This window comes from Nicotiana sylvestris, chromosome 12, assembly GCF_000393655.2.
Source record: "Nicotiana sylvestris chromosome 12, ASM39365v2, whole genome shotgun sequence".
NCBI classification, from domain to species: domain Eukaryota; kingdom Viridiplantae; phylum Streptophyta; class Magnoliopsida; order Solanales; family Solanaceae; genus Nicotiana; species Nicotiana sylvestris.
This window is the reverse complement of record NC_091068.1, coordinates 63,902,416-63,974,504: the sequence shown is the minus strand read 5'-3', so window position 1 is coordinate 63,974,504 and position 72,089 is coordinate 63,902,416. Positions and strand designations below refer to the sequence as shown.

Here is a 72,089-nt window from a genome sequence, read left to right as displayed (position 1 = left end):
AACAACACCCAATCCAAACAAATAATGATTTTTGAAAACCCAAATTTGAATTCAAAGCTTTCAAGCTTTTTAATGGCTATCAATGGTGGAAAATATATGGAAGAACAGATTTTTTCAACTTTGAGTTGTTGAAACTCGAAAATTTGAATTGTTCGTTCTTTTTTTTTCGAGAATTTGAATTGTAGTTCTGGAGAAAAATACGCAGATGAGTGTCACACCTCCTTTTTGCGCGCCCGCCCCGAGGGATAAATGAGCGAGGGAGTTTTTCCAATTTAAATGACAATATTTGAAATGGGATTATTTATTTAATTCAGAGTCGCCACTTGGGAAAGGTTGGCTTTTGGTGTCCCAACTCACCGGTTTATCTTGAATCCCAAATCGAGGAAAATATTCGACTTTCCAAATGAAGTCTGCGAACTAGAAATTCTAAGTAAGGAATTCTGTTGACCCGAGGGAAGGTGTTAGGCACCCTCGAATCCCGTGGTTCTAGCACGGTCGCTTAAATTGTTATAATGGCTAAATATTTGATTTTAATACATGTTATAACTTGTGTGCTTTTATTAAGTTTAAACCACTTTTATTATTATTTTTTAATAGAATTGCAACGTCGTGAAAATGCATCTCGAACCACGTCGCAATCAATGTACCCGTGGTTGTTAATACATTCTGACTCCATTGAGATTTGGATTTGGGTCACATAAATGCGCACCCGAATTTAAGAATGTAATTTAATTAAAATCGCGCCTAAAGAGTCTAACGCGTTATTATCTTTGAGGAAGGCTGCGAAATTCACTGAACAGCCCATCCCAAATTCTGAGTATTTTTATGAGGGCCCCGCAGTTTGTGCATTTTATTGGGCGAGGCTCGACTCATTTTATTTTTAAAAGGGCAAGCCTAAAAGCAACTATGATTTTTATTTTTTGTTTTGTCTCTATCAAAAAAAAATCCTAATTTATTCACTAAGACTATCTAGAGCCATTATAATCAGGTTACATGAGATGCACCCCCGAAATTTAGAAATTAAGCATCACAACTACGTCACGGGAACCGTACCCGTAATCACAATGATTTATTAATTGCACCTAATCAACGAAACTTGATTAATAACATCTACCAATTCAAACAAATCTAGCTTTCATTTAGTGACTTGAGAAAATAATTCTAATCAAACACACATAAATCAAAACAGAAACAAAAGAAACAATAGTAAAACATTTAAACAGATCTAAATCAAAACTGAAACATTCATCTAATGCAAACAAGAAATTAGAGGAAATGAACCTTTGATATGAATATTCTATCAATAGACTGAGAAGACAACCTTCTTCATGAAATGGATACAGCTCAACAATCGTTACTCCAAAACGAAATAAAGCCAAGCAAAACCATACGGACTAGAAGGAGACTCAAACGGAAACCCGGACTAGCGACTTTGACCGACAACAAAAATCCAAACGCATCTGTTCCAATTTCTTTTAGCCGATTTCAGCAGATCTTTTGGCTCATTTTTGGTGGTGTTAGGGGTGGATTTTATGGCTGTTTGCAACAGGTTTTTGCTGCTATTTTAGAGGTCGTTTTGACTGAAGAAACGGAGCTATTTTCAAGCTTGTTTTGATGTGTTTTGAACTGATTTTGATGGCTGAAATACTGGAGCTTCAAGGCTGGTTTTGATGGTGAAAAGTTCGTTGTTTTCTGGTTTGAGAAGAAAGAAAGAAGGAGATACGTTGGGGAGGGGGTGTTCTGCCCGTGTATATCCGCGGTATATCGTGTGTATATCGAAGGTATACCCTGTCCGCGTTTTTGGGAGGGGGTGTTCTTTTGCCAGAAAAATGGGTAGTGGTTGGGTGGTTTGAAGAAGATGAATAGAGGAGAGGGGGATGGTGTCTAAGGTGTTAAGGTGGTGGTCACCGGCGTCCTTGCCGCCGGGTTTATGGTGAGGGGAAAGGGGGCGGCGCTAGGGTTCCGTGGGTTTGGGTCTGGTGAAGACGACCTAAGGGCAGGGGGTCTGGCTTGGACCGGCTGCCTTGGGCTGCCTTTGGGCCTCAAATTTTAAAAAGAAAGCAGGCCTAATCCGATTTTTAAACCAATTGCACTCTTTTCTTTTATTTTCTAATTTTAAAACACCAAACCTAATTAAAAATGAAATTAAACACCCATTAATTAGCACTTAACACAATTATCACACACATATTAAAATATTTAAATAGGTAAAATCACACCATGGCAACAAATAGAATAAAAGATGCATATTTTTTGTGATTTTCCTTTTAATAACCGAATTATGGTTTAATTACACACAACATATATTTTTTGCATTTTTGTTTGATAAGACTAAATAGACACGGACAAAACCACAAATAGATAACAAAATGCCACGTAAATTCCAAAAAATTGTACGGCAAGGCCATTTGTTATTATTTTGATTTCTTTTGGAGTAATTATCGTGTAAACAAAAATCATGTGCTCACAGCTGCCCCTCTTTGTGCGAAAACACGAAGAGTTTCCGTACAAAGATAAAGTGAGCGGATATGAGCGATTTTGCATATTGGAATACTCCATGTGAAGCGTATTTTTTGAAAGATTTGACCGAATCTTTGCTTCAAAGATTTCCTACATATCTTGGGCTAAACAGGAATCGGGTAATTTTGTTAGCTGGGACTACCATGGGATGACAATGTTTGCTGTTACTGCTGCTGCTGTTGCCACTACTGCTTACCGACTGCCTTATTACAACCAAAGAAAATTGAAACTGAACTAACTATTTATGCCTGTCAATCGCTAGTTACAAGATTCCTATCTATAATTCTTTTGCAACTTGATCTTAGGTCTTAGCTGATTCTGTTTGTGGACTTCGATCCGAATCTTGATGCTTGCAAGTTGTAGGCGCCTGTTTATTTCTGTGATATTGAGTGAGACGGGATTGGCAAAACTTGGGACCTTGATCAAATTTGGAGCGATCCGCCCTTTGTTCGTTCCAATATCTCGGAACATCTTCTTTTTTTGTCCTTTTCTTCTTTTCTTTATTCTAGATTGAGACTCATCCCGTAGGTCGTTTCGATCCATGCGCCTCGAGGTCAGACCTGCTGAGACAAACAAAACAAACGAACGAAATTTTCTGCCCCAGTTTTACTAGGAAAATTTCGTGAATTAATCGCCATAACAACTTACCGAATTGATAGGGGGATTGGAAAACTCTAGTCTACAAAACGCAACTCCTTGATTGGAGTCCTGATGTCGTCATAAGATAAAAGCGTTCGGTTCAGGGATTGGATCCCTAATGCTGGCTAAATGGAAAATGCTCAGTTCAGGGTTGGAGCCCTAATGCTGGCCAACAGAAAAATGCTCAGTTCAGGGTTGGAGCCCTAATGCTGGCCAACAGAAAAATGCTCAGTCTAGGGTTGAAGCCCTAATGCTGGCTAAATGGAAAAATGCTCAGTTCAGGGTTGGAGCCCTAATGCTGGCTAACAGAAAAATGCTCAGTTCAGGGTTGGAGCCCTAATGCTGGCTAACAGAAAAATGCTCAGTTCAGGGTTGGAGCCCTAATGCTGGCTAACAGAAAAAATGCTCAGTTCAGGGTTGGAGCCCTAATGCTGGCTAACAGGAAAATGCTCAGTTCAGGGTTGGAGCCCTAATGCTGGCTAAATGGAAAATGCTCAGTTCAGGGTTGGAGCCCTAATGCTGGCTAACAGAAAAATGCTCAGTTCAGGGTTGGAGCCCTAATGCTGGCTAAATGGAAAATGCTCAGTTCAGGGTTGGAGCCCTAATGCTGGCTAACAGAAAAATGCTCAGTTCAGGGTCAGAGCCCTAATGCTGGCTAAATGGAAAATGCTCAGTTCAGGGTTGGAGCCCTAATGCTGGCTAACAGAAAAATGCTCAGTTCAGGGTTGGAGCCCTAATGCTGGATAAATGGAAAATGCTCAGTTCAGGGTTGGAGCCCTAATGCTGGCTAACAGAAAAATGCTCAGTTCAGGGTTGGAGCCCTAATGCTGGCTAATTGGAAAATGCTCAGTTCAGGGTTGGAGCCCTAATGCTGGCTAACGGAAAAAATGCTCAGTTCAGGGTCGGAGCCCTAATACTGGCTAAATAGAAAATGCTCAGTTCAGGGTTGGAGCCCTAATGCTGGCTAACAGAAAAATGCTCAGTTCAGGGTTGGAGCCCTAATGGCTAAATGGAAAATGCTCAGTTCAGGGTTGGAGCCTTAATGCTGGCTAAAGGAAAAAATGCTCAGTTCAGGGTTGGAGCCCTAATGCTGGCTAACAGAAAAATGCTCAGTTCAGGGTTGGAGCCCTAATGCTGGCTAACAGAAAAAATGCTCAGTTCAGGGTTGGAGCCCTAATGCTGGCTAACAGAAAAATGCTCAGTTCAGGGTTGGAGCCCTAATGCTGGCTAACAGAAAAATGCTCAGTTTAGGGTTGGAGCCCTAATGATGGCTAACAGAAAAAATGCTCAGTTCAGAGTTGGAACCCTAATGCTGGATAAATGGAAAATGCCGGTGATTCTAAACTGATCCTTTTTTTTGAGTTTTCTTCTTTTAGTAAAATGTAAAAGAGAATTTTGGGGAAACTTCCCTTTTGAGCGGACTCCTTTGCCGAGCCGTTTCTTGCACTCATGTATTTCACTTCTTTTGGGTGGCAACCTGCTTCTTGTACGGTTGCTCTGGATCACACCTGTTTTAATTTCCAAACAAAGGACAATTGTCAGTTCGCAAATGGCGGTTGGTTCAGTGACCTTGATTGTTCCAGTTGCTTTGTTGCGTCCTTATTTCTGTTGAGGAACTTTGCCATTGATTGGATTCACAGGCGAAACCCTTTGGACTTCTCAGACTTGCATTTCCATATTTTGTGATGATTTGCCTTGTAAGGCTTTGTTTTTTTTTATATCATCCCGTTCTGCTTGGGGATTTTCAGTGGGGATTTTTATTGGGGAGACTCTGTGGGGATTTGTACAAGGGGAGGCTCTGTGGGGATTTGTCTAAAGGGAACTCTGTGAGGATTTTTTTTACAAAGCAGACTCGTTGGGGATCTGCTGGGGCGGACTCTTTGGGGAATTTTTACAAAGGGAGGCTCTGTGGAGATTTTACAAAGGGAAACCCTGTGGGGATTTGTCTCTCTCTCTCTCTCTCTCCCTCTTTTTTTTTATATATATATATGGGTGTGGCTCTACTTCGAATGTAGCCAACATCATGATACATCGGGTTTGGACAAACGTACCACTGAAGCAGGGTTTTTACTTCTTATGAAACGGAATTCCGTGAAACCGGTCCGGCCACCTATTCTTTCCTGGTATATCTGGAGCTTGGAGTTAAAAATGGAAGGGATTCTAAGAAAAGTAAAACGAAGAACGGAGAAAGCAAATTTAGAAGAGAGGTGTCCCTTTCGGGACAAGAAGGACTTATCTAATGGAAACATGCTGACTTTAAATTGACATGACATGCTTTTTGGACTGGACGCCTGACCTTCAATGAGCTTGCATTTCCTCATGAACCAAAATGGATCTATGTTTCCAAACCGGTGGAACTTTGCCGAGACTTCCTGAGGTGGAGCCATCCTTTCGGCCGACAGCGCCCTTTGCGGGTTTTCGCTAGTTGACTTCTCTCATTTCTCTTCATGTCGTCGCTTGATAGCACTCTTTGCGAGTTCTTACTAAACAAGCTCTCTCATTTTGGTCTCTCTACTCCCGTCGCCTCGCGGTGCCCGAAGGTTTTCACCGGCAAGACTCTCTCGTTTTATTTCTCTCAATTCTGAATTTTTCGGCCTCCAATCATGATATCTCTCGGCTCCCCTACCTTTGGTGATTGATCCGAAGGACTTGTGCTTGGTAAAGAACGGTAGATGAGACTACAACTTCTAAGCCGTTTGGTGTGCCCCGGTTTCAATTTCAGGGTAAATGGGATTTTATTGTTGGTGTGACTGAACCCCAGAGAGAGGCTGTCTACATATCCTTTCGGAATCAAGTCAGACGTAGTTCAGGCTCAATCAATGTTTTGTTTTGTTTGTTTTCTTCTTTTTTCTCTTTTTTTTTTCTTTTTTCTTTTTTTCTTTTTTTTTTGATAGGTAGCCAAAGAAATGTAACCGGCTCAAAGGGCTTGTAGAGAGAGTTGATAGTGTTTGGGGTAGTGGGAATAAAACCTTCATCATTTCAAATGTGTCAGGACCACTGGAGTATAACTCAGACATAGTACCTTTTGACTGCATCCGCATTCACCGCTGTTTCAGGATCATTTCCCTCAATATCACCCAGATACAATACTCCTCTCGGCAATATCTTCCTGATGATGTATGGGCCTTTCCAATTTGGAGAAAATTTTCCTTTCGCTTCCTGGTGATGGGGCAGAATGCGCCTCAGTACCAGTTGACCCACTTCGAAATTCCTGGGTCGGACTTTCTTGTTGTAAGCACGGGCCATTCTTCGTTGGTACAATTGCCCGTGACAAACCGCAGCCATTCGTTTCTCGTCAATCAAAGTCAACTGCTCCAATCGAGTCTTAACCCACTCGCTATCTTCAATTTCTGCTTCGACAATGGTTCGAAGCGAAGGAATTTCTACCTCTGCTGGTATCACAACCTCGGTCCCATAAACCAAAAGATAAGGGATTGCTCCTACTGACGTGCGTACCGTAGTACGATATCCCAACAATGCAAAGGGTAAATGTTCATGCCACTGTCGGGAACTTTGGATCGTCTTCCTCAAAATCTTCTTGATGTTCTTGTTTGCTGCTTCCACAGCGCCATTGGCCTTGGGCCGATAAGGAGTAGAATTCCTATGCGTTATTTTGAATTGTTCGCATACATCCCCCATCAAGTGACTATTTAGGTTTGCCGCGTTGTCAGTGATGATAGTTGCAGGAATACCAAAACGACAAATAAGATTTGACTGCACAAAATACACTACAGCCTTTTTAGTGACCGACTTGAGAGTGACAGCTTCCACCCATTTTGTGAAGTAGTCGATAGCAACCAATATAAATCTGTGTCCATTTGAGGCCTTCGGCTCGATCGGACCAATGACGTCCATGCCCCAGGCAACAAATGGCCAAGGCGCAGACATGGGATGCAATTCCGTGGGAGGTGCATGAATCAAATCACCGTGCACCTGACACTGATGACACTTTCGAACGAAGCTGAAACAGTCCTTTTCCATGGTCATCCAGTAATAATCTGCTCGAAGGATTTTCTTTGCCAAAACATACCCGTTCATGTGGGACCCGCACACTCCTGCGTGTACTTCGTGCATGATCCTTCCCGCCTCCTCGGCGTCAACACATCTTAGCAGATTGAGGTCCGGGGTCCTTTTATACAATACCTTGCCGCTCAAAAAGAAACCTCTTGCATGCCGCCTGATAGTCCTCTTCTGATCTCCGGTAGCATGTTCGGGGTATTCTTGTGTCTTTAAGAACCTCTTGATATCATGGTACCATGGTTGTGTACACGATCCTGCCTCGATTACGTTACAGTAACCGTGTCTCTCCCTGATTTGGATTTCCAAGGGATCGACGTGGGCGTTGCCTGGGTAGGGTAGCATTGAAGCCAAGGTAGCAAGTGCATCCGCTAGTTCATTGTGACACCGCGGGATATACCTGAACTCTATTGATTTAAAACGCTTGCCGAGGTCCTCCACGTGTTGTCGGTAAGGAATAAGCTTGATATCCCGAGTTTCCCATTCACCTTGGGCTTGCCGGATAATCAGGTCAGAATCTCCCATAATCAATAAATCTTCGACACCCTGATCGATCGCCACATGCATGCCCATGATGCAGGCTTCATACTCAGCTGTATTGTTCGTGCAAAAGAAACGCGGTCTAGCTGTGGCAGGATAATGCTGACCAGAGGGCGAGATCAAAATTACCCCGATTCCTACACCTTTGGCGTTTACGGCCCCATCAAAGAACATCTTCCAAACATGAGCGTTTTCCGAGACTACTTCTACGGTGTTTATTTCTTCGTCCGGAAAATAAGTACTCAATGGTTGGTATTCTTCATCAACCGGGTTTTCGGCCAAGTGGTCGGCTAACGCCTAGGCTTTCATTGTCGTGCGGGTGACATAGACTATGTCAAATTCAGTAAGCAAGATTTTCCACTTGGCCAGTCTTCCAGTAGGCATTGGTTTCTGAAATATATACTTCAAAGGATCCATCCTGCTTATGAGGTAAGTAGTGTGAGCTTGGAGATAATGTCTCAACTTTTGAGCAACCCACGTCAAAGCACAACATGTTCTTTCTAGCAGAGTGTACTTGGCCTCGTAGCCGGTGAATTTCTTGCTCAAGTAGTAGATCGCTTGTTCCTTCTTTCCGGTTATGTCATGTTGCTCGAGGAAGCAACCGAAAGAATTTTCCAAGACTGTCAGATACAAGAACAGTGGTCTCTCTGGCTCTGGCGGGACCAAAACTAGGGGATTTGAAAGATATTCTTTGATTTTGTCAAAAGCTTCTTGACACTCAGCCGTCCATTTGATCGCCGCGTCTTTTCTCAATAGCTTAAATATGGGCTCACACGTGCTCGTCAGCTGGGCAATGAATCGACTGATATAGTTTAACCTGCCCAACAAACTCATCACGTCTTTCTTCGTTCTTGGGGGAGGTAGATCTCTGATGGATTTTATCTTTGTTGGACCTAATTCGATGCCTCTCCTGCTTACTATGAAGCCCAAAAGCTTGCCCGATGGGACTCCGAAAGCGCATTTGGCTGGGTTCAGCTTCAAGTCGTACTTCCTCAGTCTCTCGAAGAACTTCCTCAAGTCTTGGATGTGATTATCCTGCATCCTGGACTTGACCATCACGTCGTCCACATACACCTCTATTTCTTGATGCATCATGTCATGAAAAATGGCAGTCATGGCCCTCATGTAAGTTGCCCCAGCATTCTTCAAACCAAATGGCATAACCCGATAACAGTAAGTGCCCCAAGGTGTAGTGAAGGCAGTCTTCTCGGCGTCTTCTTCATCCATCAACACCTGATGATACCCAGCGTAACAATCTACGAAAGACTGTATCTCATGTTTGGCGCAATTATCAACAAGGATGTGGATGTTGGGCAATGGGAAATTGTCTTTGGGACTCGCCCTATTCAAGTCTCGATAATCCACACATACCCGAGTCTTTCCATCTTTTTTCGGCACTGTAACTACATTCGCCAACCATGTGGTATACTGGACTACCCGAATCACTCCCGTTTTCAGCTGCTTGGTGATCTCTTCTTTAATTTTGTCACTGACATCAGTTTTGAACTTTCTTTGCTTTTGTTGAACTGGAGGACAGTCAGGGTGAATTGGCAATTTATGAACCACTAGATCAACACCTAGTCCTGGCATGTCATCGTATGACCAAGCAAATACATCTTTAAATTCAAAAAGGAGTTGAATTATCGCGTCTCGCATTTTCTCGTCCGTGTGAATGCTTATTTTGGTCTCTCGGATTTCTTCAGGAGTTCCCAAATTAACCGGTTCGGTGTCATTCAGATTCGGCTTAGGTTTATTCTCAAAGTGTTCCAATTCTCGATTTATTTCCCTAAAAGCCTCTTCTTCGTCATATTCTGGTTCTTGGTTCATTATTTCACAATTAAATAGCTCGTTGTGATCTGGGCGTGAAGTCCGCAAGCATGTCATATTATTTAAATCCGCATTAATATAACTGAAAAGAAAAGATAAAGGAAAAATAACAAAAATCAGAACAAAGGAAAAAATGAGAAAACAATGATTTTTATTTTCTTGGAATTTGGAAGATAACAATGTTTATAACTCAGGAATCCAAAACAACAATTGAAGGGAAAAATATCCAAGTTATATCCTGGGGATAACTCGTGATGCAGGAAAGGTGGCAGGGCAGGTCTACCCGGACTCCTGTCTAGTAGGGAATGGCGTGGCCTCCCAGTTTCGAATCTTGGCGTTTGGCCCCACATATAGCATCTCAGCGGTGCTTGTGCCTTCTCCTGGTTGAACCATGTGGGCTTCGTAGAGCATTTCTCTCATTGCCCCACATATCTCCTCGATCTCTTCGGCCGTGAAACCCTCATCGTCTTCTTCTTCGGTGTATTTTGGTCCGACGAAAGTTTCATATAAATCCGGCAATGGCCGAGGCAGTTTCCAACCCTCATTTTTCCTCTTCTTTGCCCACTTTTCATCTTTTGGAGTGGGTTGAAAACCTATCCCAAAAAGTTTCTTGGTGGAAGGCAAGGTGATGGGTTCCGTTATTCCTCGCAGTGTTCGTCCGAGCCCTTTCCCTGGCCTGAATCCATGTCGGATCATTTCTTTAGCCACCATGATCGAGGCGTTAGACAAGAAAGGTTGGGGGCAAGGTCTTCCCTCTTCATACTGCTCTGCTAGCACAACTACGAAAGCCTGATAAACCGTGTGCTCGCTCCCTTCCCTTGGTTCAAGATATGGGATGGACGGGTCCCGATAAATAGACTGTTCGTCTTCTCCGTGGACCACAATTTCCCGGTCTTCGTACTCAAACTTCACCATTTGGTGAAGAGTGGAAGGTACAGCCCCTGCCGCATGAATCCAAGGTCTGCCGAGGAGAAAATTGTAGGACGTATCCATGTCAAGCACCTGGAAAGTTATTTCGAACTCCACTGGTCCTATAGTCAATACCAAGTCTATTTCCCCAAGGGTGTCCCTCTTGACACCATCAAAAGCCCTTATGCAGACATTATTGGGGCAGATTCTTCCGGTCCCAATTTCCATTCTCTGCAGTGTGGAGAGCGGACAAATTTCAACACCTGATCCTCCATCCAACATTACCCGCTTGACGTAGTAGTCCTCGCATTTAACTGTCAGATGTAAGGCTTTGTTGTGAGCTGCTCCCTCTGGAGGTAAGTCGTTCTTGCTGAAAGAAACCTGGTTAACGGCGAAGAACCTCTCCGTCATTCGTTCCAGTTGTTCGACTGAGGTTTCAACTAGTACGTATGCTTCGTTCAGGGTCTTGAGCAAGATCTTTTGGTGCTCGGCCGACCTCATCAGTAGTGATAGCATGGACACTTGCTCGGGGCACTTGCGTAGTTGATCTACCACTTCGTAGTCTGGCATTTTCATCTGTTGGAAGAAAACTTCCGCTTCTTCAACGCTTACAGGCTTCTTCGGTGGGAAGCGTCTCCGTGTGGCATTGTTTAGCTCTTGCGTGTTCGAATACCTTCCAATGAAAGTATTTTCGGGAAGTTCTCCCGTGACTTCTCTACCTTTGTATGTAACCAACGTTCTTTGATAGTTCCACGGCACAGTGGACGGGTTTGTCATCGGCTTCTGTGGCACGCGTCCGATAACCACTAGCTCATTCAGCCGAGGTGGTTGAATCGTTCCCCGGACCACATAGGCCCCTTTTGGTACGTACATTGGTTTTGCCCTTTTGACTTCGAAACTCTGCGGTTTCTCTGCTCGACCTCATGGAACGTAAAGAACTTCATTCCTTACGGGCACCATCGTTACTGTCTTTTTCTCCACCTTCTCTTCGGGCTCGCCCTTGACAGTACTGACCTTCTTTTCCCCTTTCTCTAGCTTCGGGGTGGTTTTAGGCCTTTTCCCTGCATCGACGATGGCGATTATAGCTTTTAAAGCAGGGTCAAATTCTTTGTCCTCGCAGATCATTCCAATCAGCAGCCCGTTATTGTGAGCAGGCAACGGATTGTTAGTCACATTTGGGACCTCCTCGTCCTTTAGTACTATTTTCCCCTACTCTATTAAATTCTCGACTACCCTTCTCAAAGCCCAGCAGTCATTTGTATCGTGACCTTCCGCTCCTGAATGATAGGCGCATCTAACACCGGCTTTGTAAGTAGGTGATGCCGGATTGTGCCTTGTCTGAGGGACTGGCTGCAGGAAACCCAACTGGACTAGCTTTGGGAACAAAGTAGAATACGGTTCACCGATGGGTGTGAAAGTCCGCCTTCTAGGTGGTTCCTGAGGGCGAAAGTTATTTTAAGGAAGCTGTGGATTATAGTGGTTGCAGTAGGGAGGCTGATTTCTGGGAGGTGGAGCTTGGCCTCATTGGCTTGCTGCGGCGGATGGACATAAGGCTGGGTGTTCATGACCATGTAGGGTTGAGGAGCATATGTCACATTTTGGTGGGGGTAGTAGTATTGTGGGGTTCTTTCTGGAAAACGGGGCCTGGGATTACGATATTCCCTTGCTTCTGATGCTGCCATGGCCGTTTCTTCCTTTTTCTTTCCTCTTGCCATTCCTCCGGACCCTCTTTGGACGGCTTGGGAGGTTGCTCTTATGGCTGCCTGACTTAAGATTCTACCCATTTTCAAACCTTTCTCCACCATCTCCCCGATCTTGATTGCTTCCGCGAAAGGCTTTCCCATGGCTGACATCATATTCTGGAAATAGTCTGATTCTTGAGCCTGGAGAAAAGTAGTGACCATTTCTATCTCGTCCATGGGAGGTTTTACCCTCGATGCCTGCTCGCGCCACTTAATAGCATATTCTCTGAAGCTTTCTGAAGGTTTCTTCTTCAAGTTTGACAGAGAATTTCGGTCTGGTGCAATGTCGATGTTATACTGGAATTGTCTCACAAAATCTCTGGAGAGATCATCCCATATATGCCATCGAGATATATCTTGGTCCATATACCATTCTGATGCTATTCCTACCAGACTTTCCCCGAAATATGCCATTAGCAATTCCTCTTTGCCGCCGGCTCCCCACAGTTGGTTGCAATATTTCTTGAGATGAGCAATGGGGTCGTCGTGCCCATCGTACTTCTCAAACTTTGGGGTTTTGAAACCCACGGGTAGGTGCACGTGAGGGAACATGCATAGATCGGTATAGGAGACGCTCTTCTGTCCGCTCAAACCTTGCATGTTTTTCAAACTCTGCTCAAAGCTTCTCATTCTTTTGGCCATCTCATCTTGTTCAGCAATTTTGGGGTTCTGATCCTGCCCAGGTGCAAACTCGCATTGAGGCTGTGGAGGACGAGTGCTGGTGGCGAACCGAGTTGGTTCCAGTGAGAAAGATGGTGCTTGGAATGTGAATGAGGATGAGCCAAAATTTGGCTTGTGTGTAGCGGGTTGTGCCACAATTGGACAGGGAGGTGCAGTAAAGATGTTTGTAGCTACATCTGTTGTTGACGTCCGGGGATAAGAATCAGAGGGCGATCCAGCGGAGAAGGCCGAAATGGCTGGGTACCCGAATGGGGCAGTCGGATAGCTTATGGGGACGTTAGAAGTCCCGCTTGTCCTGGAGAACAACTCAGGGAATCCAGGGATAACACTTGGTGGCTCTTTTCCGTTATTCCAGTCATCCGGCATTTCCAACATGCGGAGCCACAAGATTCTATTTTCCTCCGCAGTTACGGACTCGGGCGTGAGGACGGCCGAGATCGAACTCTCCTCGGAAACAGGAACTGTCAGCAAAGGAATTTCTGAAGACATTTCTATGCTTCCCTTTGATCTTGTGAAGTAAGTGTGAGTACCGCCTCTTGACTTAACAACAGGTAATTGAACACTCCCTTTCGACCTCGTGAAGTATGAATGTGAGGCCAGACTTTCACCAAACCAACCGCTTTTTCTAAAACCTGGAAGGACTCAACGACAAACGAACGGTTAGTTCGAAACAAATAACAGATAGGCAATCTCACGTTGGGGCATGATGCACCTACACAGTTAAGTGAATTCCTACATGTTTGCAACGAAAGCATGCGTCATTCCGGCTTCCTTTTAGGCTTCCCTTTTATTATTATTTTTTATTATTATTATTATTATTATTTTTATATTATTTTTATATTTTTTCTTTTTTTATTATTGTCTTCAATTTTTGCAGTTAAAATGTGACCGGATCTGATGAGGATTGCCTACGTATCACGATGTTGCGTGAATCAGATCATTACGTAGTTCGAAAGAGATGAATGTAAAAGAAGCACACATTTTATTACTGAAACGATCTATTACAACCAACATTTTTGAAAAAAGGAAAAACAAACCTTGAAAATAAACATAGACTCAAACAGACTAATGCACCTTGATGCGAAAAGACGGACAGAAGATGCTAAGATACAGACTCGACCTATGAATACATTAAGGTTTCGACAATTGGTGCCCGCGGGGCATCGATCGGCCTCGCCGCGGTCCTAGGTGTGAGATCCCTTTCAAGTTGTTCCAGCTCATGCATAGTCTGCTTGACATAACCCATCACTGCCGAGAGAACGGTAATGCTGGTCATGTTCTCACACCGTAGACACCGCTTAATGATGGCATGGGCAATGGTCCTGATCTTATCTCTGGTTTGCTTCTTCTCTATGAGTAGGCGTTTTATCTGATCACTCCACATCTTTAAAACCTGAGAATCTTGCATATGCTGATTCTTCAGTTGTCGTTCTTCTACCTTCATCCGAGCCAAAAAGTCGTAACAGTATCTGCTCTCAATTTGGAAATCCTCGGCCTGATTAACTGCTTTAACCTCAAGTGTAGCCATTTCTCTCTTCATTTCGGCAACAGTTTTCTCGTGGTCGCATTTTAATTGATTCAAGTATCGGCGATGCTTATCTGCTCTTGTACCCCACTGCACCTTGAGCTCTGCCATGACGTTTTCAGACTCTTCTAAACCATCTCGCCATTCCCTGACTTCACTTTTCAGCCCTTTTATCAACTGCTCGTCTGATTGACTCCTTGGTTGTTCATCAAGATCCAATTTCAATTTCTGGATTTGGGCCCTAAGTTCTTCATTTTCTTGGGCCAATCTATTCTTTTCGCCTTGATCGGTAGCAACTTGCACGTTGTGCTCATATTTCAAACCTTCCACTTGTTGCTTCAACCTGCTGATTTCGGTACGATAGCCTCTTTCTTTTGCCAACCAATCCCACTGCTTTTGCGATGACTCGACGAAATTTAGGATGAGGGGTCTTTTAGCTGGCCTTTCGTGTTCGATTTCTCTTCTATACCATGCAAGGTAACCCGGTGCCATTTCACTTTTGGCCCGATCCTGCACACAAGTATCTGCTTTCAGATATTGACATTCATTCCAGATCTAGCGGATTTTTGCTTCAGGAAATTGTCCGTCAGGGCTTATCTCAATTGTTTGAGCACTAAGATCTTCCTCGTGTGGTACTATCTGGTATCTTCCGAGTTGTTTCAAGACTCGGCAGGGCGCGTAAGGTTGAATGCTCTTAAGTCCCATCAGTAGGAAATGAGTTCTAGTTGCTGGCATATACATGACCTCATCAACAGGCAACCATCCCAGTGTCCACTGTATTTGGCTGGCAGTAAGATCTTGAAAGAATGAGGTCCATGCCACAACTCCTTTAGGCAGACTGATCTCTTTGGTTCTCGTGTAAAATTCTTCTATGCAAGTTTTCTCCGAGGAACCATGGCTCAAAAGCTCGGAACGATGGCAGAGATGTTCAGTCATCCACATTTGTAGCAGCAAGTTACAACCTTCGAAGAAATTCCCCCGGCTTTGCAGGCTGTGAGAGCTCGAAAGATATCGGATACCACCATAGGCGCGAGAGTACTGTCATTTTGAGTGAGTAAAGTACTGACGACCCCGGACGTCTTCAGATCAATATTTCCATCTTTCCTCGGAAATACCAGAAGGCCCAAAAACGTTATCATGAAAGCCACCCGTCTGTGCTTATCCCACTTCTGACGACTACCTTTGCTGCATAGCTTGTTAATCGGATTGTTGAATCCTCCTACATGACCGTACCTGTCGTATATGAAGCATGGAGTACAAAAATCGGCGGCCAAATCTGGGTTGTGGACCGTCCTGGGTATTTTTAGTGAGTCTAGAAACCGATGCACCGTGACAGCCCTTGGGGCGACCAGGTATCTTTGTCTTAATGGAAGTTCAGCAATTCCGATGTACCCAGCCATTTCCTCAAGAGTCGGGGTGAGTTCAAAATCGGAGAAGTGGAAAACATTGTGCGCTGGGTCCCAGTAAGTGACCAAAGCTCTTATGATATCTCCCCGAGGCTGGATTTCCAGTAAACCCGTGAGACCTTTCAGATATTTCTTGACCTCATCTTGCCCCTCAGCACCTAGATCATTCCACCATAGCCGTAACTTGACAGGGATTTTAGTCATTATCGAAAAGTGTTCATTTTGCATCGTGCTCATCCTGCACATTTATTAAGGTGACTTTAAAAAAATATTTTGACTATTTTTCTAAAAAAAAAAAAAAAAAGATCAGGTTTTCGAACACGGCCTTTCAGCACTTCGGGGATGAAGATTTTAAGGCTGTGTGGGTCAACTTGACGAAAATCCTAAACATGACCCAAAAAGTGGTTGTTTATGCAAAGTCAGCCTTCCGGCGTCCCTTTCGGGAACATTCGGCTATTTATGACAAAACAGCATCACCTGACTTATTTGTTAAAATTTTGACATGTTTTTTTTTATTTATTTATTGGTTTTTGGCTATCTTAGCAAAAGGTGGGGTTGGACCCGATGAGGGTTGCCTACGTATCTCACACCCGGTGAGAATCAAACCCGCGTAGTTCGGGACGACAAACTAAACCCCCTTTTTTTTTGAATAAAATCTTTTAAGGAAAAGGAGGAACAACTATTTTTCTGGAATTTTATATATATATTTTTCTGGGATTTTATATATATATTTTTTAAGGAAATACTTATGAATTTTAAACTTCTTTCACTTTTTTTTTGAAATTTCGAAAATCTTTTAAAGAAATACTACAAATGAAACAATATATTTTTTTTTTAAATTTTGAATTTTCCCTTTTTTTTTACTTTTAAATAAATATATATATTTTTTGGATTTTGAAAGTGATTAAAAGGAATTTTTTTTTATATATGTTTTTTTAAATAAATCAAACTAAAAGGCAAATTTTGTTTTCATTTTTTTTTTTAAGAAAATTCCGGCGAGGTTTTGACACTACTTGGACATTGGTTTTATTTTTCCAAAAATAAGTAATTATCTCCCTACGCTGCTATTTTTCTTTCCTTTTTGATTTTTTTTTTAGAAACCGGTCAGCATGCAGATCTGAAGCAAATAAATGCGCAAAACAGACGGGATGCAACAAGATGGTCTTTTCATTTCAGGTTGCCTGTCCTAGACGAATCCAACCCCTGTGTTGAGTCCCCTATGTCAAATGCAACATGATGCAAATAAACGTTCCTACTAGGGATCCGGCATGAAGTTTTGTTATACTAGGTTTATAACCTGGGTATATGTTCTAGACTGTGTACCCGAGCGGACAACTCGAGTCGAGGAGGGGGCTACGTACCGGGGACCCGCGAGATCGTCCGACTTTGTAACTTGTCCGGCCTCTTTCTTATTTCAGGTATTGACACTAACAGAATAGGGAGTCTCGACCAGCGAGCTTCTCCCCGGAGATAAGAAGAGAAGGGTTTCGGCACAGTTTATATACAGTTCAGATAATATCAAAGCGGTAAAAGACAACATTTAGCACGTTATGCCAAAACATGTAATAAAGATCAGATAATAAAGCCAAATATAACAATTATTCTAAGCTCGAATTCTTGAACCCTGAACCAAAGGTTCTTGGTTAAAATTCTCCAGCGGAGTCGCCAGAGCTGTCACACCTCTTTTTTGCGCGCCCGCCCCGAGGGATAAATGCGCGAGGGAGTTTTTCCAATTTAAGTGACAATATTCGAAATGAGATTATTTATTTAATTCAGAGTCGCCACTTGGGAAAGGTTTGGCTTTTGGTGTCCCAAGTCACCGGTTTATCTTGAATCCCAAATCGAGGAAAATATTCGACTTTCCAAATGAAGTCTGCGAACCAGAAATTCTAAGTAAGGAATTCTGTTGACCCGAGGGAAGGTGTTAGGCACCCTCGAATCCCGTGGTTCTAGCACGGTCGCTTAAATTGTTATAATGGCTAAATATCTGATTTAAATACATGTTGTGACTTATGTGCTTTTATTAAGTTTAAACCGCTTTTATTATTATCATTTATTTTTATAGAATTGCAACGTCGTGAAAATGCATCTCGAACCACGTCACAATCAATGCACCCGTAGTTGTTAACACATTTCGACTCCGTTGAGATTTGAATTTGGGTCACATAAATGCGCACCCGAATTTAAGAATGTAATTTAATTAAAATCGCGCCTAAAGAGTCTAACGCGTTATTATCTTTGAGGAAGGCTGCGAAATTCGCTGAACAGCCCATCCCAAATTCTGAGTATTTTTATGAGGGCCCCGCAGTTTGTGCATTTTATTGGGCGAGGCTCGACTCATTTTATTTTTAAAAGGGCAAGCCTAAAAGCAACTATGATTTTTATTTTTTGTTTTGTCTCTATAAAAAAAATCCTAATTTATTCACTAAGATTATCTAGAGCCATTATAATCGGGTTACATGAGATGCACCTCCGAAATTTAGAAATTAAGCATCACAACTACGTCACGGGAACCGTACCCGTAATCACAATGATTTATTAATTGCACCTAATCAACGAAACTTGATTAATAACATCTACCAATTCAAACAAATCTAGCTTTCATTTAGTGACTTGAGAAAATAATTCTAATCAAACACACATAAATCAAAACAGAAACAAAAGAAACAATAGTAAAACATTTAGACAGATCTAAATCAAAACTGAAACATTCATCTAATGCAAACAAGAAATTAGAGGAAATGAACCTTTGATATGAATATTCTATCAATAGACTGAGAAGACAACCTTCTTCATGAAATGGATACAGCTCAACAATCGTTACTCCAAAACGAAATAAAGCCAAGCAAAACCATACGGACTAGAAGGAGACTCAAACGGAAACCCGGACTAGCGACTTTGACCGGCGACGAAAATCCAAACGCATCTGTTCCGATTTCTTTTAGCCGATTTCAGCAGATCTTTTGGCTCATTTTTGGTGGTGTTAGGGGTGGATTTTATGGCTATTTGCAACAGGTTTTTGCTGCTATTTTAGAGGTCGTTTTGACTGAAGAAACGAAGCTATTTTCAAGCTTGTTTTGATGTGTTTTGAACTGATTTTGATGGCTGAAATACTGGAGCTTCAAGGCTGGTTTTGATGGTGAAAAGTTCGTTGTTTTCTGGTTTGAGAAGAAAGAAAGAAGGAGATACGTTGGGGAGGGGGTGTTCTGCCCGTGTATATCCGCGGTATATCGAGTGTATATCGAAGGTATACCCTGTCCGCGTTTTTGGGAGGGGGTGTTCTTTTGCCAGAAAAATGGGTAGTGGTTGGGTGGTTTGAAGAAGATGAAGAGAGGAGAGGGGGATGGTGTCTAAGGTGTTAAGGTGGTGGTCACCGGCGTCCTTGCTGCCGGGTTTATGGTGAGGGGAAAGGGGGCCGGCGCTAGGGTTCCGTAGGTTTGGGTCTGGTGAAGACGACCTAAGGGCAGGGGGGGTCTGGCTTGGACCAGCTGCCTTGGGCTGCTTTTGGGCCTCAAATTTTAAAAAGAAAACAGGCACAATCCGATTTTTAAACCAATTTGCACTCTTTTCTTTTATTTTCTAATTTTAAAACACCAAACCTAATTAAAAATGAAATTAAACACCCATTAATTAGCACTTAACACAATTATCACACACATATTAAAATATTTAAATAGGTAAAATTACACCATGGCGACAAATAGAATAAAAGATGCATATTTTTTGTGATTTTCCTTTTAATAACCGAATTATGGTTTAATTACACACGACATATATTTTTTGCATTTTTGTTTGATAAGACTAAATAGACACGGACAAAACCACAAATAGCTAACAAAATGCCACGTAAATTCCAAAAAATTGTACGGCAAGGCCATTTGTTATTATTTTGATTTCTTTTGGAGTAATTATCGTGTAAACAAAAATCACGTGCTCCCAATGAGAAATCTCCTTTCCCTTTTTAAAAATTGAATTTAATGTAGAATCAATTAACACCAAGATTCTCTCCTTAATTTTAGCGCGTTTTTAGGGAATATTCTGCCCTTTTAATGCCTAATAGTCGAATGATATATAAATTGTAGTTAAAGTGTGGAGTGGACGGGTAATTAACAAACTATGCACATTTAGGATAATAAGATTTCATATATGGTATAATTAGGAAAAAATCCCTAGGTAAAATAAGAAATAGTAATGATTCAGGCAAATGGGCCTAAGGCTATCCAATGGCCCACTATTGGAACTAAGAGCCCACTGCCCCATTGAAATTTTTAAAAAGTTAAGTTTTGCCCCGTCCTACCCCGCCCCGCCCTATCTATCTTATACCCTATCCGTACGCTGACCTGCCTCCCCCTCCCCCCCCCCCCAATTTTCATCCCTACCAAAATAATCATTCGGACCCAACAGAACCATCAAAACTCCGATCCTGGGTCAAATACACAAAAGTCAAATTTAATCAATTTTTTTAATTTAAAGCTTGCTAGTTGAGAATCATTCTTCCAAATCAATCTTGAATGACCCGAAAACAAAAAATCAAAGATTCACACAAGTCATAATACATCAAATGAAGCTGCTCGAGACTTCAAACATCTGAACAAAATGCTTCTAGTGTTTGGTTGTATGTAATGGTTGGTTATGACCATGTTGGTAACAGTTGTGAAGTTGTATAAACATTGATGTTTCTTTCGCAGTTGTGTACATTTTAAATTTTTGGTATTACTATTTGGAGGCCTTGTTGGCCAAGATTTTATGGTTAAATAAGTGTAAGCATGGACGTTAGTTCGCACGGGCCTTCGGACATCATGTGCCAGCCGCACCTCCCAAGGTTGGGGTGTGACAAATACCCTTAGAAATCTGGAAAAAATCCAACATAATATGCTGGAGTTCGAATTTTTTTACATATGAGATTCGAACATAATGTGCTGGCATTTTATAATGTTCTGGAGTTCCAACATAATATGCTGGAAATTTATATGTAGGAGCTCCATAATCCAACATATTATGCTAGAACTTTACGTGTTTCAACTAAAATAGCGATTATTTTCAATGACTCGCAAACGCCGATTATTTTTCAACTACCAGTTCGAAAACTGGCTAGCCCATGCTATTTTCACAGATCTACAATAGTAGGGTAAAACAACGAATAAATTTGGTTTCCAAAATCAATGTCAAAGGCATCAATCGCATTGCCTTTGACATTGATTTTGAAACCAAACGTACGCAAAAAAAGGTTGAGTATTTCTACTGATTTCCTGAAATTAATAAAAGCAAGAAAGAATTACAAGAAAATACACATGACTTCGCACTATAACAAAAAATGGTCCATGTTTTTAAGTTTTACCCGACCTAACCCATATTTTACATATTTTGAAAACAGTAGCTCTTGCAAATTTGTTCTTACAACAATTGTTTCTAAAGCTATGGAGTTAAATCTGTATTCACACAACCATTGCTTTCACTCTCTCTTCTTCTCACATCTTTTACATATGCTTCAAGGGGTCGTCCGCCATTACTGCTTCTCTCCCTATGCCACTTGGTTGCAATGTAAAAAAATTGAAGAGTAGAAGTCCACCATTGAAGGGTCATTCAAAGCTTTGCTTTCGAAAATAGAACTTTTTGAGTTTGTTAGTTGTTTGGATTGGGTATTGTTCCAATTGATTGAAAATATCAAAAGGTGTTCAAAATTTAATTTTGAAGTGATTCGGACTAAATTTGAGCAAGATTTGAGTTAAATTTCAGAAAAAAGACGTAAGAAAAAAGACGAAGTCAGTTTTTTGTATAATCTTGTATAATAGTATATATGAGTGTATAAACACAATTTATACACTACTATACATTTTTATACACCTTTATACAAGCATATGTAGACGAACTTCTTCCACGATTTTCAGTTGCAATTCTTGTTCAAAACCAGTCCAAATCTCCATTAAATGACTTCAAATTTATATACAACCTCCTTATACTATTTCTAACAAGTCTAAATAACACACACTCCAAATTTCTCACAAAATCAAATTCGAAATTTAAACTCACATACTTAAGCTCGTTAAAAATCTAATTTTCACCAACCAAATGAATTTGGTTTGTTAGCGTCGGGAGTCTTGTGTGACAAGAAAGTGTCACCGTTACTAAAAGGTAAGTTTTATAGAGTAGTGGTTAGGCCTGCCATGTTGTATGGAACTGAATGTTGGCCGGTAAAGAACTCACACATCCAGAAGATGAAAGTAGCAGAGATGAGGATGTTGAGGTGGATGTGCGGGCATACAAGGATGGATAAGATTAGGAATGAAGATATTCGAGAGAAGGTGGGTGTGGCCCCCATGGAGGACAAGATGCGGGAAGTAAGACTCAGATGGTTCGGGCACATTCAGAGGAGGAGCACTGATGCACCGGTGAGGAGGTGTGAGCGACTGGCTGTAGTGGGCACGCGGAGAGGTAGAGGAAGACCTAAGAAGTATTGGGGAGAGGTGATCAGACAGGACATGGCGCGACTTAGGATTACTGAGGACATGGCCCTTGATAGGGAATTATGGAGGTCGAGCATTAAGGTTGTAGGTTAGGGGAGAGTGTGAATATTTATACAGCACAATAGAGTGAGACTATCCAGTTAGGAGTTAGACTAGGAATGTCATTGGTCGTCTATTGATGCAAGGTTTTACCTTCTAGTTGTACTATACCGGCCATCTATTTCGTATTTCGTATTTCGTATTCTGTATTTCATATTTCATATCTCTTATATATTGTTGTTATTTTTATTACGCATTTTTATGGTACTAATATATCATCTCCTATTGCTTTTTTGAGCCGAGGGTCTCCTGGAAACAGCCTCTCTACCCTTCGGGGTAGAGGTAAGGTCTGCGTACATATTACCCTCCCCAGACCCCACTTGTGGGATTATACTGGGTCGTTGTTGTTGTTGTAAATGAATTTGGTTTGTTGAACTAATATTTGAGTCACAGTTACTGATTCGAAAATTAACTTGAAATCTTGAGCAATTTTTTCAAAAAATTAAATAGTAATTTTGAAAACCTATTGAAGTTGGATTTTGAATCTTAGCTTATTATTTTTGGGCTAGTTGGTTGTAAATTGAAATATGGACTATAAAATTGAAAAGTAGGGAGCCCAGTTCTAATGTGAAATTTTCCCTAAAAACAAATAGGCAGTCATGCCGGTGACTATACCACAATCTTCCCCTAGTATTTGCCCCTTGACGATAAACTATTTAGCAGCTAAAGCCGCTCAAGCACATAAGAACATGTTAGAAAGAAAAAAAGAAAAGCTTTCGAGCTAATCTTGCAGGCATCAAATATTAAAAGTCTCATGTCTTAACCTATCAACCTGTACACATTATGAACAGCACCTACAACATACATACTACTCACAATGACTTACAAATTGCAATCACAATCAAACCTCAATTTATAATTCTTGTACCTATCAGAGACTAGTTTGGATGACGATGAAGATGTCAGGTGTACTAATAACTAGGAAACTGGTATATGTCATCATTTTCCATGTTAGACATGTCACCATGAGCAGTTGATGCTGTTTCACTTTCCCCTCCTTCAAGCTCAGCCTGCGGTGAAGAATATTAGTTCATATGAGTGTCCTGATTTTGAATTATGAAAGCGGATCTAAATGCTCCCCATCTCCCTCCTTAGGATTGACAATATGCAGCCCTTGTAGAGCTTCAAACATTCTCTACTCTATGGTTTAGGTGAAGGCAAACTACCATGCTGCCAGAGAACGTGCCAACCCAAGTGGTCTAATGAGAGGAGTCTGAATAATATTACGATTTTCTTCAATAGAATGGAATATGCTGTGGGTAAAATACATGGATCAAGAAGCCAATGATACTGCCACGGTGCCACCCATATCCCAGATATGCTGGAAATAATTTAGAGCCAAGAACATTCACGCATAGAGTTTTCCAGGTGCATGGACAATTCCACCGATATCCACTATTTGGATGTTTAATTTGTCCTTGTTCCATTGCATACGATGTAGCTACTCCACAACCTTGACTATTTTTACAATCACATCTCTAAGACCCACAACCTTAGTTTTTTCCAACCTTTCAAGAAAAGGAAAAAGAAAATTAAAAGCATAATGGAATATATACTTTATGTATCTGTGTTCCTAAGATTTACAAGGAAGATAGAGGATGGCTAAAATTCATTCCATTCAGTCCCAAATGATGTATGTACGCATTCCGCATGCAAAAAAACTATGTAAATGTCAATCTATCATGTATTTTAGTGACAGAATTGTCGTAGAATGATGCTTTGCTTACCTTAGCTTGCCGGTACTTTTCAAGAATCCGATGATATTGCTGGCGTGCCCCCGGAGATTCAACCATTGATAGCACTCTCGAGACAGCCTCATCCAGAGCAGCATCAACTTTCTGTTTGCGGAACACCTTGAGAATGTCTTCATCCTCGCTTTCATCAATTGATTCTGCGTCATGTCGAAATCCCCGAAGACCAACACCCCTTCGACGCCACCTTAGCACCACCTTCTCCAAGATTCCAACTGCCCAACACACCTTGTATTGCTTTCTAACCTGATAGCCTCGTACATGAGCCTGCCATGGAAATCACCAGCAAGTCACTTTTTCTGCTAAAAGAATTATTTTCTATCCTCCAAACATTCCCTCTACCCCAAACCAAAAAAAGAAAAAAGGAACAAGGAGATCATAATTAACGAATGATCCCAACTTATATTTTATTATAAATATGATTGTGACTTCTGTATTAGTGACAGATTGTATTTGAAGTCTATCAAGTTTGACTTTCCTAGAAGATAGCGTATAATAAGGTTAAAATGTCAATTTTGACTTAAAGCATATAAAGCACCTGTATCTTCACCACTTTCTGGCGGAATGCAAGGAAATCTTTCCGACCTTTCCATCCTCGGTATTTCTTCTGAATTGCTAATGCTGCTGAGTTGTAGTCCCGCGTATTGCGGAATGCCCACTTTGATGCAGCTGAAAGCCCAAGAATATCGTTTGAGAGGATACCATATTCATCTCCACTTGCGGTAGTAGCAATAGCAGATTCTCTCTGTTGTCTTTTGCGGAATGAATGTGCTCGGAATGCAGACTGTATACGAGCAGCAGCCTGAGCTGCATTACGGACTGCAGCTAAACTGTCCTTTAGAGAACGCTGATCCTCGTTTGTGGTGGCACTTGTGTTTGATATGCTACTAATAGTTTTTTCTGCTTCCACATCAGCAGTACCTTTTGAAAGCTCACTCTCCACCAATGTGAGGGATGAAAGATGACTGGTGAGAGCTACCTCTGAAAGATATCCTGCAAGTCCCTTATGACCACAACTGGAAGCAATTGATGCAGCAGTTTTACCAACTGGATCTCGTGGGGAGGGATCCGTAACAGCTCCAGCCGATGCCCCGGATGCGATGAGTGAAGCAACCATTTGTTCCCTGTCACATATATGAATATTCAAATAACTTAGCTCACTATGGCTACTAAGCATAAGGCCCCAGTAGAGATTGTCATTAGCAAATTCATTACACATGCAAACACAGACATATATAAAGAGAGACAGATTCAAGGAATTCCCTCGATATATCAACATCCATGAAGTTCTTCAAAGCTGAATTTGTCAATATATTACTCCATAAAAAATTCGAAAAGTTGAAAAATACTGCCTAATGTGCTCGATTTTAAAATTTCACTTAGGCAAATTAGGAATGAGACAATATTTCTTGTAAACCAGTAATAACTGAGTGATCGAGTCAAAAGTAAAAATACCATTCATCTTTATACTTTTTGTATACTCAGAAGGTGGAAGCAGGACATGTTTTTTTCCCTTTAAAATGACAGAAATCCCATAGGTCAGTGGTGCACAGTTTGAAACTTGTTGGATAATGGGCCCACTCTTCTAGCCTTATCCACTTAAATGACAGGCTTTTGATTGCAGCAGGGTTCTGTGATATGCACCTAACAACACATCACGCATTCTTTTCTCACCACTAGAGCAACGCCCTGGGGCCTAGAAGTGGGACATGTTTGTCTTCCTAAGAGTTGTTAATCCAGCTTCTATTGCTACTGACTACAAATTTTAATGTGAGAACTGAAGCACAGTGATTACTAAGTTATTTATCAAACAAAAAAAAAACCATAGAATTACCTTCCAAAGCGTGCAGCCCAGTGCAGGGCAGTCCAGCCGTTAATATCACGGAAGTCAACACTGACTCCAGCATTTAGAATTGGGTGCAGCGCCCACTCAAATCCCAATCCAGAAACCATGTGAATTATTCCTTGCTCTTTCTTAGATAAAGAACAGCCCATCTGATTATCTTTTCGTTGCAATTTATAAGAAAGCCACTGCTGGAACTTGTCTTTTAAAAGTTCTTGAAGAAGCCAATCAATAGTTATCGTTGATGTTGAAGTGCCAAACAAAAGAGATTCAATGACCTGGGACCATGAATCTTCATTTGCTTTGGATTTCTCCAAGAAATCATTGCTCAACTCAGAACTATCTTCTTTGTGGACAGATAAGTCCAATAGAAGCATCTGCACGAACCTGACAAGTAACAACAATTCCTCTGTACTTTTATAAGCTCCTTCTATGTCAGATCGATTATTTCGAGCACAATCATCAGGCTTAACCCGATATTCAAATTCCTTCACCTCACTGCATGACTCCCTATTACCACTAGTAACACAGAGGGTGACTTTACCGGGCAAATGAGGAGGAGCTTGGCAACAGATGACACCTTCTTGAATGATCTGAATAGGAACTTCAGTATCACCAAACATGCAAGTCCACATGCACTCTGAAGGATTACAGAGAAAAGATCCAATGATAACAACCTGCGTTGAAGATCTAGAACGTTATAAACAATTGGTAATATTTATAAAAAAATGGGTGAGGATACCAGCTGAAAACTATTAACTACACCGTAGTATCTAACATGTCAAAACACTGAGCATGGTCATGAACATAAGGTGCACAGAAGGATTTTAAACTACTTTCATAAAAAGCTACCTTCAAATTGTTCAGCATAATTTGACTATAGGAAATCATTCACAGAGGTTTCAACTGAACAGAGATATCAAAGATTTAAGGGGGTTTTGAGCACTGAGCAGCTCCAATGTTGATAAAAGAATTAGTCATTATGAGTTGGTTCCTGAAGCTAGTTGCATCTCTACCTCTTTATGACCTTTGTATTACTTTAAACTGCTATACATCAGGTTCCAGTCAGCATTCACAAATTAAGCCATGATATAAAAGCGTTTCATCCAAGATTTTGAAGTAATACCATTTAAAATAGCCAGTTGCAGAATGATGGAAGTCTGCGTTTTCGGAAGCCGTAACTAATTATATAAGATATTGGGGCATGGAAAACAGAACACTGAAATTTCAAATGACTAAACAAACGTATTAAGCAATCCACTGGTATCTCGACACTACTTGAACATGCAGAAAACAAATTTCAAGAAACATTGCAAGTCCACAATCATGGAGAGCAGACATGTTTTACAGTACAAACGCAAACAATCAACTAAATCATGACATGTACCTTTGTTGCCTCAGATGAATACCCCCAATCAGGGGATATATCCCGAATTGTAAATTTCTGCTTCTGGGAAATAGTTAAGCTCATCTCATCTTCAAGAGAAGTACCAATCTGATCTTGGTCAAATATTGTTGTACACTGGTCAGAATTGGATCCAAAAGCAGTTACCCCAGGAGAATATGCAGGATACTTGAAATTTTCAAGTTGTTTAAAAGCTGGTATGGGAGCTGCAAAGAAACACGAGTTTTCCAGAGATTAACTAATTAGTGACATGCTAGAGGCCTCTGGAGGTGAAAAAATGATTACCCTTCTGAGCCTCCTTCTCACTGAAATTAGGCCACTTGTAGCTTTGATATGCTTCTATGGCACCTCTCTCTGATGAGATTTGCAGCATTCCCTGTGGTAAGTACAGGCATGTGAAAACACGTCTAGATTTTAATATTAAAATGTATAGCTGATGTGGGTTTATGATAAGAGGCAGGTGTTGTATTTCGCCAGAAGGCCCTGAGATAAGGTTAAAACTTGCACTATATCTTGATCTTATATGCATTGATGAGCCTAATGAAACAGAGATAACTACAAAATACATGTTTCTTACATTCTCATCCAACTTGGGCAAAGATTTGTTTAGTGATTCATCAGCTGTGGAAACCCCATAGTGATCCAGCATATCTTTCCAGATGTGACCATCCTGGGTCAGATGTTGATGATGAGATTCACTGCTCTCAGCTACAGAGGCACAGTCTTATTAGCATACCTTCACATTTGTTGCTTCTAAACTAGAAAAGGATGAGAGCTCCATTTAAAGAAATAATGAACACAAAGACACGGAAGTAAATCCAAGAGGAAGCATTGAGTTAACTGCTATCAGAACTTCAAAAGTTACACTTTCACTTCTTTTTTCGTATGGTAAATAATTCTATTAATAATGGGAAAATCTACATACAAGAAATATCACTACACAGTCATACACATAGACTATTTGTTAGTGGATGCCATAAAAACTAATAATTAGTTACGTGTTTAAATCCAACGGTAACTCTTTATGGTGTAGAATTTTGACTAACTCTGAGTGGACCTTCAGATGCTGATGGATCAATCTACATTCAGCTGAGGTTAAATCATCAGAGAAAATAAACAAATAAGATACTACGTAGCAAACACTTCTAACTCAAACAATCTACTATAAAGGCCAGCATTCAACCATAAGATTCCGACAAGTGTCCAGGTCAACAGTTGCAAGACTAAGAACAAGCAGTAGTCAACCACACCAAGCAAATTGACAAAAATGTCTACCTAGTTCACGATAAAGCACAAATAAGTAAGAAAATCTCCAAGCTTTGAGTTGCCTGTAATAGAAATCCAAAGTAGAGAACCATAAGGATGCATATGTGCATTCTACAATATTGATGAGACATGAAAATGACAAAAACCTGAATGATGTTGCAACAACAGACTGTTTGAACTCCCCTGCATCTCGACAAGTGAACTGTCGTCACTTATTGCATCTGCATACAGGGGATCAATTTCTTTAAAGCTGTCATCATTTAAACTTAACTGCTCCTCAAGCCTTCGCAACGCTTGACTCATCTCAAGCCCCGGTGAACTCATGACCTCATTTGTTCTCCCTGTGATGTCTGACGTCCTGTTATTATTGATGACTGCATCAGAGCAAATTTCTCCAGGGCTAAATTGATTCTGGTACTGCTCATAAGATTCACCAGCGATGACAGCAGAGCCCGTCTGTTGAGTAGAATAGGAGCTTGGACTGGGAGAGAAAGTAGAAGAAATTGGAGAAGATTCCGACATGAAGGCTGGATTCTGCCTACCCTGTTCTCATATGAAAAACTAATGATGTTAGGACTCGTTATACTTTTAACATATTTAAGTTCTAGCTAATAAACAGCTTAATAAGATGCACTAAACAGATATTTAATTCTCCAATATTAGCTGTACATACAGATACTAATACAGAGATTGAAGAATCTCCAGCATCACATTATTGCCGCATTCACAGGGAAACAAGATTACTAAAGAAATGATGGTTGAAACTGAAGAACAAAGAACTACTGATGCACAGATCCTTTGATTGATGAAAAATTATTCATTGGTACTGAGAACTCTTGTCATGACATCATATTAGCTGGTAATGGGTTCTAGAAGACTGACCTCAGTTATGTCTCTGTAGTGAACCAGAACGATGTGCTCGTACACACTGCCCAAGCATCCAAAGTTGTTGACAAATAAAGTAAAAAGAACAATCAGCTACCTCCCAACTTTTTGCTCTGAGAGAGAGAGAGAGGACAGAAAAGGAAGCTCTAGAATATTAAGCTTAAGTGCTTCTACGTATCTTTCCATTCAGCTTTTTGTAACTCCTAAAATTTCGGTGCCATTTGAAACTATGGTGAGTTTAGCACCTCTTTCTTAAAAGTGCGCAAAACAAAAAAACACCATCTTACAGATAGATAAGAGCAAGTAACACTCACGGATCCAACATCCAATAGCTGCGTCTCTGGAAGTTAGGATTCTGCTCTCCGTGTGCATAATAACAGTTCAGGGCTTCAGCATTTCCAACCTGGACATGGAAGAAATAAATATGAACTACTCATGCAATGGAAAATTGTTAGGGAAACTGGAGAAGAATATGAAAAGTATATATTTTGGGGATTCATACTATCCATGTGAAACACACCATATTTTTCCCAAAAAAAGTCAGTTGCAATATCAACAACACAATATTTCCTAACAAATGTTGTTACCTTAAGCCGTTCATGTGCCTCCCCAACAGTTCTCCCATCTTTCTTCTTGCGCCAGCTATGCCCATCTTTACGGAAGAATCTGAGGACCCTCTTGTTAAAGAGAAACAATGATCCACCTGTAGATACAACCACTTTGTCAGATGATATGGAAGAGGACAGCAATCTACATGGTTCCAATGTAAGAGGGTTATAGGAGATTACTGGGTGGCTTTTGAGCTGGTTCATTGGAGAGCTGGTGGTGCTCATGATTTCGCAGTATGAAGAGAACTTCAGCAGGCTTCAACCACCTGATTTGGGCTTCTCGAACCAAATCATTAATATCATATCCTGAAATGTCGAATAGCAGCAGTTGCTAAATCTTCTAGATCAGCAGATACAGATCAGTACACTCCATTCTCAAAGGCCAAAGCGGCACCGTTCATAGGTGATCAACCAATAGTTTCACAAGGAAAACAACTAAATTAAAAAAGAAACAGTTTCAAGCGGTTACTTATGGAACAACAACAACAAGAACAACAAAAAAAACCCAGTGTAATCTCACATGTTGGGTCTTGGGAGGGATAATACTAAGAGACTAATGACTACATGTAAATTTTCCACCCTAATTCTCAACCTCCACCCTTTCCTATCGAGTGTCATATCCTAAGTAAGCTGGAGCAATGACACATCCTGACTAATCACCTCAACTCAATACTTTTTTGACCTACCCCTGCCCTTCCTTAGACCCGCCATGGTCAACCTCTCACACCTCCTGACCGGGGCATCTATGGCTCTCCTTTACACGTGCCCGAACCATCTTAACCTCGATTTCCGCGGTTTGTCCTCCACCGACGCCACGCCCACCTTGTCCTTAATAATTTCGTTCCTAATCTTGTCTTTCCTGGTATGCCTACACATACATCTCAACATCTTCATTTCAGCTACCTTCATCTTCTGGACATGGGACTTCTTGACGGGACAACACTCTGCCCCATATAACATAGTGGGTCTTACCACTACTCTGTAGAACTAGCTGTTAAGTCTTGGTGGCACGCTTTTATCACACAGGACCGCAGAAGTGAGCCTCCATGTCATCCACCCCGCTCCAATATGATGAGTAACATCCTAATTAATCTACCTATTGCCTTGGATTATAGACCCAAGATAGTTAAAACTATCCCTTTTGGGGATGACTTGTGTATCAATCGTCACTTCTACTTCTGCTTCAAGCATCCCATCATTGAACTTGCACTCCAAGTATTTTGTTTTCGACCTCCTCTACTTAAAACCTTTAGACTCCAGCGTCTGTCTCCAAACCTCTAACCTTGCGTTAACCCCCCCTCGTGTCTCGTCAATCAGTACTATGTCATCAGCAAATAGCATACACCATGGTACCTCCCCTTATATGTGTCCCGTCAGCACATCCAATGCCAGGCATACAAAAACGGGCTAAGAGTCGATCCCTGATGTAACCCCATCTCCACAGAGAAATGCTCTAAGTCACCACCCGCAATCCTCACCCGAGTCTTAGATCCCTCGTACATAGCCTTAATCACCCTAATGTACACTACCGGAACACCGGTAACCTCCAAACATCTCCATAGGACCTCCCTTGGGACTTTGTCGTAGGCTTTCTCTAGGTCAATAAACATCATATGCAAGTCCTTTTTCCTCTCCCGAAACTACTCAACCAATCTCCGCACAAGGTGTATGGCTTTGGTAGTTGACTGCCCCGTGCATAAATCTGAACTGATTCTTGGAAATAGACACACTTCTCCCTACCCTCTCTCCACCACCCTCTCCCAAACTTTTATAGTGTGACTCAGCAGTTTGATCCCCCTATAGTTGTTGCAATTCTAGATATCTCTTTTGTTTTTGTACAACGGAATCATCAACACCACCGTCAATCTTCAGGCATCTTCTTCGTCCTGAAAATGACACTAAACAAACCAGTAAGCTACTCCAAGCCTGCCCAACCCGCGCTCTTCCAAAATTTCACTGGTATCTCGTCAGGACCACTCGCCTTACCCTTATTCATCTGCTGCATTGCCTCATCGACCTCCACAACCTTCATACACCTACAAAACCCGAAATCACTCTAATTCTCTGAGTTCTCCAACTCACCGAGCATGATGTTCCTGTCCCCTTCCTCGTTCAAGAATTTATGGAAGTACATCTGCGACCTATGCCTAATACATGACATGCCTCTTGTACCAATACCTTGCCATTCTCAACTTTGATGCACCTCACTTGGTCCAGGTCCCGAACCTTCCACTCTCTAATCTTGGCTAACTTGTACAGCTTCCTCTCCCCACCTTTGCCCCCAAGATCCTCATACAATCGTTAAAATGCTGCAGTATTAGCCGCCGTGACCGGTAATTTTGCCTCTCTCCTAGTCTTCTTATAACACTCCCTATAAGTTCCCTTCTCCTCATTGTCCGTGATTTCCACTAGCTTCAGAAATGCCGTTTTCTTGGCTTCCACTTTACCTTGGACTTCCTCATTCCACCACGAGTCTCTTTTATGGCCTCCCGGGTACTCTTCGTGACCCCTAACACCAATCTAGCAGCTTCCCAGATGTAGCTTGCAGTCGTAGTCCACATACTACTCGCGTCCCCCTACTCCTCCATGGCCCCATGGCCAACAGCTTCTTCCCCAACTCCTGAACTTTGTCTTTAGTCAAGGATCCCTACTTGATATTAGGCTGACCGTACACCGCTTTCTTCTTCCTTGCTCTCTTGATCTCCAAGTCCATTACTAAGAGCCTATGCTGCATCGATAGACACTCACTCGGGATGACCTTGCAATTAGTGCAAAGACCCCTATCACACCGCCTGATAAGAAGATAATCAATCTGAGTCTTGGCTACCTTACTCTGGAAAGTGACCAAGTGGTCCTCCCTTTTCTGAAAACACGTGTAAGCTACCACCAAGTCAAAAGCACCAGCAAAATCCAATAACGAGGTTCCTCCCTCGTTCCTATCTCCAAAACCAAACACGTCATTCACCTCGTCATACCCCCTAACAGTCTCCCCAACATGGCCATTAAAATCACCTCCTATGAAGAGCTTTTCGTTGTGCGGAATACCACGCACAACCTCGTCCAAATCCTCTCAGAAGCGCCTCTTGACCTCCTCTCCCAGGCCCATTTGTGGCGCGTGAGCACTAATCACTTTTAAAGTGAACCCACCAACCACAAGCTTGATACTCATCAGCCTATCATTCACCCTCCTAACATCAACCACTAGCTCCTTGAGATCCCTATCAACTAAAACACCTACCCCGTTCCTGCCCTTAGCACCACATGAATACCACAGTTTGAACCCGTTAGCATCTCGAGCCTTCATACTCATCCATCTAGTCTCCTAGACACACGCTATATTAATCCCCCTCTTCGGAAGAATCTTCCCTTACTCTATAGACTTACACGTCAATGTTCCTATGTTCTAGGACCCCACCTTCAGCCTAGCATAACTAAGGTTTTTTACTTTTTCTATAATCCTCTTTCGCTTAAAAGGCATAGAATACTGATTCTGAGACTTACAAAGTCATAAAGACATAGAATGAAATAACTACAACAATTCACTCATCAGACACATAGTAATTCATGTTCGTCTTGTCTAACATGCCTTTAGCATTTGTAAAATACAAAGTTTTAGATCAACACTAACCAAGGAAATCATGCCAAAAATGGTCAATCCATCAACTATACATCCGCCTCAAATTAGTTGGTGTCAGCTATACCAATCCTCTATATCCATGGTGATGTACTTGCGCTCATTTCTTTCCAATACTCAATTCTTTTTTTCCTTTAAGACAAAACTAATCAAAATTCTGTCTTGATTTAAAAGTTTTTAAAAATTGAACATTTACGGGTTTAACTAAGTCCAAAAATATTGAAACACAGAAGGCAATTCATCTATGCTAATTGAAGAGATTAAGTACAAAAAATTACCGAACTGACAAGTAACAGTGAATATATAAAATAAAATAAAAAGAAAAGGAAAAGGACTTAACGCATGAGTGATCCAATTAGAGTTTTATTTACCTGATTCGGCCATTATTTGTAGTCAACAAAAGCTTGTGACGGTGATGAAGAATTGCAGAGACATTTTCCTGCCGGCTTTCATTTCAGAATTTCAATCACTTATGCAAAAGTTGAACAGGTCGTATGGCCGCCGAAAAATTGACCTTGACGGATACGAGAACGGTGGCAGGCGACGGCAACAGAGACGATGGTGGTGGAGAGAGGGTTTGTTTTGACTGGAAAAGGACGGCTTCAATTTTGTAAGAGTCGATATAAGCTCTGTAACCTGAGAGTGAAACTGTGAAAGCTACACGAAGCTACCACGCTTCAGAAATGGAGTTTTTAATGTTGGAACTTTTATTTTTTTGGAACTCTTTTTTGTTTTTTGTTCTTTTGGTTTTTGTTTTTTTAAACGTAAGAGTAATTCCGTAATCATGGGTACAGATTGGCTCCGCACAACCTAACTAACTTGTTTGGATGGTGGTTATATTATATTGTATTGTTATTTTAAATACGTTATTTCTTGTAATTGTTACTTAAATTTTATTGTATCGTATTGTTAACTTAGTCGTTATATAACAACGAAAAGTGTCATTTTCTGGAACGATCGATTTGGTGTGGTCGCATCATTCCGTTATTTTTTTTTCTCATCTTGCCTTTTTATATTATTAAATAATCTTATTGTATCATTTATTATACCTTTTTATATAATAATTCTACCTCATACCTTACTTTTTTCTTATAATATTATAAGCTTATTCTTTATATTGTTGGTGCATGACATTATGAAACGACGAAAAATAACATAATCTATCCAAATATTGTACACATCAAAACGATACAGTACAATACAATACAATATTGTACGATACATTATGAAACAATACATAACAAACATCTAAACAAGTTGTAAAACATGTACAACTCACTGGTTTACAGAGTATTGTAGATGTTATTGCAAAACTTAACATTCCCTCCCTTTCAATTTATGTGGAGGTCGAGTATTATGGTTGTAGGTTAAGAGGTATTGCCTTACTTCGTGTCATTAGGGACTAGTCTAGTAGGATTTTTGTCTAAGATAGCTAGTGGCATTGTTGTGTCTTACTATTTCGCCTTTCATTGCATGACCTATTTAATAGTTATCGCTTCTGCTTTGCTTTACATCTTTCTTCTGGATTTCATGTCGTTCCTATTTTACCTATAATTTCTATGGTGATACTAATATTGTCTCCTTTTGTTTTTTTATTTTCTTGAGCTGAGGATCTTTCGAAAACAGTCTCTCTACTCCTTCGGGCTAGGTGTAAGGTCTGCGTACACACTACCCTCCCCAGACCCCATTAGTGGGATTTTACTGGGTTGTCGTTATTGTTTCAATTTATGTGAACCTATTTTTTTTTAGTCAATGTCTAAAAGAATGACATCTTTACATATTTGAAAATACTTTACATTTATGCAATAATTTATATTTGTAACAACAAATTTTGAGTCTGTAGTATTCAAGATAAGAAAAAGGTTACAAATTACAAAATGTAATATGAAGAGTCGACTTGGGTTGCAATCTCTAGAATGCCACTAGATGTGCAAATGATGTCCTTTTATTCTTCTCCGCGCAAACCTTTCTTCCAGGGCTCTTGGCTTGTTTTTCAAAGGACCAGATCCATCACGGACAATTTGATGGCTGTCACAAACAATAATTTGAGATTTAGCTATCAAGAAAGGACGATTTGGAGTCGCATCTTGGATTCTTGACTCGTACTCTGTTGTTGAATTTATTCACGAACGAAGATTGCCAATGTAGAAGAAGACTTTAGATGCTTGGTTGGAGCTTCTCTAGCTTTGCTTAACTTGCTTGATGTCTTTCTTTCTGTGTTCTTTTCTTTTAGCCTTATGAGAGCTCTCTATTTATAGTGGTAGAATAGGAGAGTTGTGATAAAACCAAAAGCTTTTGCTATGATTTGATTGATCCATTTGAATTATGAATCTATCTCATTTAGTTAAACTTGGCATGCTTTTACTGGCCAGTTAACTTGACTTGTCACGCCATGTCGCTTGATATGTGGCAAGATTTTATTGGCCATTTATTTTTACTTGGCGCCATGTAATTTGACATGTTGCATTTGTTTGGGCTTTAAGATGTAATTCTAGCCATTAGGGCTTCGGACTAGTGAAAGAGGCTCATCTTTTGAAGTCCATTTAAATGAGCAAGCCCAAATAAAATCAGATTTTAATTTAAATTCATGTTGGACTTAAATAATTAAACTTGATTTAGGCTTAACATTTTTTGAATTTAGGAATTTTTCCAAGACTTTAGTCCATAAAAATTCGTATGTCACGATATCCGAACAAAATATATGTATCTCATTTACACCACAACTTCAAATGTCTTCTCTTTTTTATTAACCTCCGTGCCCAGTCAAATAGGTTCACATAATTTGAAACAGAAGGAGTATTTATTTTTACAAATGATATGAATTTATCATAATTAAGACTAAATTGAGTTAGATACACATTAATCATTTTGACGAAATATACATTAATTAACTGTCACTATTATTGTAACGACCCGACTAGTTGCTTTGAACTTTAATCCATTCAGTGGTTCGAGGTCTTGAGTAGCATCATACTATGTATTATGACTTGCGTGCATGGTCGAATTTGATTTTCGGATGTTTTGAGTTGAATTTGTATGAGTGATTCTCACTTTAGAAGCTTAAGTTAAAATATTGACCGAGGTTTGACTTTTATAAAAACGACCCCAAAACGGTATTTTGATGACTTCAGTAGGTTTGTATCATGATTTTGGACTTGGGCGTAAGCCCGAAATTAAATTCGGAGGTCCGCAGGTTGATTTGTGTTGTTTTACCGAAAGTTGGCAATTTAACGGCATAAAATTTTGATAAGTTTGACCGTAGCTTGACTTTATAGCTATTGTGGTTGGATTTCCGTTTCAGGACTAGGAATAGGTCCGTTTTGTTATTTGGAACTTGTCTGCAAAGTTTAGGGTCATTCCGAGTTGATTTGATATGAATCAGACGCGCGATTATGTTTTTAGAAGTTCTTGAGTTTCATGTTGATTTCATGTGTTGGAGGTCTGTTTCATGTTTTTCGATGATATTTTGATGATTTGATCGTACGAGCGAGTTTGTGTTACGTTTTTAGACTTGTGTTGATGTTTAGTTTTGGAGCCCCGAGATCTCGGATGAGTTTCGAACGCGTTTCAGAGAGTTCATAGAAGGTTTAGATTTTTTTGGTGTTTCTAATCTCACATTTGCGAGAAATATGTCGCTTTTGCGACTCTCGCATTTGCGGACTGTGCATTGTGCCCTGAAGAGTTCGCATTTGCAAACTCCTTATCACATTTGTAATGATGCGATACTGGCCTAGGCTGGGCAGTGGTCGCATTTGTGATCATCTTGATCGCTTTTGCGATACGTCCATATCTTGCAATCGAGAACTATTCGTCGCATTTGTGATGACAGCAGGGATGTGAGGGGTTTCGCTTTTGCAATAATTTCCTCACAGTCGTGACACCTGTAACTGGACATATAAGCTAAGAACGAGATTTTGGTCTTATTTTCATATTTTAGAACCCTAGACTCGGTAAGAGGCAATTTTGAAGAGGGATTTTCATTTACAATCATTGGTAAGTGATTTTGATCATTTTTTGAACTATTTTACATGATTATATGTGAGTTTTAATATCAAAATTATGAGAATCAAAGTGAAATTTTGAAAAACTTTGTTTATATTTTGAAAAATGAGAATTTAAGTTTTGAGAGTCAATTTGGACTCGGATTTTAAAACAAAACACATGTACAAACTCATAAGGTTATGAATAGTCGGAATCTACCCTTGGACCCGGATTTTGGTCAAGCATTGACTTTTAAGGAATTATGTAAGTATCATAGCTTTATTTATTGGAATTGATTTATGTTACATTATTTGATGTTATTAAGTAAATTTTGGTTCGATTTGAGCCGAGCGGAGGTGAATTATAAAGGAAAAGTTATTTTAGAGTATTGATTGAGGGCTTTTGAGGTAAGTATCTTGCCTAACTTTGTGTGGGATCTACCCCGTAGGGATTGGTTTGTTTGCACTGTTTGAACTATGTGAAAGACGTTTGCACGAGGTGACGAGTGTGTACACGACTTATATGTGAAAATTTGACTATTTTAGACTCTTGGGTTTCTTATGTACATTAAAATGAAGTTGCCTCTTATCATGTTATATCCTGCATTGCTAAATTTACCTTTACATGCCTTATTTGAAGTTGATTGGTTCATGTTCTACCATTTATTGCCAAATATACTCTTTTATGCGTTAGTTCAAGTTGTTACCTCTTTTATTGCCATGTAATCTCTTCCATTGTTGACTTATCCTTATTTGATGTCATTGTTACATGTTATCTCTTCCATTGTGATTTATCCTTACTTGAAATTGTTGTTACATGTTATCTGTCCTTTTGTTGAGTTATTCTTATTTGATAGCATTGTTACACATTATCTCTCTCATTATTGAATTATTCTTATTTGGAGCCATTATTACTTGTTATGTCTTTCATTGTGAGCCCGTTCTTCCGTTTCATTGTAATTTTGTGATTTTGTGTTGATTTACTTGTCATACTCCCGTGTTATTATTGTTGTTGTATTTAGTGTTGTTGCACCGATGGCTATGTGTGGTTGTAGTATTTGAATTATTCCTAAGAAAATGTTATGGCATATGGATACATGTGGTGCGAGTTTTTATATTATGTTGTTATGTTTTTGACACACGTGGCATCGTTGAGAGGATTGTCAGGGTGTTCACACATGAATTGCCCATGCTATTATTATTATTATTATTATTATTATTATTATTATTATTATTATTATTATTATTATTGATATTTGCACATGCGGTGTGACAAGACGGGCTATATATATGGGTTTACATATGTGGCGAGACAAGGTGAAAATATTATTATGTGTGTGTGGCAAGACAAGACGGGCATTTACTTTATTATTGCGCACGCGGCGAGACAAATGGGCTATGTCGGATATTATTTGTGATGAATTATGATGGCCTGCAAGCATTATTATTGATGGTATATGTGTAGTGGTGTGCCTACCTTGTGTGAATCATGTATATTACGGTTTGTTGTGTTGTTTTACATGTGCCATTCGTTGTCTCTGATCTTACTTGTTGACTCGATCTGTGATAGTACACTTGCACAAGCATACACCGTAATCTGCCACTTATGTTAGTCCAGGAATATGATCTTTTATGTTTGTTGATCATTTACATGTATTCTTGTATACCTGCCTTCCGTGCGTAAGTTGTAATATTGACACGTGAGTTGTCCGTGCGAATATGAGATATTGCTACTATTGGCACGTGAGTGATCCGTGCGGTTATGAGGTATTGTTACTACTAGCACGTGGGTTGTTTGTACGGATATGAGATATTGTCACTCTCTTAGCAAGTGAGTTGTCCGTGCAGATATAATGTATTAATAGTATTGGCATGTGAGTTGTCCGTGCAACACTTGAGTTGCTCGTGCAGATGTGATTTGTAATGTGGGCACAAGATACCAAATGACTAGGGTTCGTGACTTGGGAACCGTGATTATGATTTTGAGATGTGGTACTTCAGAAAAATTCTTGTATAAACTTGTGTGAAAGCGGTTGTTTTATTGGGTTGTTATTTATTTTCTCTTGCTTGGTTTCATGGGACTTTAACTGTATCATGCTTACTTTACGGCGTTATTACTTGTCGCTAGTTCTTATTGCAAGTATTGTAATATTATTTTTTACCATGTTTAGCTTTATATTGTTCCCTGTTAGTTTTATATTCATACTTGTACATGTTATTATGTCTAGTAGATTTCTTGACTGTTCCTCATCACTACTCCACCGAGGTTAGTCTTAATACTTACTGGGTACCGCTGTGGTGTATTCATGCTACGCTTGCTGCACATTATTGTGCAGATCCAGGTACTTCAGAGCGCGCTGGTCATTAGTTAGCTGATTGTGAGTTGCGGCGGAGATTTCAAGGTATACCTGCCGTCGCATTCGCAGGTCTCGGAGTCACCTTCTAAAGTTTGCTTTGTACTGTTTATTTCTATTCCGGAACAATTGTACTTGGGATTGTTGACCTTATATAGAAATTTTCGGTTCAAGTTTAGTAGATGATTGGTTAATTTTTTTTTTCTTAATTCAGCAAGTGTTAGGCTTACCTAGTCTTAGAGACTAGGTGCCATCACGACTCCTGGAAGGGAAGGGGGGGGGAGATTTTGGCTCGTGACAATTATAAATAATAAAATATACATAAAATACACACACACATATATATATGGTACGCACTTTGCGCGTGTACTCTATAATTAAAAGTATAAAACTGGATAATATCATTACAGAGATTTTGCAAATTATGTTACAACACGATGTGATTGTCCAACATTGCCATAGGGAGGCAAATCAAGTTGCGGATGTTTTAGCCAAATGAGTCACACTATACATGATCGTTTGATTTTCAGCTCAAATGAATTGCCAAGGATAGCTATTGGTTTTTTGTAGGTTGGACAAAATGTAAATGATAAATTTTAGACATAAGATAGTTAAGAACTCTTTTCTGATCCATAATACCTCTTCAAGGTAGTTGCTGCTATAGTTTTGTAGTTTGCAGGGGCTTTATGTGCAGTTTTTAGCTCTCCCAGTGCTTTAGGGAAGAGTCTTTTTGTAGTTTTGATGCCGAGTGCATGTGGAAAAACTGGGCAGTAAACTTGGTTCTTCTCATGTACCTGGTAAAAGCTATGTATGTCTACCATGGAGGTATTGGCTTTAAGTCCCCCCTCTATTATAAATATGTTTAAGTTTTTAATTAATACACATGGTAGGGGTCCATGCCAAATTCTCCAATAAAAAAAGTATAAAACTTAGAAAAATCAAATAAATATTATTAAACTATGTATCAATTCAAAATTATCTCTAAAATTTAATATTGAGTCAAAAATAAAATAATTGTGGATATTGAAATATTTTATTTTTTATTATTGTAATTATTAGAATGTGTATTTATTTTTTTGGTAAATAAATTTTATAGAAGTAGTGTTTGATTAAAGGATAATATACATGTTATTGTATATCCAAACAATTTCACAAAAACTTTCTCTCTATTTTTTCTCATTATTTTTATTAAGATAATTGAATTCTATAACCACTAAAAAATTTGTAAGTAAGAACAAGGAAAATCGATCTTTAGTTCAAATTTGTAGTTTGAATGCAATAAGAAGGAGTAAAATTGTCACGACCCGCAATCCCACCCTTGGGAGTGTGATGACGCCTAATATTTCACTACCTAGACAAGCCAATATTAGCTACATTATTTAACCCATTTTAATAATTTCAAATAAAATATTAATAAAGATAAACCGAAATAGTCTAAAATGGAATAATAAAATACATATGATGATATCTAACATCTCCCCAAATTCGGAGTCACAAGTGCATGGGCAATTAGAATACTACATATATGGTCTGAAGCAAGGTACACTGTTCGAAACAAGATAAACAGTAGAATAGATAAAGAAGGGGACTTAAGGGCTGCGGACGCTATGCAACTATACCTCAAGTCTCCGTATGTAGTTGGATCCAAGCATAACACCACTAGACGTTGTTGAGACCAACATTAGTATCTGTACAAGAAGTACATAAGTGTAGTATGAGTACAACCAACCCATGTACTCCGTAAGTGTCTAGCCTAACTTCGACGAGGTAGTGACGAGGCAATGACAAGATACCTACGTAAAATCTTGTACATATATATGTATAAAGCAAAAAAATAACAAGTAGAACAATAATTATTAACTGGGAGGGGACATGCGAAGGAGAAAATATCATAAGAACGGCAAGTACGAAATCACCAAATAACATCTTTTTAAATAAACAACAATGTAACCAAGTAAATCACAAATCTAGAAATCAAATAAGGAAATAAAATAAAGATGGCACGACACTACCCTTCGTGCTTTTCCTCTCGTCCTCACCATATAATATCATAAATAAAATGGCACGACATGACCCTTCGTGCTTTTACTCTCTAGCACAACATCAATCTTCATGCTTTAATCCTCACAACCTCTTAATAAATGATAATGAATGCAAATAATATACGGCAACACCCTTCGTGCTTTTTTCTCTTCCTCACCAAGCAACAATACAAATCCAAATAACAAATGCAAGGCAGGAAACAATTTCACTTCAATTATAGTGCCAGGATAAGAAATTCAACTTTCAAAATTCTGAACATCTTCAAAATAAACAATAAATATGAGGCGAATAATTAAAAGCAATAATATAACCTAAGCACGAAATGAAATAACTTAGAACAAAGAACAATTTTCACCCGCATGCTTAACCCAATAACGATGCATATGTACTTTCCACCTCACATATACGTCATTCCAACATATTATACACGTAGAAAATAGACCAACAAGTTCTAATCCCTCAAGTCAAGGTTAACCACGATACTAATCATAGGCTAAAAACTCGTATTTTAGTCGTTGTAACAACACTGTAATTATTGCATTTTACAAAGGTTTGAGCTTAAATGATAATGAATTGTACTAAATTCATGCTTTATGTCTTGCAGGAAGCTAATCCGACTTAAGAATTAACTTTGGGATGACTTTGATTAATTTGGGGCTTTGAAGTCTGAGTAAAAGCTAAATAAATCAAGTCGGGATCGTGTTCGGGGGTTGCAAAGCAAGTCCGGATAGCAAAACAAATAAAAAAAAATGAAACAACGCAAAAAATTGCACTGCCGTGCCGCGGCAGTGCAAAAATCTTTGCTGCATTGTTTTGCTCCGTTAAAATACATTTTGCCTCTGTCCAATCTATGTACGTGGCGCACGGGGCGTCGCGGACGTGTAAAAGTCGCAAAACTACTCTATTTCGGTCTAAAAAGGGTATAATTGTCAAAACCCCTTCCTACATGATTAAAAAGGGTAAAGCATCCATTATTGAGGGGGCAGACTGGTTTTGAGAGAGAAAAAGAAGAGGAGATCCATCTTGGAGGATCAAAATCAAGAGGAGACAACACTTTGGAGCAAGGATTAAAAGAGTTTATCTAAACTTTCTTCTAGTATCTATTTATTTTATGTTTAAGACTTGTATTGTTGATGTTTGTATAATTATGAGTGGCTAAAAACTCCAATATTCTGGGGTTATGGGTGTTAGATGATTATGTTGGTTGAAACTTAATTTGATGATCTTGAATTTATCGTTAAGAGTTGTTTATTTGATTCTGCTGTTAATTATTTTACTGCGTAGCTAACAATGAAATACTATTTATGAATCTTGAGTTAAACTTAAAAAAAGAAATTCTTGGTTGCATATAGAATCAAATAGAACAAGATCTGGATCCTGGGCATCGGGTGAAAGATTCGCGATTAAGATAGAACTATACTTAATTGCCTTGTTTGGTTGAGAAATAGGATTTGTAAATGCATTTGAGTTAATTTTAATATCATAGAAATATAAGTATTAATTTAACTTGAATAGGCGCATAAGAAATAGACAGACTCTTATGGGTATTATTAACCCTATAATCAATAACCCAGATAATTCAATAAATCAGTTTTAAGCTAAAAACGTAGCATGATCTCTAGCAAGCCCATGACCCCGGAATATCTCTTTTATTAATTGTTAAAAGAAAAATTCATAAGTGGCGTAGTAACTTTGCATTGTATTATTGTTTGTCTACTAGTTAAATTGTAAATTGATTATTTATGTATTATGTGATGAATTAGACTGAATCGATAATTGTTTGAGTTTGCATCAGTCTATAAGTTGATCACAAGTCCTCGTGGGATCGATACTTTACTTATTTCTATATTACTTGAAGATCGCGTACACTTGCGTGAGTGTTTTGGTCCCAATAAATTTTTGGCGCCGCTGCCGGGGACTTGGAAATTAGCTACTTGACTGAGTTAAGCTTTTATCAGCTATTGGTTTAAGTATTAATTTTCAGTTCACTTTGTTTGTGTCACGCATGCTCTTCTCTTGAATGCGGAGGAGTAGAAGCACAAGCAATCTCTTCTCTCTTGATCCTGGAATTGAAAGAACACTTCATAGAGCGAGGAAAGAGTTGGAAGCTAGATACAAAATAAAAAGAGAGTTGGACATTTTAGTTCAACCACAACCAACAGTGATGACAGGTAATGGAGGGCGTCCGGTGATAGAAGCTGCAAGGCCAAATCTTGCTAATATGACTTAGGCTATTGTGAAGCCTGATATCACTGGTCACTTTGAGCTTAAACAATACATGGTACAGCTGATTCAGTCCACTGGGCAATATGTAGGTCTATCTCATGAAGACCCGCAGTGGCAAATTCAGAATTTTTTGGAAATCACGGATACTTACAACTCTCCAAATGTTTCCAAGGACTATATCAGGCTGACCTTGTTTCCTTTTTCATTGTTGGGGGAAGCTAAGGAATGGTTGCAGAAGGAGCCTGCTAATTCAATCCATACTTGGGATGATTTAGCAAAGAAATTCTTAATCAAGTTTTCCCCACTAAAAAGACAAAGTCTTTGCGGAGCCAGATTCTTGGGTTTCAACAAAGGGATGGTGAGACTCTTCGCCAAGCTTGGGAAAGATACAAGAAACTACTCCGAGACTGTCCACATCATTGTCAAACTGATGAGGTATTGGGCCATACTTTTGTTGATGGATTAGATGAGACTTCAAAGATGAATCTTGATTCAGCTTGTGGAGGTAGTTACATGGCGAGACCATATAGTGAAATACAACTTCTGCTAAACAACTTCACTACTAATGATCATAATTGGCAAGATGAGGGAGAACCAAGGAGAGCAATGAAACAGAAAGCAGCAGGGGTACTTGAACTTGATGATTTTCAGCCATGAGAGCAGATATAGCAAAATTGGCAAATCAAATGAATAGAATGACAATGAACCAGACACAACAAATGCAACATGTTCAACAAATGTCGATTTGTTGTGAAATGTGTGGTGACAATCACACAAGTGACATGTGCTCAACGAATCTTGAATCTATTTATTATGTGGGACAACAAAGCAGAGGTCCGATGAACCAACAGGCACAATATGGGAACACTTACAATGCAAATTGGAGGAATCATTCTAATTTCTCTTGGGGTGGAAATCAATCAAATCAGAATCAATATAGACCCCAAGGAAATTTTAATCAACCTCAAAGGCCACCCCCAGCAGGTAGAAGAAAGTACAAATGATTTGTTGAAGAAATTGTTGCATGACAATCAACAACTCCGAACTGATTTCAGAAATCTTGAAAGACAAATGGGACAACTAGCTGCAAATCAAAACACAAGACCTGCAGGTGCTCTTCCAAGTGATATAGAGAAAAATCCGCAAGTTAGTGCAATTACACTTAGAACTGGAAGGGAATTAGAAGAAGTTCCAAAGAAGAGAAAAGACAAACCTATACTAGAGGGTGAATTGATTCCCAAAGCAACACAGGAAGCAAAGAAAGATGATACAGTTTCAGCATTTGTGAATGTTCCAAGGCCACCACCACCTTTTCTACAAAGATTGCAGAAAAAGAATGATGATCGCATGTTCAACAAATTTCTCTCTATGTTGAGTCAGATTCAATTGAATATTCCATTGGTAGATGCGATTCGTGGTATTCCAAAATATGCCAAGTACATAAAAGATATTGTAGCTAACAAGAGGAGAATGACTGAATTCGAAACAGTTGCACTTATTGAGGAGTGCACTTCAAGGGTCCAAAATAAGCTTCCTCAAAAGCTTAACGATCCTGGCAGCTTTACTATCCCTATGAGAATAGGCAATGTTGATGTAGGCCAATGGCCATGCACTTTGTGATTTGGGAGCAAGCATAAACTTAATGCCATTGTCTTTGTACAAAATATTGGGTTTGGGAGCTCCAAAACCCACCACTATGATGTTGCAATTAGCAGACAGGTCCATAGCTTACCCAGAAGGGGTGATTGAAGATGTGCTGCTGAAAATTGGGAAATTTATTTTCCCGGCTAATTTCATTATCTTGGATTTTGAAGTAGATGAAAAAGTTCCTATTATATTGGGAAGACATCTCTTGGCTACATGTGATGCTATAATTAAAGTAAGAGAGGGAAAAATGATCATGAGAGTTGACAACGAGGAAGTTGTTTTAAATGTATACAAAGCAATTCAACTTCCTCGCCATTATGAAGAATTGTCTATGATATCTATCATGGAGATGGATGAGCAACTTATTACCCCAAGTGTATATTTGAAGGATTCTTTAGAGAAAGGAATTGTGTTGTTTGAGAGTTTGGAGATTAATGATGAGGTTGAAGAGATGAAGCATATTTTGAATGCATCATGTGGATATATGAAAGGTTTACATCCCTTTGAACCTTTGAACATGCCAAATGGTCCTCCTCCGAAGCCACCAATTGAAGAAGCTCCAAAATTGGAACTAAAGCCTTTACCTTCTCACCTTCATTATGCTTATTTCGGTGGTTCTGATACGTTACCAGTTATTATTTCTTCTGACTTGTCTGAATTGCAGGAAGAAAAATTGTTGAGAGTACTACGTGAGCATAAAAGAGCAATTGGGTGGACAATGTCTAACATAAGACGTATTAGTCCAGCTTTTTGCATGCATAAAATTCTCATGGAGAAAGGACACAAGCCGAGCATAGAACAACAATGCCGCCTAAATACCAACATGAAAGAGGTGGTAAGAAAATAAGTGATTAAATGGCTTGATGCAGGTATTGTATTTCCAATCTCTGATAGCAAATGTGTAAGTCCAGTCCAATGTGTTCCAAAGAAAGGAGGAATGACCGTAGTGACAAATGAAAACAATGATCTGATTCCCATTCGAACTGTTACTGGATGGAGGATTTGCATAGATTATAGAAAATTGAATAATACCACCCGAAAAGACCATTTTCCTCTCCCCTTTATTGACCAAATGCTTGATAGATTAGCTGGGCAAGAATACTACTGCTTTTTAGATGGCTACTCGAGATATAATCAGATTGTTATAGCCCAGAGGACCAAGAGAAGGCCACATTCACATGTCCCTATGGGACATATGCATTTAAAAGAATGTCATTTGGTCTTTGCAATGCACTTGCGACTTTTCAAAGGTGTATGATGACTATTTTTACTGATATGGTTGAAAGATTTGTGGAAGTATTTATGGATGATTTTTCTGTATTTGGATGTTCTTTTGATGAATGTTTAATGAATCTTGACAAGGTACTTGCTAGGTGCAAATAAATAAATTTTGTACTAAATTGGGAAAAATGTCATTTCATGGTAAGAGAAGGCATAGTCCTAGGGCATAAAATGTCCAAGAATGGATTGTAGGTAGATAAAGCAAAGGTGGAAATAATTGAAAAATTACCTCCACTGACATCAGTTAGAGGCATTCGCAGTTTCTTAGGCCATGCAGGTTTTTATCGTCGTTTCATTAATGATTTTTCAAAAATTTTATCTCTTTTGTGCAGGCTTCTTAAGAAAGATATATCCTTCAAGTTTGATGATGCTTGTCTGAAAGCATTTGATGAGCTGAAAAGAAGATTAGTTACTGCACCAATTATCATTTCTCCAGACTGGAAACTTCCATTTGAGTTGATGTGTGATGCAAGTGATATAGCCATTGGCGCTGTTTTGGGGCAGCAGAAGGAGAAAATCTTTTATTCCATTCACTATGCGAGCAGAACTCTTAATCCAGCTCAAATGAATTACACTGTTACTGAAAAAGAGTTGCTCGCATTAGTATGGGCATTTGATAAGTTCAGATCCTATCTAGTGGGAACCAAAGTCATAGTTTACACAGATCACTCAGCTATCAGGTATTTATTTACAAATAAAGATGCCAAGCCGAGGTTAATTCGATGGGTTCTTCTTTTGCAGGTTTTGATTTAGAGATTTGAGATCGAAAAGGGACAGAGAATCAGGTTGCAGATCACTTATCCAGGTTGGAAAATCGAGGCCATGTCACTGAAGGAGAATCAATCAAAGAAACATTCCTGATGAACGGTTACTAGCCATCACTTCGGATGAAACCCCATGGTATACTGATTATGTGAATTTCATTGCAAGTGGGATGACTCCACCAGAATTCACATCTGATTACAGAAGAAGATTTTTACATGACGTGAGATTTTACATGTGGTACGAGCCTTTTCTATACAAGCAATGTACAGATCAATTGGTAAGAAGGTGTGTCCCTCAGGAGGAGATGAATGCAATATTGCATGATTGTCATTCTTCTCTTTACAGAGGTCATCATGGTGGAGACAGAACTGCACAAAAGGTTTTGCAATCAGGTTTTTATTGTCCAAAATTGTTTAAAGATGCACATGCTTTTGTTAAAAATTGTGACATGTGACAAAGAACAGGTACAATCACGAAGAGGAACGAGATGCCTTTGCAAAATATTTTGGTAGTAGAGCTCTTTGATGTCTGGGGAATTGATTTCATGGGACCATTTCCATATTCTAATGGGTACAGATACATTTTGGTTGCAGTCGATTATGTGTCTAAGTGGGTTGAGGCCATTGCTCTTCCTACTAATGATGCAAAAATAGTGGTAAGTTACGTAAAAAGCACATTTTCACATGCTTTGGAACTCCAAGGGTGTTGATAAGTGATGGAGGAACACACTTTTGCAATAAATTATTGAAAAATGTTCTAGCAAAATATGGGGTAAGACATAAGGTTGCTACTGCATACCACCCTCAAACGAGTGGTCAAGTTGAAGTGTCAAACAGGGAGGTAAAATAGATTTTGGAGAAAACACTGAGTGCAAATAGGAAAGATTGGTCCGGTAAGTTAGAAGATGCATTGTGGGATTACCGAACTGCATACAAGACTCCAATAGGTACTTCTCTGTACAGGTTGGTTTATGGAAAGGCATGTCATTTACCTGTTGAGATAGAATAAAAGCTTATTGGGCAATCAAAAAGCTAAATATGGATATGGACTTAGCGGGTGAAAAACGACTGCTACAACTCAATGAACTTGATGAATTTCGGTTGCATGCTTATGAAAATGCCAAGTTATATAAAGAAAAGACCAAAATATGGCATGACAAACACATCCAACATCGTGAGTTTGAGCCGGGTCAAGAAGTTCTCTTGTTTAATTCAAGGCTAAAGCTTTTTCCTGGAAAGATTAAGTCCCGATGGGCAGGCCCTTTCGTTGTGGTAAGTGTGACTCCTCATGGAACAGTTGAATTGCGGGACATAAATTCAAGTGGTACATTCTTAGTGAATGGGCAGCGAGTAAAACACTATTGGGGTGGTGATATTAAACGTCACAAGACCTTGGTAGATTTGGTTGATGCATGATGAAGTGTTGAGTCGTGCCGCGATGTTAAATTAGGCGCTTATTGGGAGGCAACCTAATGACTAACATCACTAACTTTTTAATTGTAGTTTAGAAAAATTAGATTTTAGATGTATAATGTTTTTAGTCAGGTGCAAGCATGAATTTGGCATAAAATCAATGTACAATGATAGAAGGGGTAAATTGTGAGCTAAAAATCGAAAAATAGGCTAACTCTGTGAAATATTGGCCTACCGCGTCGCATGGGGCGTCGTACCACAAACAGTGCCAGGCAAAATTGCATAGACAAGGCAGAATACAAAATTTTCGGAGCAGCTAGAAAAATTGGCATACCGCGCCGCGGGGTGCGCCGTGGGGGGCGCCGCGGCATGCCATTTTCATATAATTTTTTTTTCCTTAAATCCGAACCCCTCTCCCCTTATTTCATTATTTCACTCCCCAAACTCTCTTCTTTTCAAACACTAAACTCAAAAACCCCAACCAAACAAATTCACTCAAACATTCATCCACAAATCCTTCTTCTTCTTGCAAGGTAAGTAGTCTCTTCTCTCTTTTCCTTCAAACTAGTAGTATTTCATTTGTTTATTTCATTCTATTTTCAAGTATATTTGCATAAACCCTAGCAAGAATTGTGTTCATAATTTTCTTTTTAGTTTCTTTTGTTAATATTGTTAAAAATAGTATTAGAAACTTAGAATGTACCATCTTTTTGTGGTTATGGAGGATTTGAAGGTGTGTTGAGGTGAAATGAGTTGAGTTTCTTGTTGAAGATTGTTACGGGGTGTACTAATCCGAAAATGCATATAAGAAAGTGAAAAATTGTGTATTGAATATTATTGTAAAGATGTGGTGATGTTATAGTTGTGATGTGAGGCATATTTGTTGTTGATATGGTGATTATGCCTCTTTTGAAGTTGAAATTTTAAGAATAAAAGACATGCTTACAATGTGTTTGTTAACATGTCTAAGTGACATGAAATTGAGTAATGTTGCAAAATAAAAAACAAATTGCATTGTGAGATGTTATTATTGATAACAACTATAACATTAGGCTAAACCATGATTTTTCGCTTTCTTTATGTAAAAATGAGATGTAAGATTTATGCTAATGTTCCTATGTAATATATTTTGTATATTAATTTTAAATTTTGTAAAATAGACTAATTTCTTTTTATGTTTATGTTTAATAATAATCTAGCTTAATTTTGTTTAATATTTATGTTTATGTTTAATATTAATCTAGCTTGTAAAATCTAGCTTAGTTTTTGATTTTTTTTTAATTGTTGCAATTGTCTCTAATGTTGGGTAGGCCAATAAGCATTATATCATTCTAATTGAAGAACAGAGTAGTCTGAATCCCTGTTATATATGCTAAGTGTCAACATGATATGATATAAGTGTGGGGTATTTATTCCACTTGCTCTTAAAATAATTTTGTATCTTTTTAACTAATATATCATGTGTGTAGGTATAGTGTCTCGGCGCCCAAGTGAAAGATCAAACGCTGGCCTATCTGAGGCTGCATCTACAAGCCGACGTGGAGGTAGAAGGGCACCACCTCCGGCACCATTGGAGGAGGAAGAGGAACACTTTGACCCTGATACAGATGAGGTGACAGAATGCAAATATGGCATCAGGGCTATTCCAGCCCATACAATACAATGGTTCCAACCCTTTATTCCTGCTGTGCCACCAACCCCAGAAGTTGCCATAGATGAAGCAAAGCTTGCCCGTAAGTATAATGCCATATATACTAACATTCGAGTTTTGGGTTTTGAAGGGTTGTTTCGCCAAGGTGATAGTGTGAACATCAACTTGGTAAAAGAATTTTATACCAATTGGCAACCATGAGGTGATTTAGATGCAAGCTATCAAGTCAGAGTCAGAAACAGAGTAATCCCATTTTCTTCAAAGGTCATCAATCAAATAATGAGTTTCACTGAGCATTCTCATAAGCTGTTTCAGAGGTTCCTTCGTAGACCAGATTACCCTGACATTCGCAGGCAGTTATGTGGTGCAGATTCCTTTGCCTTGTGGACTAGAGATTCAAATGAGTTCCACAAGGAGATGAAAAAAGGAGCATTCCAGCGTCCTGCACGAGTTGTTTTGAAGATAATAAATGCTAAAATCATGCCGACACAGAGTGATACAGATGTATCAAAGCTAAAGGTTTGTTTGATTTATGCAATTTTAATAGGAATGCAGGTTGATCTGGGGAAAATTATGCTGGAACACATGTCAAAGGTGAGACCTTTTGGGGGACGTCGCCTACACTATTCGAGTATGATCACTCGGTTATTGCGGACGCATTTCATTGAAGAAGAGTATCACTATGATCGGCGGATAGAAGTAACATATCCTATCAGGGCGCTTGATGTCACAACTGTGATAGATCCGCCTGCAGCTGCACTTAATGCCGATCAAAGGTTTGTCCGGGTGGAAGAGACTTTGCAGATATTATTTGCTGACATGCGCCTTCGCGCATCTAGAGGGGAAGTGAACTTGGAAGAGTTGCAACAAAATCACCCTCTATCTCCTTTCACTCAACAGTGGTTAGGACTGGCTCAACAAGGACAAATCCCACCGGATGAAGATGTAAACTCTATTCCCTCAGATGACGAGGAATATTTGCGCACCTTTGAGGATGAAGATGCTTAGGCCAATGGCCTCAGGGAGTCTCTTTTCTGATCTATTTTAGATCTTTTCGCATTAGGGACAATGCAAATTTTTTTAAGTGTGGGGTGGTTTGCCCCTATTGTTATGTACTTACTTTTATATTTTTCGTATTTTGTTTGATTGAGTTTAGTTAATTTGTTTGATTTTGTTTAGTTTGTTAAAATTGCTTTTAGTTTGTTTTGTTAGATTATAGTGTTGATAGATTGTAAGTAGTCCAAATTTCGGTATAGATCCTTGCTGGATTTTCTTGTTGAAAAATAAAGTAGAAATTCGAATTAAAAAAAAATATTTTTTTGTTTTGTTTTGTTTTGTTTTATTTTCAGTTTAGAGTATGCTAGTTTTGGTTTAAATTAAAAATTTCCCCTTGGTTTTTCTTTGCACCACGATTCTTTTCCAAGGGTGTATTTGAACCGGGTATAGTGTAATTTTTTTATTTCAATTGAATAAAAAGTTCCTAACTTATAGAGTTAATCTCCCCAAATGCACATGCTTTAGAAGTGGTATGTACCTAATTTGTGATGCTCAATCTCAGTTCTTGATTCTAAATTAAATGCCTTAAATTGTGTATTTATAACTATGCTTAACTGCTTTGACTAGAGAGTCGAGAAAGATCCAAGCTTGAATGAGTCGTGTGCCAATGTGTGAGTGAGGTTGTTGAAATATTCTGTGCGTAACAGTTGATATCTAGAACTTGCCCTCAAGTGTTTTGCAAAGCGAAATAGTAGCATTATTCAGTTTAGGAGATGATATAGGCATTTCTTTGTTGAACCAGTTTTATGATTGTTCCCACCTAGTTGTATATATCTTAGTCAAACCTTTTGAGCCATTAATCCTATTTCTTTGGCATCCACATTATAAACCTTACCAATTTATGTAAATATATTAGTTGTTTGAACCTCTATCTCTCATGAGCACTTAGTGTTGTGTTAATGTTGTTAAAGTTGAGAAGAGATTTGTTTGTTTATTCGGAAAAAAAATATACATAGATATGTGTGTATATATATATAAGGGATGGATTTTCATTAATAACATTATATATATATATATATATATATATATATATATATATATATATAGGGGATGGATTTTCATTGGTAACATTCCCTAGCTTATGGTGCTTAAAGAGAATGAGATTTGTTGTTATTATGTAAAACCTCAAAAAGGTTGGAGATGGTTTAACATAAGAGTAATGCTGAAATTGTGAAATGAAATGGTGTATATATGAAGTGCTCAAAGAGATGTAGCTACTACATTCTATATTTATCACACCCTTCCTCAGCCTGCATTACAACCAATTAAAGTCCTATTTGATCTTTGATTGAATAAGCTCAATTAGTAGAGTATTACACTAGGGGCAAGCATATGGTATGTCATCTGTTGCATATGAATTTCAATTCTGAGAGTGAGTTAATTCTTCCTATTTTGAGTTCCTAAATATTTGTGAATATTATGTTGAGAGGAACTAGTCTATATTAGTTGTGGGAGGACACATGATTTGTGAAAGCAAGGAAACATTTTGACCTTTGTGTTAGAGTAAGTGAGCAAGTTATCAAAATGCGTGGCACTTGTGAGTCATGTCTTGAGGTTGAACTATTATGAATTGGTACATAAGTGTCGGCATGTGTTGTTAGAAAAATTGCTTGATAAAAAGGTCGTCCTTATGTGAAATGTATGTTAATTGCTCGAGGACGATCAATGGCTAAGTGTGGGGTGTTGATCGTAGGTTAAAAACTAGTGTTTTAGTCGTTTTAACAACACTGCAATTATTGCATTTTACAAAGGTTTGAGCTTAAACGATAATGAATTGTACTAAATTCATGCTTTATGCCTTGCAGGAAGCTAATCCGACTTAAGAATTAACTTTGGGATGAATTTGATTAATTTGGGGCTTTGAAGTCTGAGTAAAATCTAAATAAATCAAGTCGGGATCGTGTTCGGAGGTCGCAAAGCAAGCCCGGATAGCAAAACAAATTAAAAAAATGAAACAATGCAAAACATTGCACTGCCGCGTTAAAATGCATTCTGCCTCTGTCAGATCTATGTACGCGGTGCACGGGGCATCGCACGGGGCGTCGCAGACGTGTAAAAGTCGCAAAACTACTCTATTTCGGTCTAAAAAGGGTATAATTGTCAAAACCCCTTCCTACACAATTAAAAAGGGTAAAACATCCATTATTGAGGGGGCAGACTGGTTTTGAGAGAAAAAGAAGAGGAGATCCATCTTGGAGGATCAAAATCAAGAGGAGACAACACTTTGGAGCAAGGATTAAAAGAGTTTATCTAAACTTTCTTCTAGTATCTATTTATTTTATGTTTAAGACTTGTATTGTTGATGTTTGTATAATTATGAGTGGCTAAAAACTCAAATATTCTGGGGTTATGGGTGTTAGATGATTATGTTGGTTGAAACTTAATTTGATGATCTTGAATTTATCGTTAAGAGTTGTTTATTTGATTCTGCTGTTAATTATTTTACTGCGTAGCTAACAGTGAAATACTATTTACGAATCTTGAGTTAAACTTGAAAAAGGAAATTCTTGATTGCATATAGAATCAAATAGAACAAGCTCTGGATCCTAGGCATCAGGTGAAAGATTCGCGATTAAGATAGAACTATACTTAATTGCCTTGTTTGGTTGAGAAATAGGATTTGTAAATGCATTTGAATTAATATCAATATCATAGAAATATAGGTATTAATTTAACTTGAAATAGCGCATAAGAAATCGACAGATTCTTATGGGTATTATTAACCCTATAATCAATAACCCAGATAATTTAGTAAATCATTTTTCAGCTAAAAGCGTAGCATGATCTCTAGCAAGCCAATGACCCCAGAATATCTCTTTTATTAATTGTTAAAAGAAAAATTCATAAGTGGCGTAGTAACTTTGCGTTGTATTATTGTTTGCCTACTAGTTAAGTTGTAAATTGGTTATTTATGTATTTTGTGATGAATTAGCTTTAATCGATAATTGTTTGAGTTTGCATCAGTCTATAAGTTGATCACAAGTCCTCGTGGGAACGATACTTTACTTATTTCTATATTACTTGAAGATCGCGTACACTTGCGTGTGTGTTTTGGTCGCAACAGACATTTACCTCACTCCGCAACCAAATCAATGCACAACCACGATATTTTCTTTAGAATTAGCCTCCAAACCAATCAAATCTAGCAAATTATCGATCAAAAGGTTCAAAATAAGCTTTAGAAACTACCTATGAGAGAAAAAGAGGCAATCTTTAATGATTTTGAAAAATGTCAACAAAATTGGTTAAAACCAGAGATTCGAACCAAAACCCAATTACCAATTCAGCCCCAAGCTCGGTTATGTGATTTATTTCGAAATTCGGCCTCAATTTGAGGTCTAAATCTCAATTTTTTAAAATTCAATTTCTATCTAAATCCCTAATTTCTACCACGAAAATTCTAGATTTGATGTTGAAAACACATGAAAAGTAATGGGTAATTTATAAGAAATGGATTAAAGTTGCTTACCAATAATTTTGAAAAGAAAAAACTCTTGAAAAATCGCCTTTAGAGTGTTTAGGGTTGAGAAATGATGTAATATGAGATAAGTCCCGACTTTTTTCTCTTTTACCCAGCTGCGGGTGTCGCAATTGCAAAGTCTTGTTCACAATGGAGAGCATCACAAATGCGAGACAAAGGTCGCAAATGCAAACCCTGCCTCAGAAGCCCAGATGTCTCAAATGTGACATAATGTACGCAAATGTGGACAACCAACCATCGGAAATGCAGCCAAAAGCTTCGCAAATGCGAAGCAGACTCAAGTTACCTGTGATTGCAAATGCGGCCACTTCCTTCGCAAAAGTGAACGGCCATTGTTCGCAAAAGTGAACAAAATCCTTGCAAATGCGAGGTTACCCAATCTTAGGCCTTGCTCGCAAATCTAAACTTTTGTCCGCAAAAGTGAGACTCGCAAATGCGAGCCAGACCTTGCAATTGCGAGATCTACAATAGAACAGCAGAGTTGGAAAGACACCAGCAGACTTCAAACAATCCATACTCATCCGAAATGAGCCCAAAATTCACCCGAGCCCCTCGAGCTCCAAACCAAACATGCACACAAGTATAATAATATCATATGAACTCACTCGTGTGACCAAATCACCAATATAACATCTAAAACTACAAATTGAACATCAAAACAAATGAAATTTCAAAGGGAAACTCAAGAACAACTAGAATCACAACTAAGCGTCTGAATAATACCAAAACTACTCCGTTTGATACCAAATTTTTTAGACAAGTTTCAAATAGCAAAATGTACCTATACCAAGTCCCGAAACCAAACTTCGATCTCGGTAGCCATAAATTGAACCTACAGTCAAACCTAAGAAATTTCCAAACCTTCAAATTATTTGCTTTCGACAAAACAAGTCAAATCAAGTTAGGGACTTTCGAATTTATTTCCGGGCATACGCTCAAGTCCAAAATCACGATACAGACCCATTGGATCATCAAAATATCAATCTCGGGTCATATATATAAAATGTTGATCGTAATCAACTCAAGTTATTTTTAAAGCTAAAAATCATATTTTCTTCAAATTTTCACATAAAATCTTTTATGAAAAAAGATGCGGATTACACACGTAATTCGAGAAAAATTAAATGGAGCTAATAGAGGTCCCAAAATACGGAAATAAGGGCTAGTATTCAAAACAGCCTATTGGATCGTCACATTCTCCACCTCTTAAAGAAATATTTGTCCTCGAACGGACATAGAAAAGTACCTAGACTGGTTAAAAGGTGTGGGTATCTATTCCGCATATCAGACTTGGACTTCCACATGTAAGGCCCCATAAATTTTCGCTAAGGAATCTAAACTTTCGTGGTGACGAGGTAGGCTAATGTGTTAGAAAATTGTAGAAAACAAGCCACAATATGGAATTTTGAGTTGTACAATGCATTGGAGAGATAGAGGTAAAATGTAGTAGAAAATGGCCTTTCTACGGTCCATTTTGCAACTGCAAAATCACTTCGCGAACTGCATATCCATAGCGAAAAGAAATAGAGAATTGACAATTTTGACACACCATTTTGCAACCGCAGAATGATTTTGTTGTCACAAAATTGATTCTACTATCGCAGAATGATTTTACTATAGCAAAAAAATTTTGCTGCCCACAAAACGATCCTGCTATAGCATAATTGCACCACATATTGATTTCGGGGGTCATTTTTGAAAATTTTCATATCTAATCCATTTTGATATAAGGCCTTAGGGGTCATTTTAGAAGGTAAAATCTGATTTTTTTAGAGAGAGGAGAGAGTTATCTTAGAGAGAGAAAGAGAAGACCTAGTTCTTTTATTCATCAATTCTTGCTCAATACTTGAAGTTTTCACAATATCTTCATCTAATAGGTAAGATTCTTCTCCCTAGCCCTAATTTCGTGATTTGGGCTAAAGTAGGTAATGAGAATTATGATTCATAGGTGTGGGAGGTACTCTTTGTGCATGAATGTACCCATAAGAGTGGTAGGGAGGTTTTTGAACTAAATTGGGTGAATGATTTGTTGTGGGATGAAAGGATTCCACCATAGAAATCTTGTAGTATAATTATTGGTTATGAGGGTATTATTTATGTATGTATGTACCAAAAAGATCGTGGGAAGGTCATTGAACTAGTATGGGTGAACTTTTGGTGTTGAATTGGTTGTGGGGTGAAAGAAATCTTATAGAGGAACCTTGTAGTCAAATTTGCACACCTAGTGTTTGATAAAATGTTCAAGTGAGCTAAAACCATGATATCTTCCTAATTTGTGTTCAATTTTGTTATGTCTCAAAATTGATTGTGATTGCTAGGATTTTCGGATAATTTGTAGTAATTAAAGGAAAGCTCAAGAAAGGTATGTTGACCAAACTTCTCTCCTAGAATTGAATCCCACGACGTTCTTGCAAGTCCCGAGTTATTTATTATAAATTGACTATTCCGAATAAGCTTGGTGTTGGAAGGTATATGTTCAAAATGTGTTCCGGATGCTCAAAGCATGAGTTGGGTATTAAAATGTTGTGACTTCAAGTCGTGTTTCAAGTGAAGGCTATTATGCCAAATTGTGTAAGAAATCTCAATGTGCTTAAGATGCATAATTGCTCATATGTGTACTAAAAGTTGTGACTAGAGTTTCTTTGTTGTCAATAACCTATAAAGATGCTTGAAAGTGAAAGTAATGAGTTGGGGATATAAAGTGTGGACACCGTTCTAAGAATGAAAGTTACACTTGTGTCCAATAGTGCCAACGAAATAGATTGATGTGTGAAAGGTTATGGAATGAGCCTTCAGTCAACTATTCCAAATTGACTCCAAAAATAGAATTGTCCAAAAGCTTGTGTCCTCAAGTCATGTCAAAATTTGGTTGTTCTAACTAATGCTATGCTTGGTAGGTATTTCCAATGTGGTGTGAGTTTTTACATATTCATGAGTTGAAATTGAGTGTTACCCCTTTTAGGAAAGGTATTTCAAGAGTATTATATGTGATGATGTGTATGATGATAATCCTTGAAAGTAAAGAAATGAAAGTGCGAAATATAATATATGGACACAGTGCCATGAATGAAAAATAATATGTATGTCCAAGGGAACCAATGAAATAATGATGTTGTAACTAGTTGAAAGTACTAATGAAATGATACATGGTATGAAAGGTTATGAAATGAACGTATTCGTACTTGTGATTCTAATGTACTTGTCGCAACCCGGATTTCCCACCCTCGGGAGTCGTGATAGCGCTTACTAGTGTGAGCTAGGCAAGCCGACTGTTTGAACAAACTACCCTTTTTCCATTTTAATCCTTTATAAGAAATTGTGAGTAATAACTTAAAGACAGCGGAATTTGTATCAAGCGGAAGAAAAATAATAAAATTACTGAGTATAACCAATACAACTGTTTAAACAAGACTACCCAGAACTGGAGTCACAGCTTCACAGACAGTCTAAGAGTACTACAAATAAAGGTCTAAAAGAAATAAAAGATACACTGTTTCTAAAATAAGTAAAGGAAACAGGATAAAGGAAATATAAGAGGTAACGCCAAGGCCTGCAGACGCCTGGAGGACTACCTCGGGTCGCCTGATGAATAAGGAACATTAATCTCACTGCGGTCCGAAGTCTACAATACTGGGATCTGCACAAAAGAGTGCAGAGTGTAGTATCAGCACAACCGACCCCATGTGCTGGTAAGTGCCTAGCCTAACCTCGGCGAAGTAGTGACGAGGCTAGGACCAGACTACCAAATAAACATGTGCAATTAAATCATATACAACAAAAATAGAAACAGATAATCACAATTAAAATTGGGCGGGGGAAACATGTTGCGGGGAGTAACAGATATCAGCAGAATACCAAGAGGAATATAAAGAAACCAAAATCCAATTACTGATAAGGATAGGGAAAACAAATGCAGAGTTCACTTTCATTTCACATCTCGTTGCAGGCGTGCAACCCGATCCTATTTCATGTATCTCGTTGCAGGCGTGCAACCCGATCCCATTTCATATATCTTGTTGCAGGCGTGCAACCTGCTCCCATTTTATTTATCTTGTTGCAGGCGTGCAACCCGCTCCCATTTCATATATCTTTGTGGCGGCATTCCACCCGATCCCATTTACAAATCAACAACAATCACAAAAGAATCCCGGCAAGGGAACAATTATATTTCAACAACATCCCGGCAAGGGAACAATAATATCAAGACAACATCCCGGCAAGGGAACAATAATGATAATAACATCACGGAAAGAGAACAATAATGATAATAACATCCCGGTAAGGGAACAATAATGATAATAACATCTCGGCAAGGAAACAATAATGAGAATAACATGTGAAGTGCAATAAACCACAACGGAGTCATAACAATTACAATACAAGACTCACGGATATGCTTGACACCGATGTATAGATACTCGTCATCATGCCTATACGTCGTACTCCACAGTTAACACGTAGAAAATAAGACACGACTCCTAATCCCTCAAGCTAAGGTTAGACCAAACACTTACCTCAATGCCACGAACACAATTCAAGCCTCTACTTCCGCTTTACCTCGTGATTCCACCACCAATTCGCTCGTATCTAGCCATAGGTTACTTAATTACATCAATAAGTGCTAAATGAATCAATCCTAATGCATGAAAATTAGTTTTCTAAAGTTTTACCCAAAAAATCCAAAAATTGCCCCCGGGTCCACATGGTCAAAACTTGAGGTTCGAACCAAAACCCGATTACCCATTCCCCTACGAACCCAAATATATAATATGTTTTGAAATCGGACCTTAACTCGAGGTCCAAATCCCCAATTTTTGAAAAACCTAGGTTCTACCCAAAACACCCAATTTGCCTCAAAGAAAATCATTGATTTTGATTTGAAATCATGTGAAAAGATGTTAATGATTGAAGAAAACGAGTTAATATTGACTTACAATCGATTTGGAAGAAGAATTGTCTTTGAAAAATCGCCCAAGAGTGTTTTGGTTTTGAAAGAGTGTGAAAAATGAAAGATTTTCGGCTAAGTTATAAAATTGCAGGTTGCAGATATGGGAATTGCGACCAGGGTTCACAATTGCAAACCCAGACTTCTGCTAAGTTTGCATTTGCGAATGGACCTTTGCATCTGCGATAAATTTGTGGCATTTGCGATGACTGGGGAGTTCAGGGCGTCTTCGTATTTGCGAAGGGACTTTCGCATTTGCGGAATCGCTTTTGCGATAAAGTCGTCGCATTTGTGACCCAAGGAAGCCCAGGGCACTTCTCACATTTGCGACTCATTGCTCTCATTTGCGAGCTTGCATTTGCGAGCCAGGCTTTGCAATTGCGAAGCCTGCAGGCCTGAAGCATACCAGATAAAATCTGCAACATCCTAAGTCCAAATTCCAATCCATGGCCTATCCAAAACTCACCCGAGCCCTCGGGGATCCAAACCAAACATGCACACCAATCTAAAAACATCATACGGACTCGCTCGTGCATTCAAATCACCAAATAACATCAACAACTATTAATTTAGCATCAAAATCATGAAATTTCTTAAGAACATCAAATTTTCCAATTTTTTTCAAAACTATCCGATTCACGTCATTTTAAATTGGTTTCTTACCAAATATCACAGACTTATCTTAAATCACATATAAGAATTGTATCGGGTACCGGAACCAAAATACGGGCCCGATACCATCGAGTTTTAAACTCATTTCATTTCCAAAACTCAGAAATAATTTCAGAAAATAGTTTTCTTTAAAAATTTATTTCTCGGGCTTGGGACCTCGGAATTCGATTCCGAGCATACGCCCAAGTCCTATATTTTCCTACGGACCCTCCGGGACCGTCAAATCACGGGTCTGGGTTCGTTTACCCAAAATGTTTACTGAAGTCAACTTAAATCCATTTTACAGTTAAAATTCATCATTTTTACATATTTTTACATAATGGCTTTCCAGCTACGCGCCAGGACTGTGCACGCAAATTGAGGTGATGCTAAAAAAGGTTTTTAAGGCCTCGGAATGCCGAATTTACTTTTAAAACAAGTGATGACCTCTTGGGTCATCACATCCTCCACCTTTAAAACAACCATTCATCCTCGAACGGATAGAAGAAGGAAGTACCTGAGTCGGGGAAAAGATGGGGATAACGACTCTACATATCAAACTCGGACTCCCAGGTTGATGCCTCAGTGGGGTGACCTCTCCACTGAACACGAACAGAAGGAAAACTCTTCGATCTCAACTGACGAACCTGCCGGTCTAGAATAGCTACCGGCTCCTCCTCATATGACAAGTCCCTGTACAACTGGACAGTGCTGAAATCTAACACGTGGGATGGATCGTCGTGATATTTTCGAAGCATGGACACATGAAACACTAGATGCACGGCTGATAAGCTCAGCGGCAACGCAAGTTTGTAAGCCACCTCTCCCACTCGATCAAGAATCTCAAACGGGCCAATGAACCTATGGCTAAGCTTTCCCTTCTTCCCAAATCTCATCACGCCCTTCATAGGAGACACTCGAAGCAATATTCGCTCACCGACCATGAATGCCAAATCAAGAACCTTGTGGTCGGCATAACTCTTTTGCCTGGACTGAGCTATACAAAGCCTATCCTGAATAATCCTGACCTTGTCCAAGGCATCCTGAACCAGATCCGTACCCAACAACCTAGCCTCTTCTGTCTCAAACCATCCAACTGGCGACCGACACCGTCTACCATATAAAGCCTCATAAGGAGCCATCTGGATACTCGACTAGTAGTTGTTGTTGTAGGCAAACTCTGCTAAAAGGAAAAAACTGATCCTATGAGCCTCCAAAGTCAATGACGCAAGCTCAGAGCATATCCTCCAAAATCTGAATAGTCCGCTCGGACTGCCCGTCTGTTTGAGGATGAAATGCTATGCTCAACTCAACCCGTGTTCCCAACTCTCGCTGAACTGCTCTTTAGAAATGGGAGGTAAACTACATACCCCAATCCGAAATGGTAGACTCGGGCACACCATGAAGACGAACAATCTCTCGGATATAGATCTCAGATAACCTCTCGGAGGAATATGAGACTGCCATAGGAATGAAATGTGTTGACTTGGTCAGCCTATCAACAATAACCCACACTGCGTCGAACTTCCTCTGAGTCCGTGGGAGTCCAACAACGAAGTCCATAGTGATCTTCTCCCACTTCCACTCGGGAAGCTCAATCCTCTGAAACAAACCACCAGGCCTCTGATGCTCGTACTTAACCTGCTGACAGTTCAAACACCGAGCCACATATGCAACAATATCCTTCTTCATACTCCGCCACCAATAATGCTGCCACAAATCCTGATACATCTTAGCGGCGCCCGGATGAATAGAGTACCGGGAACTATGAGCCTCCTCTAAAATCAACTCTCGAAGTCCGTCCACATTAGGCACAAAAATTCGACCCTGCAATCTCAAAACTCCATCATCACCTAAGGTAACCTGCTTGGCACCTCCGTGCTGCACCGTGTCTTTAAGGACACACAAATGGAGATCATCATACTTCCGATCACGGATACACTCCAATAAGGAAGAACGAGCGACTGTGCAAGCTAACACACGGCTGGGCTCCGAAACATCCAACCTCACGAACTGATTGGCCAAAGCCTGAACATCCAAAGCAAGTGGTCTCTCACCGACCGGAATATAAGGAAGACTACCCATACTGGCTGACTTCCTACTCAAAGCATTGGCCACCACATTGGCCTTTTCTGGATGATATAAGATGGTGATATCATAGTTCTTTAATAGCTCCAACCACCTTCTCTGCCTCAAATTTAGCTCCTTCTGCTTGAACAAATACTGCAGACTCTTGTGATCCGTGAACACCTCACATGCTACGCCATACAGATAATGCCTCCAAATCTTCAACGTGTGAACAATGGCTGCCAACTCCAAATAATGAACCGGATAGTTCTTCTCATGAATCTTCAACTACCGTGAAGCATAGGCAATGGCCTTGCCGTCCTACATCAACACCACACCAAGTCCAATACGAGATGTATCATAATAAACTGTATAAAGCCCTGAACCTGTGAGCAAAACCAACACCGGTACCGTAGTTAGAGCTATCTTGAGCTTCTGTAAGCTCGCCTCACATTCGTCTGGACATCTGAACTAGGCACCCTTCTGGGTCAACCTAGTCATCGAGGCTACGATAGATGAAAACCCCTCCACAAACCGATGATAGTAGCTGCCAATCCTAAGAAACTCCGGATCTCTGTAGTTGATACTAGTCTAGGCCAGTTCTTGACTGCCTCAATATTCTTCGGAACAACCTGAATACCCTCTGCTGATAGAACATGACCCAAGAATGCAATTGAACTTAGCCAGAACTCACACTTCAAAAACTTAGCATATAACTAACTATCCCTCAAAGTCTGAAGAACCACTCTAAGATGCTGCTCGTGCTCCTCCCGGCTATGGGAATAGATTAAAATATCATCAATGAAAACTATCACGAACAAATCCAAGTAAGGCCTAAACACTCGGTTCATCAAATCCATAAAAGTTGTTGGGGCATTTGTCAACCCGAATGACATCACCAAGAACTCATAATGCCCGTACCGAGTGCGGAAAGCTGTCTTAGGGACATCGGATGCCCTAATACTCAACTGATGGTAGCCAGATCTCAAGTCAATCTTCGAGAATACCTTGACACCCTAAAACTGATCAAACAAATCATCAATCCTCGGCAATGGATACTTATTCTTGATTGTAACCTTGTTCAACTGCCGGTAATCAATACACATTCTCATCGATCCGTCCTTTTTCTTAACAAACAACACTGGCGCACCCCAAGGCGAAACTCGGTCTAATGAAACCTTTCTCAAGCAAGTCTTGCAACTACTCCTTCAACTCTTTCAACTTAGGCGGGGCCATACGATATGGGGGGATAGAAATAGGCTGAGTGACCGAAGCCAAATCAATGCAAAAGTCAATATCCCTATCGGGTGACATACTTGGCAGGTCTGAAGGGAATACCCCAGGAAACTCACAAACAATGGGTACAGAATCAATAGAAGGGACCTCAATACTATAATCACAAACATATGCCAAATAGGCCAAACACCCCTTCTCGACCATACGCCGAGCCTTCATGTAAGAAATAACACTGCGGGTGGAGTGACCAGGAGTCCCTCTCCACTCTAAACGAGGAAAACACAGTCTTGGCATGACAGTCCAAGATAGCATGGTAAGGTGATAACCAGTCCATCCCCAATATGACATCGAAATCAACCATGTCCAGAAGAAGCAAATCTACACGAGTCTCAAGACCCCCAATCACAACTATACATGAACGATGGACTCGATCTACCACAATAGAATCACCCACCGGTGTAGAAACATAAATAAAAGCACTCAAAGAATCACTAGGCATGACCAAATACAGTGCAAAATAAGATGACACATAGGAGTATGTCGATCCCGAATCAAATAAAACTGAAGCATCTCTGCTACAAACTAGAACAATACCTGTGATAACTACATCGGAAGCCTCAGCCTTGGGCCTGGCTGGAAGAGCATAACATCGGGGATGGGCCTCACCACCCTGAACTACATCTCTAGGACAGCCTGCTGCTGGCTAGCCTCCACCTCTAGCGGCCTGAGCTCCACCTCTAATATCTCTACCTCCATCTTTAACACCTCTACCCCCATCTCTAGCTGGCTAGCGGGATGTGGAACACCTGGTGCCTGAACCATAGCACGGGAACCCTGCTGCTAAGAGCTGCCTAGTGCTTGAGGGCAATATCTAGCAATGTGCCTTGTGTCGCCACAAGTAAAACAAGCCCTTGCCTGCTAGGGCTGACAACCTTGGAAACTCTGAAGCGGCGGTGCACTGATAGGAGCTGGTGGTGCACTGTAGGTCTGCTGATTAGAATACTACATATGAAAACCACGACCACCTAAAACACTGTGAGAAACCTGAAGTGCTGACTGAAAAGGCCTAGAAGGATGGCCTCTACCATATGAATCTCTGCCTTTAGACGAGGTGCCACTGAATCGGCCAGAATGACGAGGCCTCTTGTCAGACCCCTGATCACCTCCCTACGATAGAACCATCTCAACTCTCCTGGCCACATTGGCCGCCTCCTAGAAAGAAATCTCACTCCTAGTCTCCTTGGCCATCTGAAGACGAATAGGCTAGATAAGTCCCTCAATGAACCTCATCACCCTCTCTCTCGGTGGGAAGTATGATAAGAGCATGACAGGACAAATCGATGAATCTGCTCTCATACTGAGTAACAGTCATAGAACCCTGTTGGTGACTCTCAAACTGCCTCCGATAGGCCTCTCTTTGAGTAATAGGGAGAAACTTCTACAGAAATAGTTGAGTAAACTGCTCCCAAGTCAAAGCTAGTGATCCGGCTGGCCTGGCCAAGCAATAATCTCTCCACCAAGTCTTGGCAGATTCGGACAAGCGAAAAGTAGCAAAATCGACCCCATTGGTCTCCACTATCCCCATGTTCCTGAGAACCTCGTGATAACTGTCTAAATAATCCTGGGGATCCTCAGAAGATGCACCGCTGAAAGTAGTAGTGAAGAGCTTGGTGAACCTGTCCAACCTCCACAAAGCATTGGCAGATATAGCTGCTCCATCACCGGTCTGAGCTACCACACCCGACTGAACTGCTCCAACTGGCTGAACTACTAGAGTTTGGGCTCCTCCTCCAGCGTGAGAGACGGCTGGTGCTACAGGAAGCAAGAATGCCCGGGTGACACTCTCCATAAGGCCCACTAGACGGACCAGAGCATCTTAGAGTACGGGGGTAATAATAAACCCCTCTAGGACCTGAGCTGGGCCTACCAGAACTGTCTGGGCTGGAACCTTATCATTAAAGTTAACTTGAGGCTCCACCGCTGGTGCTGCTACTCTAGGCTGAGCTCTGCCCCTACCTCGGCCTCTAGCACAGCCTCGGCCTCACCCTATGCCCCTCATGGGAGCTGCTACTAGGGGCTTGGGCTGCCGGTCAGTGGATGAGGAAGCGCGTGTTCTCGCCATCTGTCAAAAGAATAGAGTAGAAATTCGATTAGCTTTGAGAAACCAAACCGCACGACAGTAAAGAATAAATGGGAGGTATTTCCTAACTCTTTAGCCTGTAGGGGATAAATACAGACGTCTCTGTACTGATCCCTCAGACTCTACTAAGCTTGTCTGTGAACTGTGAGACCCATGTAACCTAGAGCTCTGATACCAACTTGTCATGACCCAGATTTCCCACCCTCGGGAGTCGTGATGGCGCCTACTAGTGTGAGCTAGACAAGTCGACTGTTTGAACAAATTATCTTTTTCCCATTTTAATCCTTTACAAGAAATTATGAGCAATAACATAAAGACATCGGAATTTGTATCAAGTGGAAGAAAAATAATAAAATTACTGAGTATAACCAATACAAATGTTTAAATAAGACTACCCAGAACTGGAGTCAAAGCTTCACAGACAGTCTAAGAGTACTATAAATAAAGGTCTGAAAGAAATAAAAGATACACTGTTTCTAAAATAAGTAAAGGAAATAGGATAAAGGAAATATAGGAGGTGATGCCAAGGCCTGCGGACGCCTGCAGGACTACCTCGGGTCACCTGATGAACAAGGAACAACAATCTCACTAAGGTCCGAAGTCTATAGCACTAGGATCTGCACAAAAGAGTATAGAGTGTAGTATCGGCACAACCGACCCCATGTGTTGGTAAGTGCCCAGCCTAACCTCAACGAAGTAGTGACGAGGCTAGGACTAGACTACCAAATAAACCTGTGCAGTTAATTCATATACAACGGAAATAGAAATAGATAATCACAATTAAAATTTGCGGGGGAAGCATACTGCAGGGAGTAACAGATATCAACAGAATACCAAGAGGAATATAAAGAAACCAAAATCCAATTACTAACAAGGATAGGGAAAACAAATGCAGAGTTTACTTTCATTTAACATCTCATTGCAGGCGTGCAACCCGATCCCATTTCATGTATCTCGTTGCAGGTGTGCAACCCGATCCCATTTCATATATCTCGTTGCAAGCGTGCAACCCGATCCCATTTCATGTATCTCGTTGCAGGTATGCAACCCGATCCCATTTCATATATCTCGTTGCAGGCGTGCAACCCGATCCCATTTCATATATCTTGTTGCAAGCGTGCAACCCGATCCCATTTCATATATTTCGTTGCAGGCGTGCAACCCGCTCCCATTTCATATATATTATTGCAGGCGTGGAACCCGCTCCCATTTCATTTATCTCGTTGTAGTTGTGCAACCCGCTCCCAGTTCATATATCTCCGTGGCGGCGTGCCATCCAATCCCATTTACAAATCAACAACAATCACAAAAGAATCCCGGCAAGGGAACAATACTATCAAGACAACATCCCGGCAAGGGAACAATAATGATAATAACATCCCGGCAAGGGAATAATAATGATAATAACATCCCGGCAAGGGAACAATAATGATAATAACATGTGAAGCTCAATAAACCACAACGGAGTCATACAATTACAATACAAGACTCACGGGCATGCTTGACACCGACGTATAGATACTCGTCACCATACCTATACGTCGTACTCCACAGTTAACATGTAGAAAATAAGACATGACTCCTAATCCCTCAAGCTAATGTTAGACCAAACACTTACCTCGATCCCACGAACACAATTCAAGCCTCTACTATCGCTTTACCTCGTGATTCCACCACCAATTCGCTCGTATCTAGCCACAAGTAACTTAATTACATCAATAAGTACTAAATGAATCAATTCTAATGCATGAAAATGAGTTTTCTAAAGTTTTACCCAAAAACTCCAAAAATCGCCCCCGGGCCCACAAGGTCAAAACCCGAGGTTTGAACCAAAACCCGATTACCCATTCCCCCACGAACCCAAATATATAATATGTTTTGAAATCGGACCTCAACTCGAGGTCCAAATCCCCAATTTTTGAAAAACCTAGGTTCTACCCAAAATACCCAATTTTCCCCATGAAAATCATTGATTTTGAGTTGAAATCATGTGAAAAGATATTAATGATTGAAGAAAATGAGTTAAAATTGACTAGCAATCGATTTGGAAGAAGAGTTGCCTTTGAAAAATCGCCCAAGAGTGTTTTGGTTTTGAAAGAGTGAAAAATGAAAGATTTTCGGCTAAGTTATAAAATTGCAAGTTGCAGATATGGGAATTGCGACCAGGGTTCGCAATTGCAAACCCAAACTTCTGCTAAGTTCGCATTTGCGAATGGACTGGGGAGTTCAAGTCATCTTCGCATTTGCCCAGGGACTTTCGCATTTGCGGAATCGCTTTTACTATAAAGTCGTCGCATTTGCGACCCAAGGCAGCCCAGGCCACTTCTCGCATTTGCGACTCATTCTCGCATTTGCGAGCCAAGCTTCACAATTACGAAGCCTACAGGCTTGAAGCATGCCAGATAAAATCTGCAACATCCTAAGCCCAAATTCCAATCCGTGGCCTATCTAAAACTCACCCGAGCCCTCGGGGCTCCAAACCAAACATGCACACCAACCTAAAACAATCATACAGACTCGCTCGTGCATTCAAATCACCAAGATAACATCAACAACTATGAATTTAACATCAAAATCATGAAATTTCTTAAGAACTTCAAATTTTCCAATTTTTCTCAAAATGATCCAATTCACGTCATTTCAAATTCGTTTCTTACCAAATTTCATAGACTTATCTTAAATCACATATAAGATCTGTACTGGGTGCCAGAATCAAAATACGAGTCTGATACCATCGAGTTTTAAACTCATTTCATTTCCAAAACTCAGAAATAATTTCAGAAAATAAGTTTCTTTAAAAATTCATTTCTCGGGCTTGGGACCTCGAAATTCAATTCTGAGCATATGCCTAAGTCCCATATTTTCCTACGGACCCTCCGGGACCGTCAAATTATGGGTCCGAGTCCGTTTAACCAAAATATTGATCGAAGTCAACTTAAATCCATTTTACAGTAAAAATTCATCATTTTTCACAGATTTTCACATGATGGCATTCCGATTACGTGCCCGGACTGTGCACGCAAATCGAGGTGATGTTAAAAGAGGTTTTAAAGCCTCAGAATGTAGAATTTACTTTTAAAACAGGTGATGACCTCTTGGGTCATCATAGCTATATGCTCTTACGCCCTCATAAGAGAGGCTATGATGTTCCTAAATGTTTTAAATGTTTGTAATATCATGTGATCACCCATGGAAAGTACAAGTAAGTGATAGTATGAACATGAAATGTGGACGTTTGCCAAAAATGAAAATTATAAGGTGTTGTAGGTCCCAATGCTTTCAATCATAGTATGTATGCTTCTAAAATAATTAATGTAAATGACTTCTATGTTAAGTCCACAAGAATCATGAACTTAGCTAATGACCATAAGATGAAAAAGGAGTATATAATGAAGTGGAAGAGGGATGTCCTGTGCTAAGTGAAGATAAATGTTATGGAAAACGTATTTGGGCCATGTGCCATTGTAATTGACTTATTGATTTACCATACATGTGCTAATGTAATGAGGTGTATTTCTCCATGATGAGCATGAATATGAAGATGAAGTGTTCCAATGATCCGGGAACTTGCAACCTCAAAAGTAGCGCTAAATTTTTGGGTTAATAAATGGTCATGTGCATAATGATTCTTTATTTTTACCCAATTACGTTATACTCCCTTTGACAAGAAATTTTTGTACGAATTCAATGTGATCAAATTCTTATTCACATATGACGAAATCTTATGAACTTATATTCTTGTTAAGACCAAAAGTGCAAAAGGGTATGATTTGAAAGGAAATCTTTTGTACAAACTATTATCGTTTGAGAATCCAAATTGTGATATTGTTGGTACACCTCCACCTGCATATATTGGGGTGAGGCAGCAGAGCCGCTTTGTGTAGGAATTGTGGTATTGTGATTACACCTCCACCCGCATACATTGGGGTGAGGCGACAGGGCTGCTTTGTGTAGAGTTTGTGGTATTGTTGGTACACCTCTACCCGTATATATTGGGGTGAGGCGACAGAGCCGCTTTTTATAGGGATTGTGGTATTATGATTACACCTCCACCCACATACATTGGGATGAGGCGATATGGCTGCTTTATGTAGAGTTTGTCGTATTATTGGTACACCTCCACTCATATACATTGGGGTGAGGCGGCACGACCGCTTTGCATAGAGTTTTGGAATTATGATTACACCTCCAACCGCATACATTGGGGTGAGGCGACATGACCACTTTGTGTATAGTTTTGGCAATTTGATTGCACCTTCACCCACATACATTGGGGTGTGGCGGCAGGGTCACTCTATGTGAAGGTGGTTACAAAGGATCCACGATTTAAAATTTATAAATGATATTCAAGGATCTTAATAAATTTGCTATGGCTTTAACACTATCTAAGTCCTTTATATGTTTCCATGATTTGTCATATTCATGTTGTATTTCCAAATCATTGAAGAGGTGTATTGTATATGTAACACTATGGACGGTCTATGAGACACATAAGAGTAGTGTATAATATGATATGTGAACATTATGTACGATCTGAGAATGTATAGGTGTAAAATAAGAAAGGGATATGGACAATCTATCGAGATACAATAGTCAACACAGTCGATAGGTACCACTTTCATTGGCTTTATTTGTACATGTTGTTTCAATTACATTCTATTATGTGTTCCACATATAGTTCATATGGTTCAATTGATTCTAAAAGAAGTTTAGAATGATGCAGGTATAATAAGACTCAAAATGTGAATCTATGGAATATTTTGTTGTTCTTGATGTACTCTGTATGCCTCTTATTTAGATTACCATAATTTCATATGTTGTTTTATTTGCCTTACATGTGAATACTATTCCACATGTACGTACGTCCCTTTTGCCAGGGGCGCTACATCTTTTAAATGGATGTAGGTAGTTCCACAACAGGTGGCATTGGTCAGTGATAGCAGTACACCATCTCCCCAGCAGATTATGGTGAGCCCGCTATAGTTTTAGTAGGTATTCGAGTCTAGTTTGTTTTATGTACTTAGGTATCTATTGTCATAGAAGCTCCATGTTACTGTGGGTCATGTATTTAAGATTTGAGTTTTTGTCATGTAATTATGTTTACAGTTAATTATGAAGCTATGTACCCATCATAAGAAATATTTTGGGCTATTGAGCCGAATTTATTCGGTATGAAAGTCAAGATCTAATTATGTTTTGATAAATCATGCATGAGTTATGATGAGAGGTTGATGTAACGTAGGCTTGCTCGACCGGGTTCACTCGGTTGAGCACCGGTTGTGCCCCCTGAGTTCGGGGCATGACAAACCTTATATCAGAGCATGATTTACGAGTCCAAGATGTTATGGAGTTATGTCAGTAGAGTCTCTCTTATCGGTGTGTTGCCGGACACA

General features: G+C 39.6%; 1 protein-coding gene across 2 annotated transcripts; it reads right to left on the bottom strand.

Annotated features, from left to right (window-relative positions):
* Positions 1 to 23,061: 23,061 nt before the first annotated feature.
* Positions 23,062 to 34,489, bottom strand: LOC104230439 (calmodulin-binding transcription activator 4-like). 2 transcript variants are annotated; one of them, XM_009783259.2, is made up of 13 exons: positions 34,133 to 34,488; positions 30,308 to 30,433; positions 30,107 to 30,222; positions 29,834 to 29,922; positions 29,517 to 29,562; positions 28,781 to 29,177; positions 27,946 to 28,076; positions 27,654 to 27,744; positions 27,351 to 27,574; positions 25,955 to 26,640; positions 24,659 to 25,244; positions 24,097 to 24,387; positions 23,062 to 23,379 (listed from the first exon to the last, which is right to left on the bottom strand). In XM_009783259.2, exons 1-13 carry the CDS (start codon positions 34,143 to 34,145, stop codon positions 23,281 to 23,283), a joined length of 2,895 nt encoding a protein of 964 aa, XP_009781561.1. In that variant the 5' UTR covers positions 34,146 to 34,488; the 3' UTR covers positions 23,062 to 23,280. The 2 variants fall into 2 exon arrangements, with proteins under 2 accessions (XP_009781561.1, XP_009781562.1); XM_009783260.2 differs by having other exon boundaries at positions 23,360 to 23,877; positions 34,133 to 34,489.
* Between the last annotated feature and the right edge of the window lie 37,600 nt (positions 34,490 to 72,089).

Excerpts from the sequence above, each read along its gene's own strand:
- LOC104230439 (XM_009783259.2), bottom strand. Across the intron at positions 29,178-29,516 it reads ACTACAGAGACATAACTGAG|GGTAGGCAGAATCCAGCCTT; the intron begins GTCAGTCTTCTA and ends ATATGAGAACAG. Across the intron at positions 25,245-25,954 it reads TGGGCTGCACGCTTTGGAAG|GGAACAAATGGTTGCTTCAC; the intron begins GTAATTCTATGG and ends TATATGTGACAG.